General features: G+C 32.6%; 7 protein-coding genes and 1 long non-coding RNA gene across 14 annotated transcripts; 5 read left to right on the forward strand and 3 right to left on the reverse strand.

Annotated features, from left to right (window-relative positions):
* Positions 1-9,306: 9,306 nt before the first annotated feature.
* Positions 9,307-10,643, forward strand: LOC129291832 (thaumatin-like protein). Its single transcript, XM_054929377.1, has 2 exons — positions 9,307-9,397; positions 9,772-10,643. Exons 1-2 carry the CDS (start codon positions 9,328-9,330, stop codon positions 10,443-10,445), a joined length of 744 nt encoding a protein of 247 aa, XP_054785352.1. The 5' UTR covers positions 9,307-9,327; the 3' UTR covers positions 10,446-10,643.
* A 547-nt stretch (positions 10,644-11,190) lies between these two features.
* Positions 11,191-14,023, reverse strand: LOC129291213 (uncharacterized). The gene is made up of 6 exons (XM_054928466.1): positions 13,746-14,023; positions 13,422-13,564; positions 13,229-13,279; positions 12,348-12,569; positions 12,146-12,248; positions 11,191-11,977 (listed from the first exon to the last, which is right to left on the reverse strand). Exons 1-6 carry the CDS (start codon positions 13,829-13,831, stop codon positions 11,395-11,397), a joined length of 1,188 nt encoding a protein of 395 aa, XP_054784441.1. The 5' UTR covers positions 13,832-14,023; the 3' UTR covers positions 11,191-11,394.
* Positions 14,024-22,780: 8,757 nt separating this feature from the next.
* On the forward strand, positions 22,781-24,785 carry LOC129291780 (E3 ubiquitin-protein ligase RDUF1-like). The gene is made up of 2 exons (XM_054929306.1): positions 22,781-24,204; positions 24,316-24,785. The coding sequence occupies exon 1, from the start codon at positions 23,082-23,084 to the stop codon at positions 24,177-24,179; it is 1,098 nt and encodes a 365-aa protein (XP_054785281.1). The 5' UTR covers positions 22,781-23,081; the 3' UTR covers positions 24,180-24,204; positions 24,316-24,785.
* A 9,306-nt stretch (positions 24,786-34,091) lies between these two features.
* LOC129291053 (uncharacterized) lies at positions 34,092-34,816 on the forward strand. The gene is made up of 2 exons (XM_054928164.1): positions 34,092-34,385; positions 34,475-34,816. The coding sequence occupies exons 1-2, from the start codon at positions 34,123-34,125 to the stop codon at positions 34,611-34,613; spliced, it is 402 nt and encodes a 133-aa protein (XP_054784139.1). The 5' UTR covers positions 34,092-34,122; the 3' UTR covers positions 34,614-34,816.
* Positions 34,817-38,613: 3,797 nt separating this feature from the next.
* On the forward strand, positions 38,614-40,469 carry LOC129291052 (aspartic proteinase PCS1). Its single transcript, XM_054928163.1, has one exon. The coding sequence runs from the start codon at positions 38,858-38,860 to the stop codon at positions 40,169-40,171; it is 1,314 nt and encodes a 437-aa protein (XP_054784138.1). The 5' UTR covers positions 38,614-38,857; the 3' UTR covers positions 40,172-40,469.
* A 4,497-nt stretch (positions 40,470-44,966) lies between these two features.
* LOC129290367 (uncharacterized) lies at positions 44,967-48,588 on the forward strand. 6 transcript variants are annotated; one of them, XR_008588332.1, is made up of 5 exons: positions 44,967-45,179; positions 45,317-45,533; positions 47,314-47,969; positions 48,159-48,261; positions 48,333-48,588. XR_008588332.1 is itself a non-coding variant. In XM_054927122.1 (4 exons), the coding sequence occupies exons 2-4, from the start codon at positions 45,463-45,465 to the stop codon at positions 48,185-48,187; spliced, it is 756 nt and encodes a 251-aa protein (XP_054783097.1). In that variant the 5' UTR covers positions 44,967-45,179; positions 45,317-45,462; the 3' UTR covers positions 48,188-48,588. The 6 variants fall into 6 exon arrangements, 4 of the variants coding, with proteins under 4 accessions (XP_054783097.1, XP_054783094.1, XP_054783096.1 ...); XR_008588331.1 differs by having other exon boundaries at positions 47,314-48,261; positions 48,333-48,365; XM_054927122.1 differs by having other exon boundaries at positions 48,159-48,588.
* Positions 48,589-52,019: 3,431 nt separating this feature from the next.
* LOC129290494 (uncharacterized) lies at positions 52,020-57,818 on the reverse strand. 2 transcript variants are annotated; one of them, XR_008588395.1, is made up of 5 exons: positions 57,352-57,818; positions 57,179-57,250; positions 56,303-56,371; positions 53,871-55,202; positions 52,020-53,648 (listed from the first exon to the last, which is right to left on the reverse strand). It is a non-coding gene; the product is annotated as an uncharacterized LOC129290494 (long non-coding RNA). The 2 variants fall into 2 exon arrangements; XR_008588396.1 differs by lacking the exon at positions 56,303-56,371.
* A 1,720-nt stretch (positions 57,819-59,538) lies between these two features.
* LOC129290474 (laccase-2-like) lies at positions 59,539-63,335 on the reverse strand. The gene is made up of 6 exons (XM_054927250.1): positions 63,150-63,335; positions 62,893-63,044; positions 62,534-62,778; positions 62,301-62,429; positions 61,106-62,074; positions 59,539-60,002 (listed from the first exon to the last, which is right to left on the reverse strand). Exons 1-6 carry the CDS (start codon positions 63,279-63,281, stop codon positions 59,872-59,874), a joined length of 1,758 nt encoding a protein of 585 aa, XP_054783225.1. The 5' UTR covers positions 63,282-63,335; the 3' UTR covers positions 59,539-59,871.
* Between the last annotated feature and the right edge of the window lie 8,141 nt (positions 63,336-71,476).

The following is a 71,476-nucleotide window of genomic DNA, read 5'->3' on the forward strand; positions in this document are numbered from 1 at the left end:
ATAATTAGAGACATTTGGGTCTAGCTAGTGGCACAAAACCCTCCTTCTTGGCAAGAAGGTCCTAATTAAGTTCAAACATAAAACTTGCGTGTCTAGATGTGTATTGTTCGGTATGTGTGTGTGTGTGTGTGTGTTTAGTTTACTATATTAGGAAAAAGGCTGACATTTATTAAAGGAGAAGGAATATATAACTGGATAAGGAAAGAATCAATGAATCGTGCTTCACGTAAAAAGAAAAACTAGAAGTAAGATGTTTACTATCCATATAATATGTAATTAGGGGAAGATTTTGTTAAGCCCTTGACCTAACTTATTTACAATCAACCGCCTGAAATTTTGAAAGATCAATTCAGTTCCTGTGGGCTCCATTTGGGCGAAATTAAAATTAAGTTTTTAAAGGAAGTGACACAAATAATACCAATTTCTTACATTAGTTGTTTATTTTCCACAAAGGACTCGTTCATTTTCCTACTCGAGTTGATATATCTAATTTCACTTGTTTATATTAAGAGCGGTGTTATAATATTAATGAAAGTTATAAATTTTAACTATATTTGTTGTTTATTTTTCATATATCAATTATTCATTTTTTTTATTAAATTGTTCATACACCTAATTTCACTTTTTTTTATTCATATATGGTAATGTCACGCTGTTAGTAAAAATTACAAATTTCACATATACTAGCTTCACTCGTTTTTATTTATAATACTATTATGCTGTTATTAAAAGTTAAAATTTTTTCCCTATATATCATTGTTTATTTTTTCTATGTTAGTTGTTTTTATTTGAGGGGTTTGAAATTATTTGTGTCATGTCTCTCAAAAACTTAATTTTAATTTAGCCCAATTGTATGGGACTCATAGAAATTGAACTAATGTTTCATAATTTTAGGAGTTTAATTTGATTGTAAATAAGTTTGGTTAAGGGGTTTAACCAATGTGCATAGCGAAAGAGGCTAACTCTTTATAATATGATAAATTAATATTTAAATTTTTTTTAAAAGATCATGTGTCTACATTCATTGTATGATGGTATGCTTCAAATAAAATAACCTCTAATTGAAATAAACGTGTAAGTTCCTGTAAGCAATAAAAACAATATGCCAGGGTTAGGTTTATTAATTGTTAGACCGGACAACGGATGGCATTGATTGTGGAATAGACGTGACACTAATAAATCGGAGGCTGATAGATATACATATTGCGGCAAAAGAAATCATTTTAATCATGAACTGTGATTAAAATCTGTGGGGACGAGGACAACACAATCCGGTCACCATTGTGATACTGCTGATTAACTACATATGACCTTTTCTTATTAAGTAGGAATGTATAAATTATGTATTTTTAACAGAACAATAACATGTAAAGAACCCTACACACATGCATATGATTTGAAAGATTATATGGATTTAGATTTATTGAATAGCATAAATTTATTTATTTAATAATTATCTTATGACAAGATAACGTGAAATTGTTTAATTTAATTCAATGATTATAAAAGATTTTGTTATGCGATATCTAAAATATTAAATTTTAATTTTTTAGAGTGAATAGTTTACATGAATTAGTTTGAATTTTTTAAATAAATAAATAAATATATATATATATATATAATTTTTAAATATTAATAAAATTTAATTATTATAATTAAAATATATTCATCGAATAAATAAATTACATATAAGTCACTCACCGAAGTTATATACCAACTCAACTACACATGTCGGCAGGGCGAAGGGAGACGTACAATATTAATTTAGCGCGGCGGCTGCTCTGCCTAATCCAATTTCACTTTGATTTCGGTGTTTGGAATGTTGTTTTTGTTATTTCTTGACACTGTATATTGACACCTTTGACAAGGCAAGTTTATTAGTAGTATTGTTTGTTGCAAATTTTGTAGATGTCACACACACACACTCTCTCTCTCTCCCCCTCTCTCTCTCAAACTTTGACCAACTCCAAAGTATGTGCGTGTGAGTTCTTTTTTTTTTCCCCTAAATAAAGCGACAAAAGTTGGACAGCAAATTAAATGTTTCAGTGCAATAGGTATAGCAACTGGCAAGTCAGAAGCCTCTGTCGTTGGCCAAAAAAGGTAAATAAATTAAAGCCTCAACCCTCAATTATGAGCAGAACAATCTTCTTTTTTTATGAAAAATATAATATTCGAGTGATAACTGTGTATAACAGTTATTGAGTTTAATAGTTATGGTTGTCTTTGTATTGATTTTTCTTACATTTTTAGTGTAGTTTTATGAAATCACTTCAGGGTTGGTTAATTTAGATAAGTTTTAGTATCCATTGTCGCTGTTTATTCAATCTCTATAAAAGTCGGCCTTCTAGTACTTGTAGTCGTCGGTTCGGTCTCGATGGAAACCAACCATCAGATCTCCATTGTAGCCATTTGTTCGATTTTGATGAAAGTTAGCATTCATTCGTTGTTGATTTGATCTTGGTGATAGTCAGCTATCTCATTCTCATTGTAGCTGTCGGTTCGATCCAGGTAAAAGTTAGTAGCTCGGTCCTCACCGTTAGTCCAGCTTCTATGGAAGTCGACAATTCCATCCCTGTCGTCCCTATCATTCCAATCAGCTTTATTTATCTAATTTCATTGAAAATTGACCATTTAAATAGTTAAATTTGACTAATCTTTTAAATTTCTTTTAAATTTAAATATAAAATTTAAAATTTTTATTTTTATTTTAAATCCAAATAAAATATTTTAATATTATAATTTAAAATTTTTTATATTATTTAAATAAAAATTTTAAAATTTATAAATTTCAATTATAAAATTATAAATTTAAATTTTTAATTTAAATTCACCCATTCAACTTTTAATCTTTTGATGTAACTTGTCTTTTTCTTTTGTCCTCTGTACAGTTTCTCATTGAGTTCATGAAATTCCTTGTTTACTCAAAAAATACACACACACACACACACACATCTCAGACGGTATCCGAGAAAATCGTACTCAATCGTGGCTGATTTGAGTCGCTGGAGTAAGCTCATGCGGCGATCTAACATTAATTTTTTACTATTCGTACAATTGATTGATTGGACCGCATTTCGAGAATAGTACAACATCTAATTCATATTTTAAATTTTTTCTACGATTTCAGTATTCTTTTTTACCAGTTTTTTTATATTTAACATTTTTTACTTTTTTTTTTTGTCGGGAGATACAAAATGGCACTTCATCTTCCTCTCATTTCATATACCAGCTGTATTAGTTGAAAAACAAATATACAAGCTCTGCAAATCTTTTATACAACGGAAAAAGAAATGGATATTAGCTTAAAAATTATTTTTTAACATTATGAAAAAATTATTACTTATTAATATTTATACTTTACCTTATTTTTATTCTTAAAGAATATTATTTTTACTTTTTAAATTGCTATTGACCACTTTATTTAATAGAAGGAAAATAAAACTTTAAATCTTTACACTTTATTCAAGTTTTGTTATAGATTCTTGCATTTTTTTTTTTTAGTGTTTTAGATAAAACACATGTGTATTGACATAAAATACAAAAAAAAAAATTATAAAGACCTATAACAAAATGTAAGAATTAAAAGTTATATTTTTTTCTTTAATATAATATATAAGTTTTGAAAGAAAAATATTTTTGATAGTATAAATATATATTTTATTAATTATTTATGAGTAAAGATAAACTTTTATGATTTTATATTATGAGTATATTCTCTTTTCACGAGTTTGCTTAGACTTATAATTAACAACTTTGTTCATTAGGGTTGGATGAAATAATTAATGACAAGGGTCATGGTGCACGTGCATAACAGAAAAATTACAAATACTAAAATGTTTTAGAGAGACTAATAATTAAGTCGCCAAATAATGAACTTATAGAAATTAATTTTGTTGATATTTTTAAAACAATGAGTTACAAATGCCAATTCAAATAGTTAAAAATATATGAATTTAAATTTAAAATTTAAATTTAAAAATTAAATATACCCCATCAGTAATTAAAACGTTATTGAACCAATTGATATTTTCAATTAATTATTTTAAAAATTGTTGTTGGTGAACTAATTAACATTGATTCAATTATTTAAGAATCTAACCATTATTGTCCAATCTTTATTATGATTAAATAGGGTAGGGTCACGATTATTAATTGATGGGATCCAGACATTTAATTTGGACAAGTACATCACTGATGATTGAAGAGATATTATTGTAATTGACAAATCGGTGGCCTCTTGCAGTCGAGGTTATTAAATGTGATAAACTTGTTATGCATGCATGAATTGGCAATCCTACGATCGTAAAATAAGGCAGAGAGATTTTTTTTTTTATCATATTTATAAAACATATCGTTGGTCAAATATAAGAGAATTTTAGGATGAGAGAAATGAAAAAAAATAAAAAAAAAGAGATTCACTTAGATATTTCAAATATGTGACACATAACTTTTATTTATAAACTTCACTCATATCCAAGAGGTACAATATATTAAAGAGTAAATTAGCAAATTATTTCGTAAACTTTAGATCTAATAGTATTATAAATTTTAAACTTATTTATTGTGTAAGCTATTCTTTTAACTTCTGAAAACAGTATAATTTGTAATTTTTTGATCCTTTTCTATAATTTTTTAAGGTTTTTTATCACTTTTTAGTCAATTAATCACTAAAGTTAACTCTTATTAATATCAGGAATGTCATATTGCATAATTTTAAAAGTTAATGAAACAATTTGCACAACAAATGAATTCAAAGTCTATGATGTCATTTGACCTAAAATTCAAAGAATAATTTACTAATTTATTGTATATTAAATTATAAGATTAATTCATATAAATATATAACATATAACCCTTCATGAGTTTATGGGTGTTCACATGATAAAAACTCCTAAAATCATTCGTTAGAGAGGTTCTGGTCTTGTGGAATGTAGGATATGAAAGATTAAGAGTTGATAGAGTTTATGAACGTTCACATAATATAATAATTATAACATTATGACTTTTTACTTCAAGTTTTTGCATCTACCTTCATTAAATGTTAGTATAAAATACATGATTAATATATATTGAAAATTTATAAAATTTTTAAAGGTAGATAATAAATTTTAAATTTTTTCTTGATCATAGTAAAATATATTGAAAGTAAAGAATAAATAAAACTGAAGGGAATATGCGTCATTTTAGTTATATGAACAACTGATTAAGCAACAACTTGATCGTGATTGTGATTATATCCACATTCCCACTCCCAAGAAAAATTATAATTTTTTTATTCTTTCTAATCTTATTTATAAGGTATTTGAGAGTTTTTCATATGCTTTAAAAAGCTATTATATTAATTAATTTATTTATTTTTATGAAATACCTTATAAATAGTATCATAGTGGTATTATTTATGGGTTTTAATTTCTCTCTTATTCTTAATGCTTGGTTCACAAGAAAAAAATGGAGAAGAAAAGATCAAGAGAGAGTAATTTTCTCTCCCTATGCTAATAACCTTATTATTTATACAAAAATATTTATATATAATAAAATTTAATATTTTAACATATTATTTATATAATTTTTATTATATATTACTGACTAAATAAAATTATAATTGCAAATTCTTTTATCCAATGCCAGCAAAAAATTATTTTGTCTAATTTTAATTTTTATTTCTTAAATTATTAAATATATATATGGTAATAATAATAATAATCTAATTTTAAAGTAGAGGGGAAATAAGGATAAAAATGGAGGTAGGCAACAAGCAGGAAACAAAATATTCATGAGTAAATTTGGAAGTTGAGTTCTAAAATCTCATTATATTCAAAGAAAAAAGTCAGAGATAAAAACATGTGAGTTCCACCTATTTTTTATCTTGCAATTTCTTTTTCCTCTCATTTTTCTCTCCTTAATCAAGTAAGAAAAAATGTCATTTTCTCTCTACTTCTCTCTCCCGCTCTTTCCTTTTTTTTTTTTCTCTCTCTCTCTCCCCCCTACCAAGCATAGCATAAATCTCACCTCCACTCTGGTTCATCGTATTATTATCTACCGCCTTTATAGCAACGATGGCGTGGATGTTCATAAGACCAAAGATTATCAACACTAGCAGCTGTATTGGGAGCGTGAATCAAAAAAGACAAGTGAGACAACATTCTATAAGCAAATCTAGAAGACAAAACGTTACCATATAATACTAGATTACTGCCTTCCTCTATAGTGTGACACTCGCTCGCATATTAGTTTTAAACATTTTAAATGTACTTTAAAGCTATTATTTATATAATATATAATCTCATTTATCAATTATAGAGTGGACTTACTAACTATAATATAATATAATAATAAAATAATAACATTAAAATTAATATATAATTCAATATGATTGAAAAAATAACAAAAATTAAAAAAAGAATGGATTGATTAAAAATTAAATGATAAAACTTATGTATTTATAATATATTGCATAGTGTGTGTGTAAATAGGCCAGTATATTAGGCTCATAGGCTAGACCTTAAAAATAAATAAGTTTAATTAAAGATTTAAACCTGACCTGAATCTATTTAGTAAATATGTTAAGTTGGACATGAAGTACGCGAGGTTGTAAGCTCCTCCCACCCCTAGTAATGTCTCTCAATAGGCTCATCCTATTATTTTAATTTTAGGAGGAAATGTCAGTTTTGCACCTTGTGAAGGTATTAATTGACAATTGAAGACCTCTAAATATTGAAATGTTAAAGAAGCATTATAGTTTATATTTTTAATTAAACTACTGAATTAACTAACAAGTCATTCATGAATTTAAAACAAAGCTGGTTGAGAATTTAAGATAGATATCACTTGTGGATATGAGGTGTCAATTTTTGAATAGATAGATAATTTTATTAAAACATACATCATCACTTGTGAATTTAAGTAGAGCCACTTGTGAAATTATAGAAAGTCAGTTATAAATAGATATTAAGAAACATGAAAAATTTTCTAAATCATTGATTTATAATTAAGATTATTCACATATATTCACAATTGACATTCTATATATTCATAAGTGATAATTCTTATATTCACAACTAATTATTCCTAAATCACAAGAAATGCATGAATTTACAGGACTATCTACTTATTCACAATTAAAATTTCATAAATTCACTAATGATGATTTTCTTAAAATTTACAAGTGACTATTCTTAAATTCATAAGTGACCATACACAAATGTCTATTCATTTATAATTGCCTTTCCACTCATTTACAAGTAGTATTATTGAAATTCACAACAAATAACTTCTCGTCACATTATTCCATTGGATATTTTAATAACTATTTATCTTTTAATTATAAATAATGATTATGATCTTCCCATAACATTTCCATGATTAAAAATTTTCAGTTGTCATTAATATTTTCAAAAGATATATAATTTTCATTAATACTTTCAAAAGCTTTGTAATTATCATTTTCCCTTACTTTTAATGTTGGCTTATTTTGATCATTAGGGTGTTTGGTTTGTCTGTTATGGTTTTATGTAAGCCTTTGTGGCAACTTTTGTTGGCCTTCAAAACGTTCTCGTTTTATCAAGGTGGAAAATATTTCAATCACTCGTTTAATTGATAGTCTTCACAACCCTTATGAAACGAAACAATGCTGTTTCACAAAGCTGTGTCCTGACCATTTAATTCACAAATTAATTCTGAGTTGATTTTATCCTCATTTTCTATTCATTGAGTGCACTTCAACGCTTAAGTACAACTTCATTTTCTTTTATTTATGCTCGAAGTCTCAAAGCGATCAGAATATTGGAATCAGAGTCCCTCTTGTGTTGAATTGGTTTTTCATTTAGGCTTGTCTCTCTATTTCTTCTAAAAATAAGCACATGTCAACTTGAGTTGACATGAGTAGTAAGAGTTCTCATCACTTAAATAAATAATTGAGAATTCAAATCTTAACCTTTGTGTATGTAACGACTTAATTGGAAAAAATATATCCTTTGTCCTTGATACTATGAAGGAGAAAATCTCAACCGTTGACATGTACATTACTTTGTAATCTCATGTCTTTTATTCAAGTTATCAATTTGCAATGATAAAATACATAGGACTTCAAAGTGGTTTTATAATTTTATGATACTTTTGTGTATTAAGATTTTTTATATGGGACCTAAGAGTGAAAACTCTCCTGACCAAAATATTAAAAACTAGATCAATTACTAAACTGATAAAGGCACTGACTTAAGGGTTAATGGTCAAAATTATAATCAAATTGTGATTAAATCAGTTATAAACAAAGTATTTTATTAAACCGGTCAAAATATTGGTTTATTTGCTTAACCTGACAGTTTAATCGAGATTTTCATACTATGTTTCTAATTCTATGACAAGACATGTTAGTTTTTGAGGGTCCTAGTGAAGGAAGAGAGTCTGGAATCTCAATCCTTCCCTTTGTTGTTCTTTAGCTCGATAGTTTTTGGACCAAGTCCCTCCTTTCTATCAAAATAATCTCATTGTTATTCTTTCTCCTTAACAAATCTGTTTAATCTGTGCTATAATTATTATAAACATGATTCCTACGGTTGTTGAGCAGATTTATACTTTTTTTTTTTCCTTTACGCTTCTAATCCAACTTTGAGTCACAAACACATGAAGTCCTAGAATAAATGGAAATCTTATGCCACAAGATTCAAGCAAATCATAGCAGAGGGCAATAGACTCGTACAAACATTCCTTCCTATTTGGAGGTGCAAGCATATATTCATATATCGCTATTTAAATTAACAAAAAAAAGAAGAAGCAAAAAGCTGTCATTCCAACAGACCACTATTGTTTTTCTCATGGCAAAGTTGTCATATGATAGCTATAGTTAAAGCTTAGAACTTAATGTACATTGATTGGTGGAGACGTTGTTCTTCTGAATTCTGATGTTCTCTTTGGTCTAAAAAATAGTCGAATTCTGTTGCCCCCATGGTTTTAATCGGTTCGTATCTACTTTAGACATTGCCTAAACTAATCAAAGTACGTACAAATCACATGGCATTGTTAATATTCCCTTTTCTTTTTTAAGTTTCTCTTGTAAAAGAAAAGTTTGATGATGTTTTAATCAGCATTACTACATTCTAAAGGTTCAATTAACCAATTATGTAATGCAGAAGCCTCAAGGAGGAAGGAATGCATATATTCCTTATCTTGAAAAAGAAAAGTTACGGCAAGTGGAGAAAAATAAAGTGAAAAAGCTAAATGAGAGTGACAAGAAGACATGAGAGGAAGTCACAAAACCCTTTTGTGTTTTAAGAGACAGTACTTGCCACCACATATATAGGTAGCATTACCTTCTCAACTAACATAACAATGGCAATAATAACTTGTCCCCTTCTTTTGTTGTCTCTCTTCTATTTGATTGCCCTGTTCTCCATTGGTGGTAATTCTACTACAGCGACTGCTATTACTGCATTCTCTTCACACTTCTTAGTTCTTTCATGTGTTTTTTTTTTTTTTTAATTCAACACAAATAATAGGAACATTCTGATTTTGGTCATCAAAAAGTAGTGCCATTGTCGATTCCATAATTCAAATAGCTATACAGACGGATTTTTCCTTGTTATTTTAGTACTAGATATCAAATTGAATCCTTTATGTTTATCCACTAATACATTGAAAAATGGAAGAATGTGAATAAGGAGTCCATTTATCTCTCATTTTGGCACACATCATGTCTTTTTTTTTCTCTCTCTTTTCAAATGCAAGTGCATTATGTTACAAACGTATTTCTGACTTTCTTCTTGGTGACTGCAGATGGGGCTCAGCTGATTCTAGTGAACAACTGCGTAGAAAATGTGTGGCCAGGAATACAAGGCAGTGCAGGGCAACCAACTCCAAAAGATGGAGGTTTTCATCTTGGAATAGGCGAGGAAGTAGTATTTGAGGTACCAGAGAAATGGTCAGGAAGAATCTGGGGGAGGCAGGATTGTAGCTTTGACAGCAATGGGAAAGGCTCGTGTGTCACCGGCGACTGCTTCGGGAAACTTCAGTGTGGAGGGAAGGGAGGAGTGCCACCGGCAACTGTGGTGGAGATGACACTGGGATCATCATCTTCTCCGTTACACTTCTATGACGTGAGCTTGGTGGATGGCTTCAATTTGCCTGTGTCCATGAAGCCTGTTGGGGGTGGGATTGGGTGCGGGGTGGCTTCTTGTGAGGTGGACTTGAACATTTGCTGCCCATCAGCTTTGGAAGTGAAGAAAAACGGAAAGGTTGTGGGGTGTAAGAGTGCTTGCTTGGCTATGCAATCAGCTAAGTATTGCTGCACAGGGAATTATGCAGATCCAAAGACTTGCAAGCCTACCTTATTTGCTCATCTTTTCAAGGCCATATGCCCAAAGGCTTATAGCTATGCATATGATGATTCTAGCAGCCTTAATAAATGTAGGGCTTCACGGTATGTTATCACGTTCTGTCCTCCCCAATAAACCTAGCAGAGATAGTTGCAAGGATTTCTTCAAAATGAAGTTGAAGCTTCTGTCGTAGATCTGCAAACTTATCTATATCATTAGTGGACTGTCCTCTAGTTTTTGTAATTTTATCAGGAGTTGATTCCATTAGGAGTTTAAGAAGGACGACATTAGCGAAATTGAACAAAGAATGGTACGTTGAGATTGTTACTTTGATGATCTCAGGTTTTGCTGTGTGCTCAGCTCAATTTTATTTAATTATCAGGACTCCAGTCAGCTGCTCGCTTTATACTTCACATGCGAAAATTTGCTTGAAAGGCAATAAAATCAGAGGTTATAGTATTCACACTATTAATATAGTTATTTAATATCAACATAAAATGTACTCCTACATTTAAAAATATAAAATATTTTTAACTGGATCTCACTTTTTAATAATAGTTACCTACTTTCTAATAAATTCTATTTTTTTATATTTATTTCTACTAAACATTTTATAATAAATATAAAGTCATTCATTAATATGTACATTTTTAAAAAAAATAATAATTATATCTTAAAAGACTAAAAATGACTGACATTTTTTAACATTAACTCTTAAAAAAATGCTGTATATTTTTTAACGAAAAAAACATATGACCTACAGTCAGTTATACTACTATTCGGTATGATTTAAATTTGAGATGAAGAATGCACGTAAACCCAGCTAACTGGACATGATAGATAATGCCATCACATGGCTACCGCACATTGAGAATGGAAATGTTGGAAACAGGACAGACATTTAGTACGACATATAAACCAGGTTAGGTAGTTTGACAGATTCCACGATAAAGCGTGCAGCAATTGAAAAATGGCCATGAGTAAAAGAGATGCCTTAAGAAACCATCTGTTTATAGAGGATGGTACAAGAGTGCCCACACGGAAAGAGGGGGGTTAAAAAAAAGGAGAAAACAGCATAACATGTTTATCGAGGAGGACCTGTCTGGGCATTGGCGTCCAGTCCTGTACCTGAACTATCTTGAGAATTAGGGGCAGCAGGTGAAGGTCCTGGCCCTAAAAGCAACGGTGGCTCTGTGTTTTCACTACTAGAGTCTTTCTTTGAATTAGGGTTTGCAGCCCAGGCCCGAAGGGGAGGCTCAAAATGCCGGCTAGCAACATCTGGTGGGGGCGCATCTTCACCGGGAAGGATTAGAAGACCGTTCTCCCTAAGGGAAGATGGCTCGTTAAAGAGAGTACGCCAAAGAGAGTCCACAAGATGCCTTTCTTCCCTAGCTGCCCCAAGGTCCTCGGCTGACATTAAACCAATACCATTTATCCGTTCTTGAAGAAGTTGTTTCATTTTACCATCATCTTCCCCTGACATACTAGCAGCACCATCTTTCTCGTTGCGAGCTAGCTCAAGAAGGCCACGAAGAGCAGCTTCTCTGACATCTGCATCTTCGCTGTAGGCAAGATGCATCATCAAACGGGGAAATCCTAGCTCATGCAGTATGCTGCAATCTGAATCATTCTCTTGCAATAGGTAGTGGATCAAGTTAAGTGCTTTCCTGAGAGATGGCAAGAAAGACAAGATCAGAGTCTTTAATAATTAATAATTAATAATAATAATATGGTTGGACGTCACAAGGATAAATCAAAAAATGAACTTCAGATCCATGAATAGAAAATATCAGCTTCGTATTGTACAGATCAGTTTAAATATTTCCCTAAATTACCTTTGAAACCTCACATTTTCAGAGGACAATGCTTCTTTTAAGGATGCATAACCATTTGCTAGTCGAAATGCAGTGATGCCTTTTTTGTTGTGATGAATCAATGCTGACAAGTCATCCCAAGAAGAAACAAGTCAAAAAACCATTCCAAACTCAGGAACAAGATATTGCTGTCATAAATGATAAATCCCCCAAGCAGACTTACAAGATATTGCACCAAGTGCCTGAGTTCGGACTTTCACATCAGGATCTGAACTGAAATTAGAAATAAGAGGTTCAAAACCATTTGCATTCATAACACGTTCCTGACTCTCTGGATTATTCTGGACTATTGTAGTCACAACATCAGCAGCCTTTGCTCGAATATTTGCATGAGGGTTCTTGAGGTAACCAAGAAGAGGAACCAAACCACCAATGGAGTGAAGATCTGGGACATATATGAAGACGAGGAAATAGTTCAGGCACACTGCTTTAGACAGTTGAAAAAGTATATCCAATGACTAATAGATTTTCTAAAATTTGTTGCCACATTTTCTTTGATTCTTTCCTTTGTCAAACACGAGAAAACATAGGAACAATGTAACCTGACCCGCGAAAATAAACGAATAAAAAAGCCCAAAATTTTGGGCCAACAAGAGCACAATCTATGAAATCTTTGTAAACCACCAACATTATCGCACGGTAAAATAAGGTCATATGAATTATTAGACTTTAAAGGGGAAGGTACAGAATTTAACAATTGCCCATCCAGAAAAAATATGTTCACTATGATACTTTTCAAAATATTTCGACCAACAAAAGCTGAACTTATGAACTTTATTTGTTACTTTTGTTTTACATAATGAACATGCTAAGAAAATTAACTGATTGTTAAAATTTATTATTGAACGCGTGTTGTTAGAGGGTCAAGAGAGCGCCTTCGGCATGCAATGGAGTATTACATAATTAAAAATCAGTTTTCAAATTTATAAGAATCTAATATTGGAAACTTCCAAAAGCAAACAGAAGCAAGTATTCTACATGAGAACACTTTTTATATTCCTTCGAAGAAATCCAAGTTTAAGAAGCACGAAAAAAAATCATTACCATTTGCCATATCTATGGATTCCACATGCTCCTGCAACTCATCCAGCATATCTGTCGGAATTTAGGCCATGCATACGCGACCAGAGAAGACTCAGTATGAGATTAAAGATAAGTAATTAATACTATCCCTCCCGAAGGGGGGGGGGGAGGGAATGTTTCCAGATGGTTTTACGCTATTATGAATATAAGATACCTTCAATTTCAGCGGGGGTAACTCCTTGAGCCTCCAATTCTTGCTCTGGAGTTTTCATAACAAGGGTAATCTCTTTCATACGTTTTATGACATCGACGGTCTGCGCTTGCATAGCTTCCATAAACCATCTCCGGTCCTCCTCACTAGGGAATCGATAGAAAAATACATCAGACCCCTCATTCGTATCCAAATTCAAGAACAAATACTGACTTGAAGGAAAATGTTGTACATCTAGGTATGCACTTTTCACAATTAGAACAAAATAAAAGCTACTTTACAATCATATTGACCGGAATCTATAATCAGAGAAATAAAAATACACACCTTATATTGCCAGTGGGTCGAGTTCCATCGGAATGAGCGAGACTCCATTTGAGCAAACCTTCCCAGTTGGGTCCATCTTTGGCCATTTCTGGATTGACTGTAATAGAAGACCGCAGAAAACCTTGATCCGGAACCAGCAACGATAATTGAGAACTAGTGATGAATACAAAAGTTTTCCAAATCTCCGTGAAATTTAGATATATAGCAGCAAATGGGCGACTTATTCACGAACCTTCTCCAATGTTCAACAGAATTCAAGAAAAAGGTGGACGCAGGAAAGGCGCGTGCGAACCGAAGACGAGGTGATGAAAGCCTGAAGCTAGGAGGCTGTGGGCCTTATAACATATGGGCCAATAGCCATGTTAGCCCAAATTTGATATACTGCCTTCTTTAAAAAAAATTAACCAAGAAGAAAACCAAATCCCGTTCGGCCGAAAATAATGGGATAACTACTTTTTTGTGTATCTCTTATCATATAGTCAAATAAAGTTATAAATAGGAACATTTTCTCTGTGTGTTACTGTTACATAAAATTTAAGATGAGTTACTGTGGTCCCATTTATTGGATAGAAAATTATTTTTTATCCTATTTATAAAAAACTTTACTATTTTTTATGTTCATCTTTATATTTTTGCCTTATTAAATGTCTAAAAAATTATTAAAAATAAGTATTTTTGTCTTTATTAGGTGGTAGAGGTAGAAAATTAATAAATTGTAAGATAAAATTAATAAAATTTAAATTTTTTTAATTATGATAAAACATGTAAAAGTAATTTATAAATAGAATTAGATTACGTATACATGACATAGCTCATAAATAATAGAGATTTGGTTTCCTTGCTTAGGAATGCGATAAGTGCATGGTAAATGATAGTCATCAAGTAAATAACGCCTTGTTTTGGGTCATATGAAGGAAATTCTGCTATCTCATTTTTAATTAAAACTTTTGCTTGGGGACAAAATAGAAAAGTAAAAAGAATTGGCCATCAAAACTAGAGAGAATCACATTCAAGACCCCTATGTGCAAGAAATTTTCAAATAAGATCTAATGGAATCTAAAACTATTTTGAGGGCTCAAGAGCTTCATTTGCAATTATATTTTCAATAAAATGACCCATTTGCCTCTTTTATAATCAGTTGTTCTTCGATGACTCTCTTCTTCTCACTCTTGCTTTTCTCTATTCAAATGCACTAACCAACTTTTCTCTTCCTCCTCATCATGCTTTTTTCTTCCCTCTCTTCTTCTTCCTCCCTCTTCCTTCTTTCTCTTCCTCCTCAAGCTTTGATCTGAAACGTTTTCAATTGATGGGTATAGATTTGTTTATTGTAAAATAATAACGCTATGCTTCATTTAAGTATTATGCCCTTGTAGTTGGGTGTTTTTTTTTTTAGGGAAAATGTTCTATTCAGGAAAGCTTTAAGAAGACATTAAGTTTTGAAGATGGAATTGTCATATATACACACACACACACACACATACATACATATATTTATTCTGTAGAATGCCCTAGGAACATACAGTGATAAATTTTCCCTAAAGAACTTGTGACAATATTATCTGTTGGTGGCATTTAATCCCATTTTTCTATTATATTTTCTCCCATTATTGTTATAATCAGAGACCTAATGCTTCAAAATGATGATTGAAGTTGTCATGCGCTCCAGATTCAAAAAAATTGCACGCTCTAGCTTTGTTTTTTGGCAAAAGATTTTCCTTTCTAAATAATGTGATAGGAAGCATTTGGTTTACTTTTTGGTGGATTTGCTCTCTGGCAATACCCTATTTTGTTTGAAGCTAATTTGTCCACTACACTAGTTAGTAGACTAGAGTTATGCAGAAGACAAGGCTCTGTCAACAGTACTTTTGTCTTCACATTATATTGAATGGATCGATCAACGTATTCTAGGAGGACTTCTTGCAATTAGAGTGGCTAAAGCTAGAAATTGCACATAAACGTTATATGGAATGCTCATTTTCTAACTATAATATAAGGTACATATGAGATGAATTTTTGCTCCAAAAAATGCATTGTAATGATGTTATAAAAATTGGAATTGTAGTTTTAATTTGATTGCTGATATAATTTGACTTATTTATTAAACTCTAAATCAATAGTGGATGTTTTGGAATGAATTATTTATTATGAAATTATGATAATTTGCTTATTTATATTGAATGTTCACATGTGAATTGGAAAAGTCATGACTTGTCCATTATCATGAAAATGTCCTATTAAAACACAAGAGTATATATTGTGAAAACATGAATGTTATACTGTTTATATTAAATGTTCAGTTGTAGGAAATAAAAGTTATATTTTGATATCTGGACATTTTTTAAAATTAATTTGTTTATTACAAGTTCATACAAGAGATGGCAAACTCAGATGATGTGTCAGTTAGAATTTTGAACAAGATGAGCAAAGAGGAGAGGGAGCATTAGAGTAGCTGTCAAAGGAAAACAAAAATGATAAGATAACCTTACTAATAGAAATATTATAGTGTAAATGCAATTAGGATTACTTTAGGATTGTGTTTGTGTTATCTTAAATTGCTTTTTTGTATATGGAATTGCTTTTTTGTAAATAATGTAGGGAAAATATTGTAGTGTATATTAGGAGAACACTTCCTATGGTGTGATGGTTAAATTATTTTCAATGAAATGTATAAGCTACCCAAGTTAAATTTATAACAGATTATCCATAAATAACATGACAATGTCCATATACTAACAACTCAAAATCCATACTTTATATATTATTTGTGTGGTTTAGTAGCTCAATAATGTATAGGTTATCTAGGTGAAATTTACAACAAAATATTCATAAATAACATCAAAATGTTCACACAATAATAACACAAGGTCCTTACTTTATAAATTGTCCATGTGGTTTAGTAGAATTAAAATGTACAAGTTATCCTTGTGGAATTTACAACAAGACGCCCATAAATAACATCAATAGGTTCACATATTAATAACACAAGGTCCACATGGTTTAGTAAAACTATAATATATAAGTTATCTTGGTGAAATTTACAATAGAATATCCGTAAATAACATCAAAAGGTTCATATGCAAACAACATAAGGTTTGTATTTTATATATGAAAAAACATAACTTTAAATCCTTATATTTATATTGATTTCTAAACTTTTTTTAATATTTTTTATCCCTGTACTTTTATTTTTCATTGTTTAGGTCCCTCCAAGATCCCTATACTTTTTTCATGGAGGGACTTAAAATAATAAAAAAACTAAATTATAAGGATCAAAAACACAGAAAAAAGTATAAGAGCCAATAGCAAAATGGGAGCAAAGTATAGGGATATAAAATTATATTTTCCTTTATGTATTGTTTGTATAATTTAATAGAATTAGAATGTATAAGTTGCCTTGGTATAATTTATAACATAATATCCATAAATAACATTAAAAAGTTTACATATTAACAACACAAGGTATGGGTGTTTTAGTAGAACTATAATATAAAAGTTATCCCCGTGAAATTTACAACATCACATCTATAAATAACATTAAAAGGTTCATATATTAACAATAAAATGAATGTACTTTATACATTGTCTATGTGATTTAGTAGAACTAGAAAACACAAATTATCTTGGTGGAATTTACAATAAAACATTTGTAAATAATGTTTAAAGATTCATATATTAATGACACAAGGTCCATATAATTTAGTGGAACCACAATAGACAAGTTACCCTAATGGAGTTTACAACAGAATATCCATAAATAACACAATAAGGTCTATATATTAATAATAAAAGATCCATTTATATAGCAAAAATATTTAATTGCCAAAACCACGTGTGCTTGTTAAATGGATATTTGATTGAAAAATTAATGGACTTCGCTTGATTATTGAAACAAATCAAGTGTCAAAATCTAGAGAGAACTTTAGAGATGGGTCCCTGTTTTACTATGCTTTATGGGATCTAGAGCATTCAAAATCTAGAGAGCTTCATGTTTTCAAGTGTTTAGACTCCGTCCAAGCACATGAGGATGCAATAAAAGCCTTGGGCTTTCAACAGAACAACAAACCCAACAAATTTTTGAATTCAACTATCACTTATCTTAAACCCAAAAACTAGTTCAAATTCTAGTGAAGGATTCCAAAATGTTCTTCTCAAGCAAAATCCCTAAATAATTCAAGTAAAAAAGTGAAATTAAATAATATTTCTTTGGCTAGCAATAGTTTAAGCCTATGGTTTTTCTCCTTTTCTTCACTTAATCTTATGCAAATTTGGAAAACAGGACTATGAGGGTGAATTGAGAGAGAGAGAGGGAAAAGGAGAGAGAACATTTCAGATCAAGGTAAGTTTGGTATTTACAATTTCAAAATGAATTGTATAGAAGGCCTTTGGGCTTACAAAGTATTTTCACAATCTATTGGACCCTACGAGCAATTATTTGTCACATGAGAGCCTTATATATGATTCTCCCTTGAAATTACTTGTGAAAAACTCACCAACATAACTTATGGACTTTGTACAACATGTGAAAAACCAATTCTAAAAAAAATATATTTTAGATTTTTTATTTTAATGAGTATAATAATTTTACTGCTTATGTATATTCTCCCTCCTACTTTTTTTTTCCTTGAATGTAGTAATATATACACATTTTTTTAGATAAAATGGTAAAAAAATGTAAGATATTTGGGGTCTTTCAATGTTTGATTAATAAAATTTTTTTTAACTACTTTTATAATTGATGTACCCTATTAAATAGTGTAATTTTTATTTTTTAAAAGAAAGAGTGTGTAATTTTAAAGATAATTAACTAACTTACTTAGAAGTGTAATGAGATTAAAAATATTTTATAATATTAAACTAAAGTATAATTCTTTATTAGTTTATTCATAGAAATTGAGAAATAAATTTACAAGCTCATGAATCATGTTGGGTCCCATGAAAACTAGTTTCATTGGCTAATATCTTTCTCTCTCTCTCTCTCTTTCTTTTTCTTTTTTTTTTTTTGGTCCTTGAAGAAAGTCTTAACCCAAAATGAAAGAGGAGAGCATTTCCTCATATCCCTCAATACGAGCAGCCGTTTGCATGGTGAGTACCACGTGTCCATTACCACCACATTGCTTAGCATAGAAACCAAACCTTAAATAACACAACTTCTTATAAACTTTTTATTGTGAAGCTTCTTATAAAATTTATATTTTATATTGACATTTATAAATAATTATATAATTATAAACAAAATTGAGTGAGTGATGTTCAGTTGAAAAATTATGTTTTTATCGAGAAGCCTTTACAATAATATACAATAAAAAATCTATAAGAAGATGTATCATTCATAAGCCATAAACAATGTGAATTATTTTAGATTCTGTGCAAAGGATGGTCTCATTCAATGACAAAGACATATCAACAACATATAAGCTTAAGATGTGCTTAGATGAATGGGGATGGATAATCCAAATTCATGTTTTATCATATAAATTTTTTTATAATTTTAAATTATATATAGATCCTAATTATTTGAAATTCCATCTACTCCAATTCTTTCAGTTTTTTTTTTCATATTTTTACTGCTGGTGACTTTTTTAGTCTTCTCATCTATCTCATTTATCATTTTTTTCTCTTACTGATTAAAAAATAGAAGTAAGATTGTCACTTTTAATCTTTTATTTCTGTTTTAAATAGTAATTAATCTCTTTTTTTATTTTTAATCAGTTTTGTATGATTCAAATAAATAATTTTAAATGTATGGATTTTAAATGCGAGAAGAAAATGATGTTGATGTTCATGTTGATACGGAGGTATTGATGTTGGTCCTGCTTCACAAGAGCATTACTGGTGCTACATTCCTCCACTTTTTTATTCACAAAAAGACTCTGGAAGCCTTGCAACCACATTACTAGTGTCTGCTTTGTCTTCGTCCCTATCACATGTCAGGTCACTGCCTTGTTGGGCTGTCTTCCATTCTGCATGGACAACCTAACGGCCCATTTGGTTTCATTCCTTGCATAAAAAGGCAGATGCATTTTTACTCATTCCTTGGGTTTGGTTGGATTTTGGTAATGGAAAGGGGATTATATTATATGGTCATTATTACCATAAACTGGGTAATTATCATATCTAGCCAGTAATACTCCTTCTCTCCCCACTGTCTCTTTTGCCAAACAAGATCATGCTAATCAACATTAAATATAAAAGATAAATTTGTATTCAGCATTTTCAATAACTTACCATGAAAACAAACTCATAATAATCAATATTATATTATTATTTTACATTCCATTTCTTGTAATTACATTACCATATTTATTGCGTGAACCAAACTGGCCACAAGTATAGGAAAAATGACAATTTAGGACCCCATAAAAATATTAATGACAATTACAAATCCTGAATTGGTAAAATTTTAATAACAAATCATAGTTCTTATTTATAATTAAAAAAATATGAACAGTTAGTTGAAAAATATACTAAATACACTTAAAGATTATTTGTAACGTTAATTGAAAATTCATAAAAGTTCGTTGTGAATCGTAATTTTTTTTTTCATTATACAAATAAACTACTTGAAAAATTAAGTAAATACACTTAAAATTATTTGTAATATTAATTGGGAATTTAGAAGAGTTGATTGTGAATCATACGCCAATCATTTATGCTTTTTTTTATTGTCAATATATAGATCAATCGTTTGAAAAATATTCTAAATATACTTGGAATTATTCATAATGTCAATTGCGAATTTACAAGAGTCATTTTTAAATTGCAAACAAATTACTTGTAATTTTTTGGTATGGTTTAAAAAATCAATAGAAGATAGTTGGAAATCTTTATGACTAGTGAAAAATTTACTAAAATATGTTGTGAATTTCAAGTTGATAAATAAAAGATAATTTGCTGCAAGTAAGGATTATGGTTTGTTATTGAGATTTTAATAATTTAAGATTTGTAACTATCATTAATATTCTTATGGGGTCTCTAACTGTCATTTTCTCATAAGTATATCATTTAAATTGAAATTTGAATACACACGTGTGAGATATATTTTGATTATTGTAATTCAAAAAATAATATATTTTTAAGAATATAAGTCTAAATTATGTAGCAAATTGGATGGTGGTAAATGCTAAGTCCGGCCCCCAGTTGTCCGTTTCAGCTTATATTTCCCATTTAACAGAGCAACATAACTAGAAATCTTGGCGGACAATAATAGCAGAAGCCTCCCATTTGTCATGTTGCTGCTTGCAATGGAGGCTTATCGCTGGCTGATGTGGCTGTGCTACATGAAGAAGCATTTCCATATCCATTCATTTGGAGGCACAAGCACATGTGATGTGGCCATATGATCCCACATTCATCACACAACATGACAGCTCCCCCACGAATCAAGTTTTTCACTTCTTTTAAACTGCTTCTTCATTTCCTATGTTTTTTCCACTTACACATTTCATGCCACCTTCACTGATTTTACTTCAAATTCCTCGTCCATTTCAGATCTTTTAATTCATTTCAAAATAAACATGATACCAACTAAAGTTAATGTGTTCGAATAGCAGAAATTTTTACCACTTAAACAAATAGTTGGAGCTTGAACCCCAACTTTCATTTATATAATATGATACTCCTTTCAATAGATAGGAAAAGAATGATTCTTTTTTCATATTTATAAGAAATGACATTAAATCTTTTTTTTACAAGTTTTTCTTTTTTCTCTCATTAAATGTTAGTAAGATTTAAAAGAAAGTACCTTGTGATGTATATTTAATATAAATGAAGTTAAAAATTTGTTAAACTTTTAGATAGAATTAATAACTATTGTTTTAAGTTTTTTTTTATTAGGGTGAATCATGCTACAAATAACTTATATATAAAATTGTAAGGAATCATGTAATTCATATTTTTCCACCCATTCGCGGTGGACATTATTTTATTTTCGGAAAAGTTTGCCCTGATGACCTTCCTCCCAATTTAAGTCAACCGTAGTTAATCTAATTTATCCTTTGACTATTACCTAACGTTTGCCCATAACATGTGCTTTTTCGACCAAATATTTTTACCTATATCCTCAAAGTAAATATTAAAATGAGAAAGAAAAGAAAGATATATTTTAGCTTTGATTTGCTATCAATTTAAGAATCACTAACCCGGTTGATATTCTCTCCTATCTTTAGTATACACCACACTTTCAACCATTTTATATATTTTTTAAAAATTAATTTTGTAATTTTATTTTTACTTTTGATATTAAATAATAATACAGTTATATTAAATACTTTTATGTTAAAGGAATAAAATTAAAAAAATAATTTAATTATTAAAAAATGTCTTATATTTTTAATTAAAAATTATTTTAATTTTTTTTTACAAATAGAATTGAAAGGAATATAATACTCTTCTATTTCAGGGCCCATGTGACAAGGAATATTGTGGTTGGAATGTAATATACTCTCGTGCAGGATTCCTATCTTGTAAAGGGGAAAATAATAAAACAAATAGTAAATCATATAGCTTATTTGGTCACATATATTTTCTCAATGACAATTTTGCCTTGCATTTGTTACCAGAATTTAAAATAAGTGCACAATCTAGCTAATTGACAACATTTTTAGGGCCTAGGTTCTGAGATTATGGATTGTGTTTCTAATTAATTTTCAGACATATTGCTACTTGCTGACGCAGCAATTAATTGATAATCGATTATAAAACTACTACTGAATTAATTCAAAACCGTTTTGTAAATCCTTCTTGATTAATTAAGTTTTTTTTTTTTTAACATTTGAAGCAGAGCAAGTGAATAAAGTATCTTTCATTTTCATAGCAAAAATAAAGGAGAGAGAGAGATAATTAAAAGGATATTTCAAAATTGTTTCGTCGTTACCCTTCGCATGAGACATTTTGGTAATTACGAGAACCAAATGAACGACGTTCATTGTACTGTTCTCGCGCTGATTTCTGTGCCACTAATTAAATTAAATAAACTCTGTCTAGCATTAATTAATTAATTACTAGTTATTTTCATTTTTGAAAGTTAAATTTTTTCAAAAGCTTCCATCCACGAACAACGCGCTTTCCTTTCAAGGCAGGGCAGCATCCTTTATTTATTCTTCTCCCACTTGCCATTTTCGCTTTGTTCGCTTTCACGCTTCAATCAGTTCAAAGCATTTGGTTTGGCATCTGCATTCGAGTTCCAAATTTTGAGTTATTTCCATTAAAAGTTAGGGTTTTTAATTCGATACTTGCATTAAAGGTGAAAGAGAAAAGATTTGGGGTTTTTTTTTTCTTTTTTTGCGTTGATTCTTTCTCAGTGAGGCTTAGTTTAGTTCTTGCTCGATCTGGTTTATAATGGCTTCAGTGGGATCTTCCTATTGGTGCTACAGATGCAATCAGTTTGTTAGGGTTCGAATTGGGGCTGATGAAACCTTGCTTTGCCCTGATTGTGGGTCTGGTTTTATAGAAGAAATCAGGACTCGTACTCACTCTCCTTTCCATCGATTCCCTTCGCCATCAATTTACGTCGACGATGAGTCTAGCTTAGAGCAAGGAGCCAGCCCAAGAATCCGCCGTGGCCCGCGGAACGCCGGCGATCGATCCCCTTTTAACCCTGTTATCGTCCTCAGTGGACCCGCCGATGGCGGTGGCGGTGGAAATGAAGGGGTTGGCATTGAAAGAGGGAACTTCGAGCTTTATTACAACGAAGGTACAGGTTCGGGTCTTCGGCCGCTTCCTGCAAGTGTTACAGAGTTCTTGATGGGTGCTGGATTTGACCACCTTCTGGACCAATTGACTCATTTAGAAGTCACGGGAATAGGACGATTACATCAAACTCCAGCATCGAAATCTGCAATCGAATCGATGCCCATCGTCAAGATTGTTGCCACACATGTTTCGGCGGAATCACATTGTGCAGTTTGTAAGGAACCCTTCGAGCTTGACTCGGATGCTCGTGAAATGCCTTGTAAGCACATTTATCATTCTGATTGTATCCTTCCATGGCTCTCAATTCGTAATTCCTGTCCAGTTTGTCGCCATGAGTTACCTACTGAGATGCGTGGGAGTAGTAGTGGCAGAAACTCCCCTGTGTCTAACGGCGGAAGGGATGATCATACTGTGGGATTAACTATATGGAGACTACCTGGTGGTGGTTTTGCTGTAGGAAGGTTCACTGGGGGAAGAAGAGCTGCTGAACGTGAACTTCCTGTTGTATATACAGAAATGGACGGTGGATTCAATAGTGTGGGGGTTCCACGGAGGATATCTTGGGAAACGAGTGTGAGGAGATCAAGGGAGACACGGGGATTAGGTAGTGCTTTCCGGAACTTCTTCTCACACTTCGGGTGGCTTAGGACTTCCTTCTCCCGTTCTTCCAGTACTGATTCAAATGTGAGCCGAAGAACTCGATCTAATACAATATTATCTAGATTCTCAAGAAGGCGCAACTAGTCCTGATCTATGGAAAATACAAATGGTGAAACTTCATATCCTGTTTTTTCTTTCTTCTTTCCCCTCAGGAAATATAATTAAATTTTTAGTGTATTTTGTATCATTTGTGACTATAACTCTATTTTCCTCTGTTCAGTGAGGAGGTAACTTCAAATTGTATGACTCACATTGAATTGAGGATGCACCTTTAAATTTTATGACTCACACATGATAAACAGCTCTGGAGTCTGGAGTTACTGCATTTAAATTTGGAAAGGATGGAATTTTGGAATTTGTACGTGGTAAGATTTTGTTAGAATGGAAGAAAGTTGTGCTGTTAAGGTGGGCCTTAGCATTATGGAATTTGCCTTGGCATTATGGAATTTGAAATAATAGTGAAGTTTAAGGGAAGCCTAAGTTGTTGGAGTAAGGCATCAGAAAGGCCCTTGCTTGTTGATGATGAGGGTGGGTGCCTTCAGCCAGTTGCATGCCTTTGGCAGATTTGGCTGCCTTACTGCCTTTATTAGGGAATCCATGTGCATCACCTTTGCATCCTAAGTGAGATCTCAGTTCTTTTTGTATTTCTTGTTATCATTTTTCAGAAAATACAATCGAGGGTGCTAAAAATGGAGTTCTGAATTGATTTTAAGCTGATCATTCCCATTACTGCTAATTGTTACAATTTTATTCTGTTCAGCCAAGCTGTGTGAAACGTCTTTTCATCAGGCTGAGTCAGACTGAAAATAAATGGTTTCAGAGGGCCTCTCCCCCCCCTAAGGGGGTGGGGTGTCAAGACATTGAGTTGTTCAATACATATATATCAATTTTGCGTACAATCCAATCAGTTTCTGGCAATTGATCTTTTAACAGACTTCGAATTCGTGAATCTAAATTATAATGATAGCTGATTAAAAGAATAGATTTTACATGATATACATGCGTAACCATATGCTTTGTCATGATCATATGCTTCTTCTAGGTTGATGCAACCTGATATCTATTCCACATCTTTTGCTTTTCTTTTCCAGCATTAGTCTCTGTCTAACTTCTTTATCCATGTGATTGGTATTTGTTGATAAAAGTTGTTTAGCCCTTTACATACTCATACTCTTATAATACTACATAATGGGACAATTGCATTTTTAACCAGCACCTAGCTATGCAGGGGTGGGCTAAGGGGCATAAATCTCTTCCTTGTGCTGTGCATTCAATAATGTTATTGAATGCAAATAGAGTTAGGCTGTCTCTATTGTTATTTTTGGGTGTTCAATTCCTTGCTTGATGGCTTATATTTGGAAATTTCTTCATGCTAAAGTGTAGAACAGGAAATAATCGTGAGTGATTTCAACTACTTTTGACTCATTTGCACTAGTTATTGTTGTAGCCTGTTCCTGTTGATGGTTTAACTCATGCAATACTTTTATTAATTTTATTAGAAAATTGAAGGCTGATAATAGGTAACTAATAGTTTTGACCCCTTGGGTCAGCATTACTTGCGTCTACTGGAAGTTGCATGCCTGTTGTCCTGTTTGACTGGACATATAATGACATGGTATAAATAATATATTGCAATATATGCTGTTCATGGGTGATGCTACCTTATTTTCAAAGCAAATAATCATAATTAGAGATATAGGATATAATTAATTCGTTATTTAAAACCGACAGTGACATAATGAGATGGGCAAAGTGCTCAAGTTTATTCATGATCTTGGGAAAACGTTTGCTTGAGTGAACAGCGCAGTATCTATGAGGGAAACTGCGGATTTGTCGGTGGAATGTGACTAAACATGCGATGTTTTCTATGAAGGCTGATTTATTGTATAGCTTCTGATATAATTTCTGGCTCGGGGCTCCTTTTTTATCTTTTTGAATATATCTAGTATCACTACTGTTGAGGTCAATGAATGTCAATGGGCCGTCTTGTCATCTATATAGAAGCTAATAACTTGTTTTAGGGGTATTGGGGAAATACTGGAGAATGGAGATTGGATGTATCGACAATACTCTGTATATCCAGTCTATGAATGACTCTTCCTATGGTATTTATATGTGTCTTTATTTTATTGTTTTGAATTTGCTTTTAGTGGTTTTGTTTCTGAACCACTTGATGATATAGCAGTGTACCAGCTCAGAGATAGATATAGCAGTGTACCAGCATCGCTGGAATTAACAGGACTTGGCCAATATGAGATAAGTGTAGTTCACGATGCTAAACCATTATTATCGTGCTCCATGAAGTTGTTTTGCCACCCCTCCTCACTGGGAGGGTAATACATTTCCTAGCACGCTGCTATATAGGTAGCTTCATCAAGCCATGAGAAACTAGCTCTACTTATGAATGAGTTTGTAAGGTCTCTTCAAGAAGCCATCGCATATTCTGTCTTTACGAGATCGAAGAATATATGTAAGGTTAATGCTATGGGTTGAGAGAGTTTCAAACACTGGGAAGATCTGATAGGTCTTGTGTCTCGATAGACTTCTCAACGGACTTCAAGAGGGGAAAAAAATTATAACTGGATTTAACGTCACCTTTTGACTCAAAATTATATGGCGTCTGATTTTATAATTTATAGATCTTATTTTATCTATACTTTCTTTCTTCATCGCAGTTCTAATCCTTGTAAGATTTTCTTCCCTCGTTGTTTACTTATCACTGATCCTAGAATATAGATGATTTGGGTGTTCCCTTTGCCTTTAGTCACTTCTTTTTGGTTGTGGATGCGAGAGTGGAGCGACGAGCATCTTAACATATTCGGGTTATTAATAATTGAACTAGTTTTTAGATGGCAATTCACCAGGTTTATATCTAGTTACATCTAGTTGAAGTAACTTTTTACGTGTCTTTTTTCTTGGGGGAAATTGTCATGGTCAACAAGATATGATATGGTTATTTGATTAGTATATATTTGTTTATTGCTGAACTCAATAAAAGTATTTTTTTCATCCACATAAATTTAAATTTGAATTTAAGATTTCTTGTTTAAAGGTGGAACTACGTTGTTGTTAAGGCCCCCCACAAACTTCCTCCCCTATTCTATATACTCCATTTATTTTTATATATGAGAAGTATTTTAAAATTTTTTTTATTCTTAAATATAAGGAGTTATTAATATATTTTTTAATAAATGGACTATTATGTCCTTATTAAATTTGAAAGAGTAAAATATAAATTCTCTTATCAATTTGCTTTTAAAAAATATATTTATTTTTAATTTATAATAATTAGGAGTAAAATTGAAACGTTACTATGATTTTAATTAAATAATTAAATTTTATTAATTTATGTAATTTAATTAAAAATATGTTATATATAAAGATGGAGGGAATATATGTTTGTGCATTGAATGCTTTGGCAAGCAATGGCCATAGTAAGGAATGGTAAAAAGGTAAAATTTTGTCCCTCTTAATGTCAATGGGTTCCACTACTCAGAAAATGGTGATTGTAGCCCGGGGGTCTTTTTTTTTTTTTTTGTTCTATCTCTTTTTATAACGCCCAAAATATAGATTCATGCAAGGTAAAATGCTGGGTCGAAGAAGGACATACTCAACCAAATTTATTACAATCATAAATTGATCTAATCCTAACTTGAGAAGAGATTGGCAAGAAGTTTGAAGAGAAGAGATCAAAAAAAGAGAAGAGGGGTGGAAGGTGAGAGACTTGAAGTGGTGGACGGTGGCAGTGGTTGTTGTTGGTGTCAGAATTGATGGAGGACGATGAATTTTTGTCGGTCTAAGCGAGAGTGCAGGCAAGAGCATGGCAGATAAGGTGTAAAATGAGTTGAGCAATTTTGTCCCAAATATTTTAATAGTACCATCTTCCATGTTTCATCATTTTTCTCTCTCATCTACCCCCTGGATTATTTGAAGAAGTTAGTGAAAATAGCTCAAAAAAATAATTTGATTTTTTTTTCAGATTTTGCTTTTTTTTAAAAAAAAAAAAAGAAAAGAGAGTTTAAACAAACAACTAGCAAAATTTGAAAATTCATTTTTTAAGGGGGGGAAAAAGCAACCCCCCTTCCCAAAATAACCCTAAACAAACACCCCCTTTATAGTATCGGACTGCCAGTAGACAAATTAGTTCCATTGGATTTTTTAATTTAAATTTTGTTTGTGATTTTCTCTTAGCAGGTGTGAAGTGTCTAATTGTTTATTTCAAATTAAATTAAATTTAATGTACTTTTTATTAGAAATTTAGTATACTTCAGTTAAAACTTTTCATACACTTGCTGTAAAATTTTCACAGCCTTTTTTTTTTTTTTTATCTTACCTGTAAATAGAAACAGACTGATGCAAGACTTGTGAAAAGCAAACTAGAGCACACAGAAGGATTAATGACGCTGTCCCAAACTCAAGAAAGTTGGTGCATTGGTTATGTTGTGAAAAAGATATTAACAAGTCCTTTGCCTCTAGGTTACTCCTTGGGTCCTATATATTTATAAATCAATTGCGACAATCGAGTGAGTTCTTCCGTCAATGAGACCTTTAATGCTGGTTGGAGTTTCCCTGAGTGTGATACATTCAAGATCAATTGCGATGGGGCCTTTATTCGATCCTGAAAGAGGGCAGCGATTGGAGTAATAGTCAAGCAATGGAGGGAACAAGTCATAGCTGATTCAAGCTTCATGACTGACTTACTAGCTTGTGAAAAAGCCATCAATATAGCATCTGAGTAGTGATTGAAATGGATTGCTCTGAGCTTTATCGAGCTGTTTCTTGCAAAGATGCTTCTTATTGCTCCTGCTCCTTCCATGGATACTGTTGGTTGCATTTTCAACCCTCCATCCCTGTTTCTGCTATTCTGGTTAATGACTCAGGCGTTTCTCAGCACTCTTGCCATTGCTTGATCTTGATAAATAAAAATAGTTGTATGTCTCTTTCGCTTGTTTGCTTTCAAAAAAGTTTTTAACAACCACTTGAAGATTCGATGGTGTCATCATATAGCAAAGCTGCCCCAAAAATTACAATTCCTCTATAATGGTTGAATCCTGCAAATATGGCAAGAGGCCTATGATTATAGTTTGTGCAATATGTGGTGTCCAATGAAATTATATCTCCAAAATAAGAATAATCTACAAGCATCCGAGCATTAATTCAAAAAATATTTGTAATTTGATATTCCATATCAAGTTAATATGACTGGTAAAATGAAGGGTTTTCAGTAATCTAGTCTTCAAAATAATTCAATAAACATTCAACATCTCTATCGTTCATACTTCTTCTTCGTTTAGCCTTTAAATAATTTTTCATATCAACTTGAGTGAAATTAAAATTAGCTTGTCCACCTGCTTGCTTGCTCATAAGGTCAAAAGTTGCTTTTTGTTGAAATTCAGCATCTCTAGCCAAATCAATCTCATTTGCTTGCATGGTACTAATTTTTCATTGAGACTTCATCATATGCACAGATGCTTGAAGATGCAACGGGTGATTGTGATCTTCTATAAAGCTAGTGATCTTGGATTTCCCTTGCGCTAAACTAACTGTCATTCCTGCTTTACAATTAATCTTAGTCTCAGGACAATGATTGGTGGCCATTGTGTACCTTTTGTCTGGTCCTCATTTGCCTCCTTTTTGCACACACATATCTATAAGCAATAAATGTCTTTTTTTCCTTCTTACTCTCTGTTAACCCATTTTTTCGTGCATTGAAACCTACTTTATCCGTGTCCTTGTATACATTAAAAAAAAATACAAACATTTTAATTTATGACATTCCACTTCTAAGGTGTCATCGGTTCATAAGTTTTGATTTGACTTAAGCCATCCTTTACACGGTTTATCTGTGACTTTATATACAAAAAAAAAAAAACCTACTCTAGAAGCATAATCATTCCAAAACCTCCATGCCTCCTTTAAATTATCAAATTCTTTCCCTACTCTAGGAGCCAAATCAGCTTCCATAGATTGAAACCTACAAAAGAAATGTATGAAACACGCACATATAGGTCACCAATACTTATACACACACGCGCGTGATGAAATTCATCCTTAAGCTTATAGAAAGAAACATTCAGCCAACAAAAACTGATAAAACTTTAGCCAAGGTCATTCACAAACATTTAGATAACAAAAATTTTATAACAAATTACACAATAGAATTTTTTTTTGAAAATCAGAAATTACAAAAAAAAAATCACAGCAAAAAATTAAATAGGACATTGAGCTTATAAAATGAAAAGTCCATGATGTCAAGCGCAAAGAATAGCCTCGTCCATGTAACGTTAACGGATTATTAAGCTATAAATAAGACTATAAAATGCAACAGTTTGATTTTATATAATCATTAGTGAAATCATAGAGACAATAAATAAATATTCTAAACTGTTAAATAAAAGTAATATGGCATTGTCATAAAAATAAAAAGCCTCTGTTTTAAATGGAGAGGAAGTTTATAAAAAAAAAACTTTTAGATTTTTGTCACATTGACTGTGAAAATATGTAAAAGATACAATCTTTTATGAAAAGAGATGAGTCATTTTATCTTACCTTGCTTCTTGATAGTTTTCTTACCTTGCTTCTTGATAGTTTTCCCGCCAAGCTCACAACACAATTCCAAAAAATCGATGTATGTTTGAGTTGGAGTGTTTCTGTACATATTTTAATGATGCTGAGAATGGACCATCAAGATTAAAACAATGAACGGTTGAGGTGCATTTTGAATGCCTTGTGATGTGAGATATTGTGAGCCTTTAGATTGTTTGAGCGGTCAGGATTTAAAGATTCTAAGAGATGCTGAGAAAATTGAAATAGAGAGGATCTAGACCCTTATGGGTCTGTCTTTTTTCTTGGGGAAAATTTTCATGGCCAACAAAATATGATGCGGTTATTTGATTAGGTTATATTTGTTCATTACTACTTTTTTAAAAGTATTTTTTACATACATGTAAATTTAAATTTGAATTCAAGATTTCTTGCTCAAGGGCGGAGCTACGATATTGTTAAGGGCCCTCCCGAACTTCCTCCCCTATTTTATTTATATGTATGTGCATTGAATGCTTTGACAAGCAAGGGTCATAGTAAGGAATGATAAAAGGGTGAAATTGTATCCCTCTTAATGTTAATGGGCTCCACTGCTCAGTTCCATCCCCCTCTCCCCCCCCCCCCACCTCTCTCTATATCCTTTCCTCTTCACTTTTTATATATAATTTTTTATATATTTAAAGAGAAATAAAATACATAATTTCCCAGTTTATTAAAATTTTTTTTATTTATTAAATCTTGTATTAATGTTCTACACATTTTATTTTTCAAATAAATTGTCTGGAAGTTGAGAATTTCTGAATTTGTATGAAGACATATTTTTTATTTAATTTGCGTAAAATGTTAATTAAATTCATTTTAAATATCTAAACCTTATAATCTTTTGAAAAAATAATATAAAGATATGTGATGTCGCTTTACATTTTGAAATATTTTTAAAAATATTATATATAATTATACACAATTTTAATCTAATGATTTTTTAAGTTACAAAAATTATTTGTAAAAATTATTTAAAAGAAAGATTAAAAAATATAAATTAATATGTATTAATTCTTTAAAAATTGGCCCCCCACAATGGTAATGCTGGTTGTTCCGCCCTGTTCATGCTTAAGTGATCACAATTTCTTTTATTAGGACTAACTTCTGTTGGTAAAATGTGGATGTTAATTTTGGTTTTTCAACCTTTTCAGGTAGATGATAATAAAAAGTTGAGTATAAGGCTTATAAAGCATCTAATTTTGTTGACATCATAACTCATGCATAATGAATTGAGCACTACCAAATTATTAGGATGGTAGCTGGCCTGGACACATTTAGTTCTCTCTAGTTCTCTCACGTTATATAATTTTAAAGGCTTGTTTCTTTAAAATTAAAAAATACGTAATTTTTTTATAATTTAGAGGTTATATAAAAAGCGATTTATTCTGTTGAGAATTTGGAATAATTAATAAACAAATATTATGTATTTGGTTACCATTATAAAAACAATCCCTTTTAACTTGTTTAGATAAAAGAATATAAAAATCGTTTATTTACTAAATTACAATAATGGACATGAAAAAGACACTTTCTAAAAAAAAAAAAAATCCTTTCAGTAACCTAAGAAGCGTCCAAATAGAAAGGTTATGGTGAAGATGACGAAAAATCCAAGGCATATGAATTCATCGGCCTTCAATGAAATCATTGACGCATACAACGTTTGGTAAAAATGAATATGGAAAGGTATTGAGATGGAAAATGGTGGATTTTCTACTTATTAGATTTTAACGGAAGCCTGAAGCCTCAATCCTCAATGATTACATAGAAATTGGGGATTGTAGCCCTTTTTTTTGGGGGGGGGGGACTTTTTGTGTGGTTCTAACTCTTTTTATAATGCCCAAAATATGGATTTACGCAAGCTAAAATGCTGGGCCAAGGAAGAACATACTCAACTAAATTTATTACAGTCATAGATTGATTTAATCCTAACTTGAGAAGAGATTTGCAAAAGGTTTGAAGAGAAGAGATCAAAAAAAGAGAAGAGGGGTGAAAGGTGAGAGACTTGAAGTGGTAGAGGGTGGCAGTGGTTGTTGTTGGTGTCAGAATTGACGGAGGACGATGAATTTTTGTTAATGTGAGGGAGAGCGCAAGCAAGAACATGGTAGATAAGGTGTAAAATGAGCTGAGCAATTTTGTCCAAAATATTTTAGTAGTACCATCTTTCATGTTTTCATCATTTTTCTCTCTTATCTACCATTTGGATTATTTGAAGAAGTTAGTGAAAATGGCTCAAAAAAAAATTGAAAATAGCATTTTTTTTCCTTTAGATTTTGCTTTTCTTTTTTTTTAAAAAAAAGGTTTAAACAAACAACTAGCAAAATTTGAAAAGTCATTTTTTTAGGGGGAAAAAAGCGATTTCCTCCCAAAATGATCCTAAACAAACGCCCCCTTAATATTATCGGACTGCCAGTGGACAAATTAGTTCCATTGGATATTTTTATTTGAATTTTGTTTGTGATTTTCTCTTAGCAGGTGTGAAGTGTCTAATTGTTTATTTCAGATTAAATTAAATTTATATACTTTTTATTGGAAATTTAATATATTTCAAATAAAACTTTTCATACACTTGCTGTAAAATTTGCACGCCTTTCTTTTTATGCTACCTGTAAATAGAAACAGACTGATGCAAGACTTGTGAGAAGCAAAGTAGAGCACACAGAAGGATTAATGACGCGGTCCAAAACCCAAGAAAGTTGGTGCATTGATTATGTTGTGAAAAAGATATTAACAAGTCATTTGCCTCTGGGTTACTCCTTTGGTCCTATATATTTATAAATCAATTGCGACAATCGAGTGAGTTCTTCCGTCAATGAGAACTTCAATGCCGGTTGGAGTTCCCCCGAGTGTGATACATTCGAGATCAATTGCGATGGGGCCTTTATTCATCCTGAAAGAGAGCAGCGATTGGAGTAATAGTCAAGCGATAGAGGGAACAAGTCATAGCTGATTCATGCTTCATGACTGGAGTTATACTAGCTTGTGAAAAAGCCATCAATATGGCATCTGAGTAGTGATTGAAATGGATTGTGAGCTCTATCGAGCTGTTTCTTGCAAAGATGCTTCTTATTGCTCCTGCCTCTTCCATGGATACTGTTGGTTGCATTTTCAACACTCCATCCCCTCTTTCTGCTGTTCTGGCTAATGACTCAGGCGTTTCTCAGCACTCTTATCAGCATCCTATGATCAACAGGGACACGGAAGGCATTGGCTGAATTTTTTCTGTTTTTTCGTGTTATGTCTGGGGCCTTGTGGCTTATGACTCACGTGTTGATTTATGCAAGTTTCATGAGTCATGGTTGGATGGCCACGTTGGCTTATCCAGGATTCGTGAAGAATCTTGTGTACTGACGTGGCCTTATCCACATCGATTTTCAGTTCATATCCTATTAAAACGCCATGGCCATGAGCCATATGTATTAGCTTCCTCCTTACCAATTATTTCATGGCGTCACTAACACCGTTTCAGACTCTCTTTCCCAGAACTCGTTCATCCGCTTCACTTTCAGCGCCTGCTTTATCAGGCGCCTCTCCTCCTTCAGTATCGTGGACTTCGCTTCAGACTAAGAACAAAAGCAGGAAACCTTCAACGGTGGTTGCTGCCGTCGGAGACGTCTCGTCTGATAGCACCACCTACCTCATCGCCGGCGCTATTGGTGTAGCCCTAATCGGAACTGCCTTTCCCCTCTTCTTCTCTCGCAAGGACACGTAATTCCCCAAATTTCTTTCATTCTGATTCATTCATCAAAACAATTGTGGAAGATCATGTGACCGCATATTGGTGTTGATATTTGCAGATGCCCTGAATGCGACGGAGCAGGGTTTGTTCGGAAGGCGGGGGCGACTTTGAGAGCAAATGCAGCAAGAAAGGACCAAGCTCAAATTGTTTGTGCACGATGCAATGGTCTTGGAAAACTTAACCAAATTGACAAGTAGAAAACTCTCAGCTCCTAATTCCTGATGAATATGTTTGTTCTGTTTGCAACCCTTCTTGTTTTGTTAATGTTCTTTCATACTTACATATATGCAATTTATGCTTATGTGCGTGTAAAAATGTCTGACAAATATGATTGGATTGTTCTGTTCCCAATCTTCTCTGGTTTGGTACGAATACAAGGTAAAGAAAACTATTGTTTTAACACTTCTTTGCACTTGCAGCTTCTGTGTCTGCAAAAATGCCCCAATGGATATGATAGTTTTGTTCCTAACCTTTTGTCTGAGTACAAGATTAAGCAAATTTGCAATTACTTAAGTTGTTTCTTTTGGGGATATTTTACCTTAAATAGTAAATAACAACTTGTGGGGAGGTATGAGCTTGTTAGACAACTTTCATATGGAATACTACCGCATGCTATCGACTCTTTTACACTATTTTCATTTTTCCAAACATAAGTAGCACAGACTAGACAGAAAACAATGACTTTCAGGCTGTTCCATTTTTTTCAGATCCTTGTGCATTTAATAATCTTAAAGGCTTGTTTCCTTGGATATATAATTCTGGATTCTTTCTGTCTTGATAAGGTTTAGCAAGGGATCAAAATCAGATTGAACCATGGCGCTTAGGCTAATAAATTAAAGTGGAGAGAATTGTATCTCAACTATCAACTATAGTTTTTAGCTTAGTGGCGAGCGCTTAATCCAATAACTGGCATTAGTGTACAATGCCAATTTTTTTTTTTTTAAAAAATAATAGGGTACAACACTTTCAGTACAAAATAGATATTCAAACTCCATCATGATATTTCATGTTCACTGAAAAGCGATTATTAGAACAGACAAAGAATTAGTTGTAGTTTCAAGGAAGACTAATTTTGGGTTCTTTGACGGTAATGCTGCTTGGATGTTCTCTTTCCCACTTCAAGTCTTCTGTACAAAATATAATGTGTGCCTCTGGTAAGTAATGATTCATGAAAAGTGCATATCATCAACATCAAGTAGGTAAAGATCCTACTTTTTCTCTCCATGTATTTCTTTTGCCACTGCAATAAATATGAAAGTAATCTGACTTTTGATTGTTGTTTTCTTAAAAGTTTGAGATGCTTGGTGTTCTCTTTTTGTTGGCTCAAATTCAGCAGTTACAAGAATAGTTATTTCCTTGAAAGTTCTCAAGTCAGGATAATTTTCAATTAAAAATTACAGTGACAAGCGCCTTTCACTGTTTCACATGAAAAAGATGATAGGGGTGAGTTTATATATACATGCATGAAGTGAGAAGGTGGCGCAATATGCATTGAGAAATTCAACCATTTTACTGAATGTAACGGATGAGGAAAGGGTAGCAATTTGGAATATGGTTGATTTCAACAAAAGAATGAAGCGGAAAAATTGGTCACAAGATCTACAAAGGCTCAAATATTAGGCCATAAGTCCCAAATGTTGAAATAAAACAGGTTTTAAAGAAAATACCAAGACACTCTTACCTTTTCCACACAAGTTTGCGGAAGTCATTAACGAATCTTCAATAATTTTGGCTCCGGAGTTAAATGCAGGAAAGGAAAGAATGCTATAGTATCTTCGCTGAATAGCACGCATATCCCTACAGTGACCAGATATTTTTATGAAAAATTGGAGATGGGTTTGCGTTAGGGGGACCAATCCACGATGGAGTGTCCAGAAGCAAACACAGCGCAACATGTGCAGCATAACACTCCACGTGTCATGTATTTAATGAACTAGTACAAGTGGACAACCTTCTAATCACCATCATCTTCTGCAGGCTTTTGACTTTTCCACCTTCTTCGTTTCATTCTACGTCGCGTGGAACCCTGCAAGGCCGTAACTTGATAACGTTAACATTTGCATTAATTAATTTCCGAAAGTGGTTATTCGTTCCAGATTTAATTAATGATACTAAAAAAAAAAAAAAGTTGGTCTCCGTTAGTACTTGACCCTCCGACATTATTTTACCGGAAAAATTATGCTCAAGCACCAAATTCACAAGTCTTTTATTCCTAACGATCCTGCATGCATATGTGAAATTATTATAAAGGCACATGGTTTTTATGTTAAAAAACAAATGATGTGTGAAAACCAGGTTGCATTAAATAATGGGAATGGTAGTTGTATTTATTGTCGTAATGCGAAACAATGAAATTGGATCCTGGTAATTTTCATTGAGTTGTGAATGCCCAGTGTAACTTGTAACTCCTACAGAAAAGATGTAAAAATTTTGGCCATTTTTCAATGATAAACTTCTCAATTTGATCTTAGCTATAATTCTCCCTATTTTAAATTGGATTCTAGGCAGCCGATTAACGGATTTCTATGTTACTTCGAGACACCATATGAGCCTCAAATGCTACTAAAATGTCAATTTAAATTTGTCAATTGCCTATTATACCATATAATATTAAATTTGTCTTAGATAATTAGATGTATGACATCATATCAGAAATTTTCTGATATCGTATCTTTAATATTATTCATACGATGATCATATATATCCATAACCAAGCATGTAGGAAACGTTTTTGCATCATGTATTATGCACAAAAAAAAAATTCAAATTTTATGGTGTCAATGCAAATTTGATTTACTTTTAATGATCTATGGGGATATGAAAATATAAAAAATCAAAATATGTGCTTTGCTTATATATATATATATATATATGAAATATAAAGATGAGAAAATAAATTTTGCGTTTTTATTTAATAATAATATTTAACCATATTTAAGTAATATTATGAATAATAAAACATTGTGTACCTTAATCATGTACTATTATTTTTTCTTGCTCCAATCTACTCCTTCGTCCTGCCAAACACAAGCAAACCTAGGAAGTTGTTGGCAATAATCATCAATATAAGAAGTTTGGAATGTCGATGTCATATATATATATATATATATATATAAAGGAAATGTTAACTCACATAATAAATAATTATCTTACCAGCTAATGTACATCTTGAGATGGGTTTCTTATTTTCATAAATTAAGCAGAGAATATAGATCATTTGTTTAATCCCATGAAGAAAGGCATCACGTGCTTTGCCTTTAGTGAAAAGAAAGTAAAATCTTGGTGGGATGCAAGACTAGCAAAAGCTGCTCGCAAACACAAAGCCATGCTTTTAACCCAAGGCTGCCACCATCATGCTCTCTTCATATTATTCCCTCAACTTCATGAACATGCCCACTCTAACCACGTACGTTCCAATTATTATCTGGAAATTATTATTCTAGTTAATTAGCTAGATAGATTATTATTCTAATTAATTAGCTAGATAGAAAACAAAGTCTAAACTAAGATAATCTTCCTCACAATATGACAAATCAGCATTTCAAATTTCTATTAAGAGAAATATATCACATTTAACACATGATTATGCTTTCAATAGATTACCTGCAACGAGAGAATAACACTAAAAAAGAGTCTAAACTCAAAATTAACTGTCTTTTTCATTTCTTTTACACCATCTAGATGACCAAAGAAGCCAAACTCAATTTTGCATTTTCAATTTGTTTAGAATCCTACCTACCGTCACATATATATAGGATTGAAGCTAGATATCATGAGAAACTAATTAATGAGGTTAGATTTAGAGGGTAAGTATCCTGACAGTTCGGTTAATTAATCATTAATTACAGCTGATAACTTGTTGCACAGCCTTCCACCATATATTCATAATTATCAAAACAAATGCTTCTATATTCCTATGGAGTGTGAATTAAGCTGCTCTAATCTCCAACGCAAATGTTTCGTACGTACGATTAACTTGAACTTGATCTATCTGTATATATGTATTTTAAACGAATTACCTCCAAAACAAAATTGAAATCGAACCGATGCCTTTTTTGTTTTTACATATGCACCGAAGAAAACAACGTTATGTTTGTTGGGTATAGTACCAAGTACAGCGACTGTTTGTGGTACGGTACCTTCGATTAGTAGTAGATCGCATCCTCAGTGTCTCAGATCTTATCATGATGTAGAGATATATAGATATATAGAGAGAGAGGACTGGTTTCTTAGCTCAGACATCAAGGAATTTCATGTCCTCCAGATTCTTTTCTTTGTCCCCGAAATATCATACACTTTCCGCATAATTACTCCAAATCTCTTTTACTCCACTTCTCATTGCAAAACCCTAACCCCCTCCTATCCTCAATAATAATCCATTATTAATTCCCATCCACCCAAACCGAAACTATTTCTGTTGACATTCATTTACAACAACACGATGAAACTCCGATTTCTCTTTGAGTTTTTCCCAGACCCATGCCTCAAATCTCTCGTTTTGCTTATTTTGGTTCATACCAATCTGTGTTTTTCTGATACTCAAACGCTGCTCTTGTCTCTCAAAACCCAGATTATTTCTTCTGGCTACCTCCCAAGATCCCCAGATAAGCTTCGTTTTCACCATAACGTTAGTCTCTCTGTTTCTCTTTCAGTCGGTTCTCCTCCACAGAATGTCTCCATGGTCATTGACACTGGGAGTGAACTCTCATGGCTTCGTTGTAACACCACTTCACCCACCGCATTCGACCCGATCCGTTCTTCGTCGTACTTACCCATTTCTTGCTCCTCGCCCACCTGCACGACCCGGACCCGAGACTTCCCCATCCCCGCTTCCTGCGATTCCAACAATCTCTGCCACGCCACTCTCTCCTACGCCGACTTCTCCTCCACAGAAGGCAACCTCGCTTCGGACACTTTCCGGGTCGGCACATCCGAAGACCCGGGAATTGTATTCGGGTGCATGAATTCGAGCTACGACAGCAGCAACTCGGACAGAGAATTTAACATGACCGGGTTGTTGGGTCTGAACCGAGGGTCGCTCTCATTCATTTCGCAGCTAAAATTTCCGAAATTTTCTTACTGCATATCGGATTCGGATTCCTCAGGAGTCCTGCTATTCGGGGATACCAATTTCTCATGGCTCGCCCCGCTAAACTACACTCCCTTGGTCCAAATTTCCACACCATTACCCTACTTCGACCGGGCAGCTTACACTGTTCGGCTCCGGGGAATCAAAGTATCGGGAAAGCTCCTGCCCGTATCAGATTCTGTTTACATTCCCGATCACACCGGGGCAGGTCAAACCATGATTGACTCGGGCACCCAGTTCACATTCTTGTTGGGTCCGGCTTACACAGCACTGCGGAGCGAGTTCTTGAAGCAAACAAACAACACATTGAGGGTCGTGGATGATCCAAACTTCTCGTTCCAGCTAGCGATGGATCTCTGTTACCGGGTCCCGATGAACCAAAGAGAATTACCCGGACTGCCGTATGTGAGTCTGGTTATGGAGGGGGCGGAAATGATAATTTCGGGCAAGCAGCTTCTGTATCGGATTCCGGGTCGGGTAATGGGTGGTGATTGGGTGTATTGCTTCACGTTTGGGAATTCGGATCTGCTGGGGGTGGAGGCATTCATCATTGGTCATCAGCAGCAGCAGAATCTGTGGATGGAGTTCGATGTGGAGAAGTCAAGGATTGGCCTGGCCCATCTAAGTTGCAGCTGGGCGGGACAGAGGCTGGGTTTGGGAAAGTAGGCCCACCAATTGGTGGTCCCTACTTGGTTGGGTCCCACTATCAGTTGTTGAGAGGTCAGAATTTGTTGAAGAGCTTTTGATGGAAAGGACTGTACGACAACGGATTCTTCGAAATTTGTGAGCCACATTGTTGACGGGATTGAAATTGAAATACAGCAGTGAGTTTAGTAGTTGAGTGAGTTTACTGCACAAATTGGAGCTGTTTGACCTGCTTGTGTTTTGGCGGGGGTTGAATTTGCTCAACTCTAAATTGATCTTTCACGTCACTTGAATAAATGCTCATGCCTTCCACCTCTAATTTCACCTCCCTTTTCGCCCGCATCTCTTTCATATGCTTGTTCACATTTCAGAATTAAAATATTTTGACATTTCTTGTCTCTTTTCCCCAACTTATTTTGAGGAAGTCTGTTTTGCGTGATATTGAAAATTAAATTGGTTATTGAACTTACTAAAATAATAGTTCAAGTATCAATAGTTCAACAGTCAATACAGTGATAATTAAAATTATATAATTTTATTAAAACAAAAAAAATCATATATAATCTTGAAAAGAATATTATTTAAATAAAAAAGTCATTGATCCACAAGTGAGTATAACATTCATAGATAAGCCACATGTAATCCAACAAAACAAAGCTATTAAAGTATAAATATAACAAATTATTTTTTTAAAAAAAAACTCAAAGCAATATCATTTCATGCTCAATTGGGGAAAAATATAAAATTTAACCTAGTTGGCCTATCAAAAGTCATTCTTCCAATCTCTTGACTAAACCAGTCAAGAGCTTGGTTCATTGGTTTATTGATCTAATCAGCCAACCTGATTTGGGTTTTGAAACCACGCGTCATAGATTCTTCAAAAAATCAAAAAGAAAAAAGAAAAATCGTTTTTGTACCTAGGGAAAAAAAAATTGGAAGTCGGCCTTGGGCATTCATGAGCCCAAACATTGGGAATGCTTGTCCAAAAATGTTCGGTCTTGGTTCGTTTCAATAATGATATTCAACACCATTTCTCAGCCCAAGTACAAGCGTTTTAGGAAAAAGCCGATGAACAAGTGAACTTCAATTTAGAGAATAATCGGTATTCATTATAGGAATATATTCCCCCGCTGCACTTCATGTATATAGTCCATGAACCCTTTTCACCTTCCAGAAATATATGTATAGTCCCATTGGCTAATTTTCAGAAGAGATTTATTAACTTGGCTTCAACCTATGTTAATTAAGCCTACGAGATGTTCTATTGAGTAGAACTAGATCAGCAATTAAGGCAAAGCAAAGGAGAAAATCACTTCAAGATCCCTTATAAAGATTCCAATTACTAAGAGATCTCATGAAATGCATAAAAATACCCTTAAACTTTAAATCTATTATTTTAAATATATTTTATGTTAAATTACTAAAACACTCTTGTTTTACTGTTTTTTTAATTAAAAAAAAGCTTTCCATCATTGGCTGCTGTCAATGAAATATAGTTGGAAAGGGTGGTAGACCACATGATTCCCAAAAACAAAATGCATGAACCGCTAAGCTATGAAAGCCATTTGCTATGCACGTGCAAATATATATATATATGTAACTTGGGGAGACAAGGTTAATGAAATAGAATTCAATCATCAATTACACATGTATAAGATAGTTCATGGTTGTTATTCATGTTGGGTGACTTGTCAAATGATAATATGAACATTTAGTAACCAACGATGTATAGAGCATTTATTATTTATGTTGAGTGACTTGTCAACAGTGTATATGTACATTCAGTGGTCAATGATATACTAAGTACTTATTATTTACGTTAGGTGACTTGTCAATAGAGATTATGCACATTTAATAATTAATAATATATAAAGTATTTGTTATTCATACGAGGCGATTATCAATGAAAAATATACATATTTAGTAATTAATGATATTTAAGATACTTACTATTCATTTTGGGTGACTTGACATAAAGAATATGATTATTTACAAGCGACCTAACATGAATAATAAGATCCTTATACTTTAGTAATTACTAAATGTGCATATTCTTTATTGATATATAATATAATGTGAATAACAACTACCTTATGCATCAATAACCATTAAATGTGCATATTTTCTATTATCAAGTCCCTGACATGACTAATAAGTACTTTATAAATGAATGATTATTAAATATGCATATTTTTTATTGACAAGTTGCTTAGCATGGATAATAAGTACCTTATATATCATTGATTATTAAATGCACATATTCGTTATTAACAAGTCACTCGGCATGAATAATAAGTATTTTATACATCTTTGATTAGTAAGTATGCTTATTCTCAATTAACAAGTCACTTAGTGTGAATAACAAGTATCTTATACATCTTTAATGACTAAATGTGCATATTCTTCATTGATAAGCGACTCAACATGAATAACAAGTACATTATACATTATTGACTATTGAATGTGCATATTTTTTGCTGACAAGTCACCTAGCATAAATAATAAATATATTATACATGCATTATTGACTGTTGAATTCTATTTCACCAGCTTTCTCTCCCAAGTTTAATATATATAACTTTGCATATGTATAATAAATGGTTTTCATAACTTAATGGTTCATATATATTTTTGGGAATCATATGGTCTTGAGTCATAATCTCTCCATGGCCACCCTTCCCGAGAATATTTTGTTGCTGGTCATTCGACCTTTGGTCGATGATGGAAAGCTTTTTTAAAATAAAGATATTTTAGTAATTTAACATAAAATATATTCAAAATAAATGATTTGGGATTTAAAGTATTTTATATATTTGAAAGGATTTTTTAGTATTTGAAATCTTGACGTGGTTTTTTCTAAGAAAAAATCTTTAAAAAAAAATGTTGACCTTGTAGAGAAAGTTTGAACTGGGCGTTGTCTTGCTGCTCGCTTGAGGTCTAGATTTGTCATTTTCGGGATCCCCAGCCATCATGAGATCCTTGTGTTGTGCGGCCCCTCGCTTTTCATGATTTTGATATATTTTGTTTCAAATTAAATACTTTTTCGATTTAGTCAAAAAGAAAAATACTTTTTCGAGGTTCAGTACTTTCTCCAAGATATACCCACCTGGGTTGAAATTAAGATTGTTAGAAGGGAAATATATAGACATGCCCAGCATTATAACTTGATAAATTTAATTTGTAGCAAAGGCTTTCTTTTATGAGGAGTAATGGAATATGCCGCCTGGAAGGTTTAGTTTTGTTCAATATTTAACCAGCTGATGATTCTGATATATTTACAATAAAACAGAAATTTCTCCTCGTGTTGCATGGGATATTATTTTGAGAAAATTTCAGTCAAGGACTATTATAAAAATTTAATTTCAGATGAATTCAAAAAAAATTTTAAAATTTCAGTTCAGTTTTGAAGAGAAAAGTTAAAAGAATTTTAATAGTGATAAGACTAAAATACTCTTCACTTATTATGTAAAATAATTAGTTATTAATTTTTTATTGTATTTTTTAATTTATTAATATTATTTTTAAATTACATCTATTTATCAGACAATCAATAACATTAGTTGTTAATTTATTAACTTTACTCCTTAATTTACTGACATCAGTTATAAATTACAAAACCTGTTAGTAATTTAATAATTTATGATTGATGTTAGTAAATTAACAATTACAATTAGCAAGCTAATAATTGATACTGCTGCTTAGTATTAAAAAATTGATGTTAAATCTATACAATTATTGACATGTCAACTCATGTAATTTGTAACTTATATTTGATAATTAACAAGTGGAGTAAACACATTAATAACTAATGATTTTGTATAACAAGTAAGAGGTATTTTAGTCTTTTTCACCATCAAAATTTTTATGACTTTTCTTCCTGAACTGAACCAAATTAAAATTTTAGAATTTTTTTAAACCCATATAAAATTAAGTCTTTACAGTAGTCCTTAATTGAAATTCTTCCTATTATTTTTTCTGGTCAATGTGGCAAAATACTTGGAGTTTTTTTTTTCTTGAGAGCTTTTAATATTTTTAAATCAATAATAATACATGGTATCTCTTAACTTTATAAAAAAGGCAATCTTCCTTAATTCATTAAATATTATCTTTAGAATTTAATAATCAATGCTAAGCTATTTTAACAAATTAAAAAATGTTTGTTTTTTCTTATAAAGCTAATGAATATTCATGCATGAATATTAATTTAAGAATATCATGAACTCTTGAAAAGAAAAAAAAGTGTGGGAGCATTTTTGCACCTAAATTCTATTTTTTTTAACAAGAAAATTTATTAACCGGACATACCAGTTATTTGTACTAGTGAAGTTGATACAAGAAAATCTTATACCTAGATATGGGGAGAGCTGAGACTTAAGAAAATTTTAAACATAAAAATCGCAAAGCTTATCTTAGTTAAAGCAGATACTAACAGCACTTATCTTAGTTAAAGCAGATTAACAGCACGGTTAACAAGTCCATCAGTCTAACCTTTTTTTTTTTTTTTTGTTTTGTTTTGTTTTGGCTCAAACAGCAACAGTCTAAGCTCACTGCAAGAAAATGAAGGTATTACGCAGGATCCTTGACAGATCGACTTGCTCCGAACGGCGGATAGAGATAGGAAATACTAAGAATGTCATCTCACGCGGCTTAAACATGCCACGTGGGCACAAGGTGGGATCAACCCCCAGTGGGACGCCACGTGAAGATGCCGCTTGGAGGTCAGGGCGACTTCTCACGTGCACTCCACGCGCCAGAATACGCCAGACTCAAACACCTTACCGTCAGAGCATGGATAAGATAAAAATTAAAAGCGACACCTCCGAGAGACAGAGAGATAGGGAAAAAAACCAAGGGTGTGGATATTATATTCTGGGATATCCATGCCATTGCATTTTGCTTTATAAAGTTTCGATCTTTCGGCATGGAGGTGGTGATCACTCTTTCTCTCTCTACTTGAGCTCTCAGACTCTTCTTCTATCTTCTGGATCCAGATGGAAGCTGAAAATCAGAACTCATCTCAAGCAAACAGGTTTGACTACTGGCCATTCAATACTATTTTTCTTTTCTCTTCAGGTTCTTGGCTTCTTGCCCTGTTTGATCACTGCTTATTTCTCCTTTGCTTTTTTCTGTATTTTCTCTTAGATTTGATGCTACTGTTTTTTATAGATCCATTTTGCTATTGAAATCTTGAGATTTAGCTGGAAGTGAAGATTTTTGATTTGGTTGCACAATCAACTTGGATGGATTTGCTTCAGACTTTCCTTTTATTGAAGTATAAAGACATTATATATGTAGGATGTGAGTGATTGAAGATGCAGGATATAACTGCAAGTGTATCTTTCCCTGTTCTGAAGAAGTTCTATAATTTACTTATAAAAAGAAGGTGAATTTCAGATATTGTTAGATATTTTTAGGAACAAGTGCTCTTTATTCTGCTGCATTTGTTTTGTATAGAAGGTAAGAAAGGGGGGGGGGCAATAGGGTTTTTTGACGGAAATGGGAAAGACTCTTGGAAAGATGCTGCTAGGTATTGTTTCTTTCTTTAACTTCAATTATTCCCTCACAATTGTAAATTTCAGATGTTTCAAGATATTTATAGGTACAAATACCCTATATTGTGTGTTTTTTTTTTTTTTTGCAATGCTGATAAGAAAAGAAAGGAGATTTTTCTAGCTGTAATGGGAACAAATCTTTTGAAAAGTTGGAGCTAGATTCTATTCGTTTTATTATCAGAAAAGCAAATTCAGGTCCACAACGGCTTATTTCACTTTTAATTATTCTTTCTTACGATTTGATGTCTTACTGATTGTCCTACAAATGAGGATTTGAGGGCTTCAGAATAAGAGAGTGTGGAAGAATGGATCCAATGCCTAGGAGTTACTTTTTTTTTTTTTAGGGGGGTGATTAATTATTTGCTCTTTGAAGTTTTGAATCAACGGTAATTTTTGAATTTCGACTCATTGTCACTTGGTCCTTATAATTTTGGCTTGGTTGTAATTTAATTCCTCAATTTTAAATCTTGCAATTCAGTTCCTATAGTTTTAACTATTTAAAATGCTGGTCCTTCTATTTTAAAAAATAAAATTATAAAGATTAAAATTATGTTTTACCCAAAAAATTAAAATTATGTTAAAATTTAGGACTAATATTTTAAATTACTAAACCTTTTTAATTTTTATAAATATTAAAATCTTAAAAAATAGTTTTAATCTTTATAATTTTATTTTTTAAAATATAGGGATCAATATTTAAATGGTTATAAAATATATGGATCGAGTTGTAAAAATTAAAGTTGAGAGATTGAGTTATAATTGAGTCAAAACTATTTACAACGAGTCAAGTTTTAAGGATTAAGTTACAATTGAGTTAAAATTATAGGAATCAAATGATTGTCTTGCAAATGAGGATTTGAGGGCTTCAGAATTAGAGAGTGTGGAAGAATGGATCCAAGGCCTAGGAGTTACTTGGGGGGAAATTGAAGCATTCATAGTAATCACTTGAGTATGACAAAACACGGATAAGTAAGACATGCTTTATTCTAAAGGGCCAAAAAACAAAGATTTAGAAAAAAGAAGCTTTAGAAAATCTCTTGAAGGGAAATGTAATCTTGTCAGTTGCTTTAAGATTTAGAAAAAGCGGCCTCGCAACGGTGTCTGATGAATTATAAAAATTCAAATGCAGATGAGTGGTAAATTTGAAAATCATTCATTCGTGGTTGTTTATTCTGTCATATTTACTGTATTTTGTAGTTTTTGCTCACTTATTCATGATAAGGATATCCCTTGTTACATAAATCAAAATTTGTGAATAGAAGTAATTCTTGACCTGAGCTACTCAGACAAAATTTAAAAGTGAAATGGGTAAAATATTTCCTCTGTAGATCATTTACAGATAGAGCCAATTGGGTGAATATGGGGTGCTGTGAAACTAAAAATTATTTGCTTGCACTTGGTGCTTTGAGCATGGTCCCAGCTCAAAAATTCATGCAAAAGATAAGTTAATAGTTCAAGGACCAAACTTGGCAAAAAGTTTGACAAACCATGCATCTTCATGTTTCAGTTCCCAAATATTGAGGTTATTGTCTCCAAGATGTTATTTATATGCTTGAAAGGCCTCTTATGACTTGTCATTTGCTTCTAACATTTGTGATGTATTCTGTTCAGATTCGAAATGGATGATGTTCACATGACCAACATTGTTGAATGGAATAAGAAAAGGAAATTACAGATTGATCAATTGGATTTGCTCAGACCAAAGCATAAATGCTGGGTTCGGAATTTCCCTTCTGAGCAGGCTTTGACATCTGATGAGAATTTAAGGTCAGAGAGAATGCATGATCCTCCAGTCAAGGTCAAACCAGATGCTTTAGTCCTTGATGAAAGGCCATCTCCTGTATCTGCCGAAGACAGCAATAGTTTTGCCGAAGATTCTGATGCTTCAATGTCTGTAAATGAGGAAGTTAAACTTGAGGCAGATTGTGCAAATACATTCCTATGTGGCAGGCCTTCTACTTCCTTTGGCCATTGGGATGGCTATAATTCTAAGGATGTAACAACGATTGAGAAGACAAATTCTAGTGAGGACGCATTTACCGACAGAGAATATAATCAAACTTATCAAGAGGCTGATATACAAGCTTTGCGGAATCTTGAGGAGCAGCTTCTGGGATATGAAAAGCTTAAGGATCACTTGTACTCAGAGTATGGAAAAGACAGCTGCGAGGAGTCTATGGACAAGGGATTTGAAGATCTTCTCTATCCAAGTGGGGTAAATCCTAACATGTATTTCCTTTCTTCCGGAAGATGGGAAGTAAACCAAGGTATACAAAATAGTCAGATCTTATTATTATTCTCATAATCTGATATGAGAAGTTGCTTTATGCGTGTGATCGATGCAGTAGTTCTGCTCAGTAACCCCTAGTTTATATCATCATAAAAAGATATATCTGAATCTTCCCTTGATAACTTAAGCTTTCAAGTACCAATGGACTTTGACATTGTGTGCGCAGCTTTTCTGACCTACTGGTGTAGACTGTGATTATACTTAAATGAAAGCCAAGACTTCCATGTGAGGGGTTGTGTCTGGAAATATGGCGAAGCTACAGATTTCAAGTAAAACAAGTTAAAATTTTGAGGTCATGTAGTATTTGACTGTTTATAATATAAGTATAATTTTGTTGCAGAGGCGCAATCAAGTACGAGGCCGCCGACTATTGATCAAGAATTCGAGGAGTACTTTTCGATGCTGATGCTGTAGCAGAGAATGTTAATAGAGGAGTGGATTTATATGTATCTAGTTAATGCCAAATGTGGTTATTGTACATAATAATGTCATGATTGTATGAAGATTTTACACGACTAAGTTATTCTAACTACTTGATAACATCTTCAAATGGTAGTCTCGAGTCTGGGATTTCTCCTCATGGGTCCCATCCATTATTTTGTTCCCTTGCTCTTTTTGCTTGGTTCATTGGTTTTCTTGAATGTTGCCGCAGTTTTATTCTGCATCGTCGCTTTTGAATTACTCATTTTGTGCACTTCCACGTGGCTTCCAAGTTTCCTATGTTCCTTTTATTTTTTGCTTCCGGACAAGCCTGGCTCATTTAATGGGAAAACTTTATGAGAACAATTCTTTTTAAAGAGTGTAAAGGACTTCAATAATTGTTAAGTTTATTATCGTAACTATTCACCGTCGTTTCAGGCTCATTCATGTATCTACTTGTATTGTAAAATGCATGGACATTACTGTAGAACAACAATTCTTCGAACACTAAATGGTGAGATTTATATTTTGTTTTTTTCTACTTGTAAAATGGGACGGCCCAGTTTTTTTAATTTTGTACATGTAAAGCGGTGGGCCCAATTTTTTTGAAAAATCTACCCTCTGTTGTAATTACCATCCAACCTCTTTTTTATTTTTTTATGATCATTTTTATTTTTATAGTAATTTTTTAATTATTATATACCAAATAAAAAATAAAATATTATAAATATTTTATAATAAAAAAGGTAGGTATGGGACTCACTGGTAAAATGATTGGTGAATGTAGAATGAATACTTAAAAATATTCTTTCCAACTCACAATATATGACATTTTTTATAAATCTTACTTAATTTAAAATATAGAGCATTGATAATTTTTATAATTATTTTTCAACTATACCCTTACTTTATTTATTACACTTTTTAAAAATAAATTATGCATTAAAATTTTAATTATCATTATTAAGACACTTATTTAAAGTATTTAATAAGGATAAAATTAAAAGTATGTAAAATTTTTAAAAAGAATTAATGTTTCAACTAAATTTTTTATCAAATCATAAAGTAATTACCGGTGCTAGGTGTTATGGCCTAGAGGGAATTTTTTTAACAAAATTATGTATATTAATAAATTTTATTAAATATCCTTTACAAACTTATTGTTTTGCTTTTCAAAGATAATCTTAATTTGATATAACTTTATTTGTGAAATATCAATAGAGAATTAAATATAATAAAGAAGGAAGGATAATATTAAACAAGTATAATTAATAAAACCTTAAAATATTTTATATTTTGGGATACTAAATTATCACCAAATGTGTCTTACAGATTAAGATGGAGGGAGTATATTTGTCACAATGTACGTTTTCTTTTTTATTTTTGTACGCAAAAGAAATAATTCATGAAAATTAATGGATCTCAATTTCAAAAAAAAAATCCAAAAACATTAATGGTGAATATGAAACTTATACATAATAATATTGTGATGCATTGCATGCATAATATAGATCATTTATTGCTTTGAATTTTTTTGCATTTTATGATCAGTTTGTAAAATTTTAAATTTTTTAATATTGTACGATTAATACAAAAATTTATCATTTATATATTTTTTACATACTGAAAGAACAAATTGTAAATTTTTTTTACCTTTTAATTTATACATGATAATAAATTTTACATAAATAATTTTATGCTTATTTTCAACAAGTAAAAGGTAATAAATTGTATGATAAAATAAATCATTTATACTTTCACTATGTAAAAAAATATAGATCATAAAAAATATTGCTAATTGAAATAACTTTTAATATACAGAATTGAAAAACAATTGAACTTAATTCTTATGGGCTTATGTTCCTAAAGTCTTTCACCTTAAAATTAGCTAAACAACTGAACTTCACTCTTATGGGCTCATACTCCTAAAACCTTTCACGTTCAAATTAGTTGTTTATTAAAACTAATATTTATTAAGCCGGTTTAGCCGAGCATAGAAATCCATTCTTAATTTTTTAATTTTTAACAATAGGTTTGACATTATAATGTTACATATTCATTATTTAAAGTATAAATTATAATGTTTTAAAATCTAAAATAAGTAATATAAATTATTATTTTAAAGCACAAAATTTTTATTTTAATGTCACCTAAACTTGAGCTTGTTTTTATATTATACTCTTGTTATTAAAAAAATATAAGATATTTTTAATCGAATTTTATCTTTTAATAAACAATTATTTATTTTTAAATTAATACTATCTTTTTATATATAATGTTATTTAATAGGACATTTTACTCTAAAATATAAAGTAATTATTTATTAGGAATACTTTTTGAAAAATAGATAATGATTATATTTTAAAATATTAAAAATATTTTATATTTTTTAATATCTAATTCTTAAAAAAATATCTTATATTTTTTAATAGAGGGAGTAATTAAAAGTTAATATCCTGTGCATCACACCGGTATAAAAATCTAGTTTCTCAACTATGGTATGTGGCCAGAGGCCATTAACCGTGATATTGAACTATATACTTCACTTAAAATTTTAAACATTTATATATTTTTGAGATGGCAACAAGTGGAGCAACAGTTACCCAAGGCCTTATCTCATGTTAGGCAAATGAGATGGTTGCCTTAGGCTTAAAAACAAGTCCACTTATGCCTTATATAACTGGTTATTATTTTTTTTATTAAGCATTAGTGTTAATTATATATCTTATATCATTAATTATTATTTTTTATTTGGCATTAATATTAATTATATATCTTATATCATTAATTATTATTATTTTTATTTGGCATTAATGTTAATTATATCTTCCCATAAAAAAATCATTGCCCCGCGTTCCATTGCAATTATCACTCCTATTTTTAAATTTGATTAATCTTAACGTCCAAATACATGCCACAATCGCTGTCTTACCATCACCACTTTGTTTTTCATCTCTCCTCCCTCAAATCTGAATCAAACCTATGTTTCTAGATATTAAAATCACTTAAATCTTATTTAAGATCAATCATGTTATAAGATAGATTAAATGAATTAGCTATATTATCTATTAAAAGTGAAATGTTATAATTAATTGATTATAAACATTTAATATTTGATTTTATAGATCAAAAAGCTAGAAAAATGATATGAAGTTATATAAATAATAATACAATAGGCCTCTTAAATAATATTGCCTTAAGTCCCAAAATCCCTTTATACAGCCTTGCAATTACAACACTACATAGTGTCCTAGACAAATAAATGAAAATACTTCCACCAGTCTTATTTATAAAACATTTTTTAAAAGTAATTTTTGATTTAAAATATGATACTTTGTAATAATTAAATCATTTTTCTAAGTTTACCCCTTTTTGATCAGTGTCATGGTATTTAATATAATTGTATTATTATTTAAAATCAAGAATAAAAATGAAAGTACATCTTATTTTTTAATGATATTAAAAAAATTAATTTTTTTAAAATATATGAAACAGTTAAAAGTGTTCTATAATAAAGATCAGAGAGAGTATATTAAAATAGCACTTGATATGAAAATTAGTTACTTTAACTTATGCACAAAACACCTAGAAGTTATAACTTGAAGAATGAGAAACAAACAATTCGATTACTTTATAGAGAATTTAATAACATATCAAACAGACAAACATTATGTTCTTTTTTTTTTGGGATAAATAAAGAGGTAACACAGTTACCTAACCAAAACCTGATGAGCCCTATTAGGGCAATCCAAATCAATTAGCCTTCAAAGTTCCTTAAATGGATACACCATCACGTGGAAGCCAAGGGGAGTAGCCAGACCTTACTTTGCTAAGAAATCAGCAACAGTATTTCCCTCACGCCGAACATAGTGCACTTGAATTTCCCAATCCCGTTCACGTAAACTTTGAATCTCTAACAAAATATTGTAGTCATGATGCTCAAGATTAGGAACATGAAGAAGAAGCTCTAATGTGTCCATAGAATTCGATTCAAGCATGATTCTTCACAACCCAGTGTCCCAAGCTATTTTAAGTCCAACTAAGCAAGCCCATAATTTAGCAGTTAAACAATCACCTTCCTTCAAACGACAAAGAAAACCAATTCGAAATTGACCCCCCTGTCATCACGGGTCAAACCACCACAAGCCATAGCATGGCTTGATGTAGATAAAGTCCCATTAACGTATAGCTTGAACCACCCCTCATTTAGTGCCGTCCATCTTGTCATCCTCCCTACTACTGCATTAGAGCTAGGTGCAAAGGTAGATAATTGTTTTTTTCATATCACTAATGGTTTCAATCATCACAAGTGCACGAGCCATGACATCATGCCGGATTAACTTCCCCTTAGAAACAAAGTTATTCCTGCTATGCCAAAGACCCCAGCATATCACCGAGAATAGCGCCCCTAGCTCCCATTAGAACCACTCTCTCTCCTTGAGATATTAATTAGGAACTAGTCCCATAAACTTGAAGTCATGAACCAAGACCAAGCCGATGGTGAAACAAGCTTTTGCCACATCAGTTTCATTTGAGTACAATCTGTAAGCATGTGGATAACATCTTCCAACCCCTCATTGCATATTGGACACTTGTCATTAGCACACGTACCGTGCTTTTTTTTTTTTTTTTATGAAAGTTAGTAAGCAACCTTCCTCTCTATGATAGCCACAAAAAACATAGGCAATGTTGAGGAACTTGCATTTTCCAAATTTTATTCCATCTTGGATCTGGTCACTGTGAGTTGTTTTTAATCAAGTTATTTGCAGACTTAACAGAAAAGAGGCCATTCTTTTCACCACGCCAATGAATCATCAAATTATCATGGTTGCGTTCCAGACTTGCTTCTGCCTTCTCCTAATTGGCTTTTATCCCTGCCCAAACATTAGGACGTTTGGCATTGATCTTAGGAATTAGATCCTCTCCACAATGGTATTTTTTCCTCACCACTTTAACCCAAAAGTTATCCCAATTCTTACACAAACCCCAACCAAGCTTCATGAGCAGGGCAGAATTTTGATTCTTTACATGTCTTAAACTAAGGCCCCTTGCTTCTTAAGTTGACATCCCTCATCCAAAGCCACCAAGTGTGTTTTCCTAACTCCATTAGAGCTATACCATGAAAAATCATGGTTACACTTATTGATGGGATCACAAGCACTAATAGGAAGTAGAGAAGTCTGCATGACATGAACTAGAATAGCTGAAGTCACAGAAGTCACTAGAGTATTATGACCTGCAAGAGAAAGGGAACAGGGTCGTCATCTAAAGAGCCTAGTCTTTACATTATCAATAGTCTCCTAGAAGTGTTTTTATTCATTCTTTTATGGTGCAGAGGAACTCCAAGATACTTTCAAAAATCCATAGTATGAGAAAACTCTAAGTAGGAGCTAATTGTAGAGCACTTGATGTGATTGACATTGCTAGAGAAAAACATACAGGTTTTTGAAGAATTTACCTTGAGCACAGAAGCTTCACAAAACATCTCAAGGAAAGATCTAATCATCTCGACTTGTTGAAAACTCACATTAGCAAATGATATAATATCCTCTACAAAAAAGAGATGAGAAATAGGAGGCCCCGTCTTAGTGAGATGAATTGGCTTCTAATCACCTGAATTCATCTTCGATTGTATAATGTGTGCTAACTTCTCCATGCAAATTACAAAGAGATATGGAGACATAGGGTCGCCCTCACGAATCTCACATGAGGGCCTAAAGGAGTCAGCTTTAACCTCGTTTCAAAGTATATGCTTATTAGCAGTAGAGATGGCTTCATAAATAAGCTCAATCATAGATTGAGGAAGTTGTAATTCTTGAACACATTTGCCCACAAATTTCCAGTTAATCTTGTCATATGCTTTTTCCAAATCAATCATAATTTTCATGAACCTTTTTTTTACATTTCATGGATTTCATAGAGTGAACAACCTCCTAGAACAAAGTTGCACTGATTCGGGGACATTATCTGAGGGAGAAAAGTATCTGCTTCGAAATCAACTGGGTTATAGTCTTAAAAATCACATTGCACAAACTTGTCTGCCTCAAATCCCTAAGAGACTCTAGAGGATTCTTCTTCAGAATGAGGACAATAAGAGTACTATTAATGTCTTTAATAGTGCTCGGATGATCACAAATAAATTGAACAATATCCACAATAGAGCTACCAATTCTATCCCACTGATTTTGAAAGAAAAGAGCATTAAAACCATCAGGCGCAAGAGATTTGAGAGGCCCATTTCAAACACAGCTTTAATTTCCTATTTGTGAAATCTAGTAGCACGCTGTGCCAACACAGACTGGTCAATAGGAGGGAAGGTGTCACGTCCCAAAATTAGATGTAACCGGCACAGGATATATACACAAGCACATATCCCTTAAGCCTTAATCAAGAAAATTTTAATTTAAAATCTTAATTCATTTAAAATAAGGTTGGGAATTGTAATAGCATTTCCCATATAAACAAAAGGTTCCTAAAATTTTTGTAAAAATTTTAGCAAAACTCTCTCTATAAATGAGACCTCCTGAAATTTCTACAACAACCATTTATATGCAAATCAATAGTATGGAGCACTGCCCCTCCACAACAGACAATCGATATAAATTTACAGATCAGCATCCTACCTATGGTTAATGTGGAGCACTTAAAATATAATCTCAAAATAGAACATATAATTGAATATTTACATCAAAAGAAAAGGCACTTTTTTTTAAAAAAAAAATAAGTAGTCACCCAGCATAGTAGTAAGCCTCTCAATGATTGGTAGGAGGTTCAGCATCAACTAATGAATCTGAGACCAAAATATTTTTTTCAGTGAATAATGTCCCAACTATAAATAATTGAACAGGAATAATAAAAAAAATAAAGTTAAAATAATTATGCAATTTAAAGAAGCAATGATCTTCATAACAATTTAGTAGACTTTTGAAATAAAAGAATTCTATAAAATTTTAAATAAAAATCTCAAACCATTAAAATATCGTATCAAATAATATTATCACTTGATTGCAAGAAAACAGTAAAATAAATAAATAATTATAAATAATGTATTATTTAAAACCAATGGGATGTAAAATTTCCAAACAATCAAATTCATATAATAGGGACTTATCAGAACAATAAACAAACGTGGATACACAGTCCACGAAAGTAAATAACCAAACGCGGCTCATGCCACGAAAACAAACGTGGACACACAATCCACGAGGGTAAGTAACCAAACGCGACCGAAGCCACGAAACAAACGTGGACACACAATCTACGAGGATAATGATAACCAAACGCGGCTCAAAGCCACGAAATCAAATGTGAGTACGATGCTCACGAGTAACCATCCCTCCGTTCCACGTGCGTTGGCCATCGCACGGGGCTAGCACCTTCTATAAACACCCTGCTAGCTAGGTGTACCATGGCTCGCCAAGGGCTAACGGAACTGCCGTTAGCAACCAGTGTTCTATATAAAGTCCCTTTTTAAAACCATTTTCAAACATGCGAGAAAATCATTACTTCCAAGATACAGTTCTCATTCTCAAAATCAAACTCGCATGAATACTCTTAAGCGTTAAAACTTGCCAGAATAACATTTCATATCAAATACTTATGCTTGCATTTATCGAATAATCAAAAATCTTCGAAGTTGAACTCGCAAGAATCATTCTCTGTATCAATTCAATAAATTCCAGAATGAAAATTTCATAATTAAAATCCAAACTTGTATTCAGTGATAAAATAAAATTATCAAATCTGGTAAGGATAACTTCACAAAAATAAAATACTTTAATCAACAAAATATCCAATAATTAGATTGTTGCTGTAAAGAGGATTTGTATAAAAATGTAATATTTCAGTAAAAATTTTATTGGAATATCAGTTGGGACGCTATCCACTTACCTGTAAAGTTTCCGAATATATAACTTACTACTAACTGGTCCCTTTTGCCACAATGATTGCTCTTTAATCCTAATACCAAGTTAATACCATAGTTAGTTTCTTCCATAGATTTTATTTTATTTATTATTTATTATTTATTTATTTAATTTTTTAACACTACCAATTCAAAATGATTGACGATGATGATGTAGACATTCTTAAATTCAACCTTTCTCAACACTTATAGATATTTCAAAGACTAATATTTAAATAGCAAATTCGTCCTTGGATTATCAAGTAAAGAAACACTCTTTCAAAACATCTCTATCTCTAATTCTAACTTTCTTTATGGAGAATAGCTGCCTCCTATAATAATTTTAATTATCAATAATAAAATCATCATATATCTTCCACCATCCAATAAGATTCTTCCTTTCAGGCATTTTATCGAATATCTTATTATATTTATCAAAATTTAAACAAATACCAAGTCTCTTCTTTCTCACTATCCTTTCTAAAATTTCTCAATATTAATATGTGAACTAATCAAACTTCCATCATCTATTTAAGGGGATTTTCCTCCAATTATTATCTAATTAACAATAAAATAATTATCACATATATCTTGTCATCATAAGCCTAATTCTCCTAATAAGCACTTTATCAAATATCTCACAGGCATAATCTTTAATCCATAATTCCCTCTTACTTTCTCTTTTAATTCCATTTTCAAAAAGTTTCACAAAATTAATATTGATTTCAATTCATCAATCATCATTATTTAAATTTAATAATGCTTCCCAGCTTTAATTCCTTTCCACTAACCAATCTCATCCTAAAGAACACCGATTTCCTCTTCCTCTTACAATAACTACAGCAATTTAAGTGGGCACTTACCTCAAATGAACTCCTTAACCTTTAATTTCAACTTGAAAATGCATCTTTATTTTCTCCACTCCTAAGCTGCAACTAAAACAGAGGGAAGAAGAAAAATTTTCAAACCTCCCTCTTACCATCACGTGCACACAGCAGAAAAGAAAGGAGAAGAAGTAAGATCCAACCACACTCACATGATCAACACTGCTGCAGAAGAACAAAGAATGAAGGGGAAGATCAAAACTCCAACGTGCACACCCAGACCAACACGTGGAATCGCAGAACAGGGGAGGAGAGAATTTACAGCAGCACAAACGAACAAGAGAAGCAGAAATTCTGCAGCGAGAGACAGTGGAAGGAAGAAGGGGATGATGCTGCGAGCAGGGGTGGAAGAAACATACTCGGACTTCCAACAACAGCTCGGATCTTCACGTGCTTGCCACCCTCCGTCAGACAGAATGGAGAAGGAAAAAGAAGGGTCCGACAGTGAGAAACAGAGGAAAAGGAAGAAGCTATGAACTAGGACAGCAACGACACGTTCGCACGCGCAGCGGCTAAGTTGAAGACGAAGGAGGAAGAAAGAGACGGAGATGGCATGTGTTTTCTGGTTCAGCTCCTCTCTGCCACGCTCTCTCGCGATAGTTCTAGAAAAAAAAATCCAAGGGAGAATGAACAAGCCGTGCTCTCCTGTCTCTCTATCTTCCATTTATTTATTTTAATAGAATGGCATTTTTGTAATTCTGCCTTGACCCAAAGTTAAAAGATGAAAATGACACTCTTAGCCTCATGAAAATTGAAATTTAATACAGATTAGTTATGTAATTTGCATAAAGTTCACTGGACCACAGTTCCTCCTTGACCTATTTTTACTTGAAAAATAATAAAAATACACTTTAAACACTTTATGATAATTTAATTAATTTAATTTAATTATTATTATTTTATTTTATTATTATTATTAATTAATTTAATTTTTTTTTGGTCATTACAGAAGGATACATCACATCACTAACAATAGGAACTTTGTCTTCCTTTTCTTCCCGAAACAAGGAGTAAAAAAAAAAAATCAAAATTAATATTTTTAATGAGTTCCTAATCATAACACCAACTTTCATCATCACCCTTCAAAGCCTCAACGTTATTATTTTTGCGTTTCTGATCAGCATAAGAATGAAAGAACCTTGCATTATGGTCTCCCAGCAAATGCCATTTTAATCTGGCCTTCTGCGCCCAAAGAAAAGAATCTTGAATGCTCACATCTTCTAACTCCTTTCAAAGTTGTAATTGTAGCTCCTCAAAAAAAGAAATATTGCGGCCTCCAGCAATAGCATGCGTAATTCCATTCAATCTTCTCAAAAGCTGCTTCTTTCTCAGTTCAGTATGACCAGACACATTTTTATCCCAATCCTTGCAAGACTCAGCAAATTGAGAAATATTTTCATTCCACCCTAACTGCGTGTTCCATTTTTTCTTTAACAGAACATTAAAATTTATATGTAGTAACCAAGAGGCAATGAAACGAAATGGACGTTCTCCCTGCACAGAACATCCTCACTTTTAAGCAAGATGGGGCGATGATCAGATTTAAAATTTGGCAGATGCATGACATTTGCATTTGGAAACAATCTCGTCCATTGTTCATTAACCAGAAAGCGATCAAGACAGGCCTCACTGTTACCACGCTTCCAAGTGAAAGGGCGACCCACAAACCCAAGGTCAATCAAGGACATTTCATCCACACAAATCCCAAAATCCCTGTCACAAGAGGTTCTGGAGGCAGCAAGCGAATGGCGCTCACTTCCTAACAGTGTTGCACTAAAATCTCCACCAATGATCTAAGCATCAAATTGAAGTTGACTAGCTATTAAAATGTTTCAATTCATGCCCCAACTCCCTTCTCTTCATAGCATTTGGACTCGCATAAACAATGGTGAGAAGCCATTTCTCGTTCTTAAAGCTTTCAATCTTTAAATGAATAGATTGACGGTGACGCAAGATTACCCCCACAACTTTGAATTTATTATACAACAAACGCCAAATACCACCACTACATCCCTCATCAAAAGACAAACATTATGTTTTGTAAAAGGTAAAATTATTTACTCAAAAATATAAGTGAATTTAGTATTCCTGTATATGCAATGAAATGTCTTGACTGGCCAAAAAAAAAAAAATGAAATGTCTTGAGAGCAGAGATAGAATTTCTTCAATGAGGTACTTCATGATTGAGTTTGCAACTTCGAGGCGCAAAGGGTCAACTTCCCATAAATTTATTTTATCCAAGTTTTAAGAAATAATCATGTTAAAACACTTTTTAACGTGGCAGACAAATATAACACTTCGCCTTTAATCAGAAGCAAAACAGCAAGTGAGAGAGCATGTCAAACTAACAGCTTTTTATTAATTTGAAGAATAATGAATCAAACTAAAAGGCAAACTCCCTCTGACTGTTCCAGTAAGTTGAACAGCCCATGTCAACAACCAAATTACCAACTCAACATGACAACGACGTCGTAACATTCAGTTCAATTCCCTAAACAAAACCCAATGACGTCACCCTCACCAGTTTTATCCTTAAATACATCAAATAAAAGAAGTTCACGATTCCCATATTTCATTATTGAACTCAGAAAGGTAAAATGACTCGGGAAGATCTGAAGCAAGAGTCCATTATTTTGAGGACCCACGTGGCAATCACTCATCAATAATCAAAGTCAACATTGGGGAAGATCAGAAGGAGGTGGTGGCAGCTTCTGGTTCGGCGCTGCTCCATCCTGTACCAGCCATGCCATCCTCAAGCCCCAGCTTGTGTGCACGTCTAGGTGACAGTGCATGAACCATACCCCTGTTTTGTCACATTAGCAGATTAACTAAGTTCCTTAAGAATTAATTAATTAAGTTCCTTTTGGATTCCAAATTCTAGCTCAAGTCCTTCTCAACTGAAAAAGTAAACTTCAGCAATGATGTGAGATATGGTGATATTCACACTGCTCTTTCTGGTTCAGGAATTAGTTTGTGATAATGGCGTTCTATCTACATTTATGTTATTCGACACTTTCTTTAAGACACAAATTGTTATAATTTCTGTCCAAAATATCTCTGTCTCCTACTATGTTACTTGCATCCACCACCTTTTAGACATCATGATGTTCTTCTGCACTATTAATTAAAGTGATCGAAAAACTGTATGTTATCAACAAGGAAAGACAAAGAAGTGATGAACTATATCCTATTGCTTATTCATCTACACGCACGCACAGTAATCATGTAACGAGTTTAAGAACAGAGATTAATGAATATGGACAGGTCATCTTGTACACTTTTTTTTACACTCAACCAAGGAACAGCGTAATGAAATGGTTTCAGAGATACGATTGTAAAGAAAATAAGTTCATCCCTTTCTGGTAATGCAGAAAGGAACTTGATGTGGGGGGAGAGGGGGAGGGGGGAGTGCGCGCGCGCGCGCGCGCTGTGGGGGCGGTTTCTTTAATATGACCCTGATAGCTAGCCAAGTGGTGGACTGAGCAGTATTCAATGTATGAAGCAATATTGAAGACCAAGTTAATAAAGTTGATCGTTTTAATATTATTATCTAACGAAGATATCAGTAAAATAATTATTACTCTATAATACGAACTCAATATATTGATTAGTAATTCTTAGGTAAACTGGTTATAGGTAAAATTATGAAGACCAAGTTAATAAACACGCGTCTATTACATTATGTACTTTTCATCGTGTAACCATGTCTTATTTATAAATCTCTGCCTAAAATTCCCAAAAAAAAAAAAAAAGTTGTCCTCCTAAAAAGCTTTCCTAAGTAGTTTCATAACAAATTCTTCAATGATATCAGCTTTTAACTTGTTTATATTTTTATATGATTGTCTGTACTCCTCTTCACTTACGTGCTGGAAACTATGTCTGTAAGAGTAATTACAACTATGTTACCTGGGTTGTCTGCGAAGAAACGGATGGAAATCCAACCACCAGACGGAACACTAGCCGTATTTCTCTTGACCGGGTCCACCAGATTGTAGTTGGCAGGGTCTTTGTTAGGGTCATAGTTTCCAAAACCTTGTCCGACAATAAAGAAATCATACCCATGAAGATGCAGAGGGTGGCTCTCGGCCCCAAGAATACTAGTACCTTGCATCACCACCTCCACACTCGTATTAAACTTCAACACCACCAGTTTCGTGTCGTTGCTCACATTAGTGTTATTCGGAGGCGTTCCTGTGTAATTGAAAGGGTTCAGAGGTTTCACCGGAAAATCTGTCTTGTACACCCCATTAGACCGCCCCAAGTAGTAGGACTGTAGAAGAGCAACCGATGGAAGTGCGAAAGATATGTTGTTCACCGAGGCTGCAAATTTGGTCGTGTTACTTGGTCCCTGACATGTCGTGTTTATGGGACAAGGGGTTGTGCCGAGCCCCACAGCGAAAAAGAAGCTCTTGTCCACTTTTTGAGGCACACTGACTGGGAATTTAGCAGTGACCAAGCTCTTGAATTGTGACGAGAAATTTGAGACAAAGCTCGTGGCATTTACGGGTGGGAGGGTTGGCTGGAGGAGGGTGAGATTGTTGACGACGGGAGATTGGTGTTGAGAAGGATGTATGTATTGGAGGATGCCGGCGACGGTGGAGTTGTCGAAGCTTCCGCTGCCGGTGAAGTAGGGACGCGCCGTCATGAGGAAGGTGGCGTTGGGGAAGAAAGGTTTGGTTCTGAGAAGAACGTTCATGGTTTGGCCGGGGGATATGAAGATAATGGTGGCGTCAAAGGGTTTGACGTAGGAGGCGTCGGCTTCAACGACGGTGAGTGAGTGATTGGCAATGCTGAAGAAGAGCTCGTCGTTGAGTGCAGCGTTGATCAACCGTAGCAGATATGTCTTCCCTGGCTTGACCTTTAGCCTGTATGTATCTGCACGTACGGAGATACAATCATGCAGTGATGCGTTCAGAATAATTTATAGTGATATTAAAGATATGGCTGTGTATGCATGCAGGCATACATTCTATATATTTAGGATTAAAATAATGTCTTATATCTCGGCATAACCAATCAATTTGACTTAACGCCTTTAGTTATATATATATATATATATATTGAAGAGCATGCATGGTTGGAAGGCTTAATGTTTGGGAACCTTTAGAAGAGCAATTATACAAGGGTCCTGGAAGGCCATTGATGGTGTAAGCATCTGAAACATTGGGTCCTCCTCCGGTTTGCAAGGCCTGACTTATAACAGCTTCTGGGTCTGCGTTAAACCATTCTCCTGCAAAATTACACTAGTTGAAGCAAGCTGGAAGAATATTCATCACGAAAAATGAAGTGCATAATGAATAGCTATGATAATAATCGTGATCGTCATATGTATACCTAAGAGAATAGTGACTTCCTTGTGAGGTTTCGGGAAAGGGTAAGAGTCATTGTGCTTTGGGAGGATGATGATGGGTCCGTAAAGGGTTGCTCTGAGCCATGAAATGTGAGCATGCCACAGTAACGTTCCTCTCTGTCCTGTGATGGTGAAGTTGTATGTGAACGACTGGTTCGTTTGAATTGGACACTGCGTCACGTATGATGGCCCGTCGAACCACCCACTCATCAGTTGACGTACACCATGCCTGTAAACACCACCACTCGACCAGTTTAATAATGTTGTCCAAAAAATATAAATTCTCTGGTGAATTTGTTTTAAATTAATTATGATAATTAAGATGAAGATATTATATACGTACCAATGAATAGATACATTGTTAGAAACATGGTTAACCACCTTAATCACAACCCTATCACCTTCCCTTGCCACTAAAGGAGGTCCTGGGAATTTCCCGTTCACACTCAAAAGGCTCCTTGTGTGGCACAACCTTGTCACGTTCAGATACTCGATCTTGCAAAACCAAACTGGAATATATCAGATGATGACGAAACAAAATATAAGTATACGATGACATTAAAAAAAAAAAGTCTGATCCGTGTAAAATGCTATCGATACATTGAAGGTATAGTGCCTCGTCACGCTTGCTGCAAGCTCAGGAAACAGCAACATAACCCATAAACCAAGCAGCAATGAAGTTCTCGCGGAGGGGACCATGAATAAAGAAGAAGGAAAGTGAGAGACAGCCATATTGTTTCTTACGTGCGTGTTTGTGTTGGGGACCAGATTGCTTAATATATAGAGGACTTTATGCTGATACTGCAGATATTATAGCCCCTGTGGGAAGAATTAAAATTTAAGATCTGTGGAAGCAGGCACTGTTCTGGTCCATTTTGTGGTAGTCATCTATCTTAAAACGTTCGGTCTGATTATAGCTGTTGGTCCAGTTGAACTTTAGAGTGCACATTAAGTAATTACTAATTGTAATTTAGCGATTCGATGTACAAATAGGAATTGAGTGTTTCAGTGACCCATCCTTTCGTTGGTTAATTCGATCGACATATGTGGTCAATAAGCTTCGCTTATATAAATAAAACAATATGATATATCACACAGTCGAGGCCAGGGCACCAATTTTATGGGATTTTGTTGTTAAGGAGTCAATTAGTTCAAAGTTGAGATGTTTTAATATGTTCCTTTAAATGAAAACAATCAAGGTTTTGAAATTTGAAAACCATACACAGGACATGTGTACGACCTTGTTGAATTGAATGGATCCAAATGAGGACACCCACTTCACCAACTAGCTTCTCTGTGCTTTATGTTGTTTTCAACATTAGCAGTCCAAGCCCCACGTTGCGTGCTTCATCGCCTTACTGTAGAGGCTATTTGCCACATTTAATATTATATAAACACGTATCAAATACATATGGTAGTGACTAACCAATTATTGGTTCAATTTTATTTTTGGTGCCACGCATATTATTACTGTTGAAAAATCCTGCAGAAAATCTGTTTCCAGTCTTGCCAAAGAACTCTGTTTTATAAGATATTTCAGCACTATCGTTAGTAGCTCCCTAAGACGAAGTGAAACCCTTTTCTAAAATGAACTAGGTGATGGAACAATAGAAATATAAATTAGAAAGGAATAAGCCAAGAAAAAGAAGAGAAAAGCTTGAAGACTCTAGAACATTGTGTATAAACAAGTCGCAGGCACAAGCTTATATAAGCTGAAAAATCATGGGTGATTTTAAGAACGATTAAATATACTTCAATGGGCTTAGATATGATTAAACATGGTTTAATGATTATTCTAGAAAATTGTTTTTGAACATTGTGATTAGAATTAATTAATGGTAATTAAAGTACTTGACATTGCATCTAATTCGCGCACAGGGAAAAAAGTCAAATCTCAATTATATTGGCCATTATTATGTGGGAGAGTCTACTTCTCTTAACCTGTTTAATTGCTCAGATTTTCTTATCTCAATGTATATATACTAAGGTTTCTTAAGCTTGAGCATTTTAAGACTTATTTTAACACACAAATATAAAAACTCCAACAATTACTTCTGCTCTTAGTTGCTTTATTGTGGGTTGTTCTCATAGACAGAGTTTATTCTTCATTTTTTATTTTTATTTGTAGATAGTATGCAAATTTTAATAGGACAAGCTATCTTTACATATTGTGAGAAGGGCAAGACTTATACACTTAGCTTTATATACTTAATATATTTATATCCAATCAAATCATAACATGTGCATATTAATATATTAATCAATAAAAAAATTTATTATAAAATAAATAATCTATAAAAGATTCACATGTTATAATTTAATTAGATACAAATAAATGTTAAATATATAAGTTTTCTCCTTGCGAGAATACAAGGTGAGCTGGCTTTATTTTTGTCATGAATTTCCTTAAAAAGTCCCACCTTACCCATTATTAGTTTTTGGATATTTTGACCTTTAAGCCTTCGTGAAGTGTAATAAATAAGTAAATAGTATTTTCAATAGAGTGCTATAATAATAAATATTTGAAAGTTTAGTTGACATTTATTATATATATATATATATATATTCCGAAATAGAAGTCAATTGAACTATAATTTTTCATATTGTTTTCCAATAAGGAGAGATCTCACTGCAAATTAATGATTTTTTTTTTTTAAATTTAGACTTGAAATGATTAGATTTGATGCCAAACACTACCTATTTGTCTAGGAAGAATGCACCACACGAACTAATTTGTCATTAAGCCACTTTCATTCAGAGTTCATCATTAATATAACTCAGCATTCCATTGGACAAATTAAATCGTTACATTGACACCAGCACTGAATTGAACGGCCTTAATTGATTAGGAGTACCGTGAACATAACTATTGAAAGTTTTTGTCCCATATACTCCTTCTAGCTAGTCCTAATGATAAAGCAAAGTTCTAAAAGTCTTATTTAGTCATAAATATGGGGTAAAGATGTATTCCCTCCAATCCATATGATATAGTAAGTATTTCTTATCAACCACCTCACCAAAACCCAGAAAAAGTAATTAATTCATTAACTTTTTTTAAAATAAAAAAAAATTAAATTTCAAATTTTACCCTTATTTAAATATTTTTTTTTAATTTGCATTACATTGTCTATCATAAGTAATGAGCTGAGATAAGGATAATATTATAAAAATATAACTATGACCCTATCAAGTACCTAGGACCGAAAAATCCTTCTAGAAGTAGCCCTATAATAAAAACAAAAGAGAGAATTAGTTAATTTATTTATTTTTAATAGTATCTCTCGTTAATTACACCAAGTTGTTGACAAGCTTTTAATTCTTATATACATTTTATTTTGATCATTAATTTCAGTGTGAAGGATATAATTGAAAAGTGGCACGGTTTTTTTTTTCTCCAAATTTAAAGACGTTAATTATTATTTTTAACAACCGTGAAGTTAGTTATCATCGAAAGCATTTGTTGGATTATTATATTAATTTAATAATTTAGCTTCAGTATAAGCGGTTCAGAACTCTATAATAATGAATCAGTTTTGTAATCTCAGTAAATTAAATACGTGATTATATTTCACAGGCTTCTGATCAGATAGATTGAAGTCTATGGCATTTTTCTTAATTATTATGACAATTGAAGCCTCATATTGAGAATATGATTAAGGGAAAATCTAGGTAAGTTTTGTTAATCAAATGTCACTTCCAAAATCACAACAGCTCGATATTTAGCTAATAGCTAGTAAACTCTGAGAGGCATGTGCAGATATATTTATTTCACTTTTCAGTATTGTGCAGTGGTTAATTTCAGCCATCCGTAATCAATCAGTTAAGTTTACGCCTGTAAGTTCTTCCATTGTCTCGATATTGATTATAAAATCTGACCACATGTGGCATTAATCTCTATTATTACTAATTGGAAACCAAACCTCACATTCTTAATTAAAAAAGTAAAAGAGCGAATCTTGAGTATTATTGTTAATCAAACGTCACCTCCTTACAAATCACAAGGTTTAAGATTTGGATGACAATCACTTTATCACGTGATTTACACCATTTCAGGGCACAAGCGCAAAGAAGGACTGGATAAATTTTAGCTGAGTGCTCGAATTTGAAAATCTTTCCAACAGATAAGGTACAAAAAGGCAAGTCCTAGTAAGAGCAAGCAACTTGATATGAGCAAGCATAAGGAAATTCCTTCTAACAAATTAGGTAGCAAAAGAAAAGGCTCTAGCAAGAATGAGTGGTTTAAGCATGTAAAATTTTTGAAAAACCTTTCCAATAGATAAGGCATAAGTTTGACCATTAAGCTATGGTTGATCCTTGCTGGGAATAATTTGAGAAGGAGCCGCTTATACTAATATATAGTGGATAACTTGATTATTGTTTGAAAAATTTTCTACTGATAAGGAAGGAGCTTTTACTATTGTTGGCTTGCTTGATGCTTGTTCTTCCATTCCTCAATTGATTGACTATCTTCTTAACTTCATAGGTTGTCTTATTAACTTTATCACAATCTTCCATAAATTTGTCAAAATAACAATTCTATTCTTATTGAAAGCAATCTAGTTTAGCTATAACTTGATCTATTTCCTCTTGAAAGTCAGCATACTCATAATGATAATGAGTATCATTCTCATATTGATCAACACAATCATGCCAATGGCTATTAATATACTCGTATCATTGTTGCTCAATGTGCTCATATTGGTATTGATCTTCATACTCATGTCACTTATGATTAGCATACTCAAATTAAAGATAGCGATGCTCATAATTGTTACAATTAGTCTACTCATATTGTTGATGGCTTGTGTACTCATATTGTTGCTATTCATAACCACACCGATAGCTCTCTTGCCAATATCTTGCGACGGATAGGCATATCATTGCTAATATTCATTACATATGTACTATTGAGCATAATCTTCTTACTACTGAGCATATTATGATGGATCATCATTTCATATCGATAGTCTAAATGTATGTATCTTCTATGGCTCATATTGGCAACTAAGCATTATGACAAGGTTTTTTTTTCCTCTTTTTTTTCACTTAGTATTTTCTTTTCTTCTTTCTTTTTCCTTTTCTTTTTTCCCTTCTTTCTTTATTTTTTTAATACAAAAATTCAAATCAATAAAAAGATAAAAAATTACTTACAATGCCAGAAATGAGTGAAGAAATTGCAAATTTCAAGATCCAATGGTAAGGCAAATTTGTGAAAGGTGATGAAAGCACTTTAGTAAATAGTATTGAATAATGAGTTTGCTATGTCTTGTTTGGACCTTCAAATCTTAATGAAAAGTTATACTTTTAAATAAGATTGACAATAAAAGTGTGATAGCAACTATCTCTAGCACAAATTGATGTAAAATGGGATGGGGAAGAGAGAGAAGAGAGCAAGAAAGAGAGGAAGAAGGCTGAAAAAATATAAACTCTTATTGTTCTTTTTTTTTTTGGCTAAAGAAACTCTTATTATTTTGTACTCAAAATTGAATATAAATAAAAACTCCTAATTCTATTTATAGAGCTCTAAAATAATAAAATAATAAGAATTTAAATTTAAATTTTAAATCTTAAATCTAAATCTAATTTTAAATATACTGATATCTAAGATAATAATAAAATAAATAATAAATTTTGATTTTCATGAATAAATATCCTTTTTTTATTCATATTTAAATATTCCTAATGGATAACTCTAATATCCTAAATTAAATCCTAATTATAACTGATCCCATATTATATCAATAACTCAAAGATGGATTGCGATATATGGTAGTGTCTCTGCCTTCTAGAAACTCCAACCGGTTTACGAAGAACTTTTACATTGCAATGTTCTATCAGTGGCTTGCCGATGCAGGATCATCTTGATTTTAATTCGTTACGTGTCTTTTGTAATTTTTGTGTGGTCCTTGATTGCTAGAAGTCACAATATTTTTATTTTAATTTTTTTGGATTAGTAAGTTAAAGGTATATCATTTCCTTGATTCATAATCCGGGGATTCTTATCGTCCCTTTCTTGAATAATTAGCATTGTCTTGGAAAGGAAGCAATATAGATCCGTGAGACGCTCCATTTTTGGGAGTAAACCGTTGCCAGTTGAATGACTTTTCCGGCGCCGTCCATGATGCTTCTCCCTCCTCCACACACACACACACACACACACAAAAGATCTAGCTCAAATTTTTCATATGTTTAGAGATTAAATGTGGGTGTTTTATGCGTAACATATGGCATTTGACTAGGTTGTTGATGGCTGATGAAGAGGAAGGTGACATACAACCTCGTTCTTTACATCAAGACAAGAAAATAGGAACGGGAGAAAACTGTTAAACAAAGACATTTTTTATTCTTATATTTTATAAAGGAAATATTTTATACTCTATCAAGGGAATGTCCTTTACTCTTTTTCATCTACTTTTTTTTCCCTAGTTTTCTTTTATCTCTATTTTCTTCTCTCACTTTTTTTCCATACAAGGCCGTGGATAAATGTGTAAGAGAAAATATTTAAGTCATGTCAGAAATCATACAATTTTTGTACCCAAATGGTAGTTCATCAAAAATTATATTATCAAAATTATCATTAAAAGCTTGTCAGACAAACCAATTTGTATATCTATTAACTTTTCTATACATATGTTCAAAGATGACCATTCATTTTCTTTTCATTTCAAACACAGAGTTATGCTTTGATGACTTTTGTCTACTGTATCTAGAGATCAAGTAAGGACTCTAAAGCAATTGATTACGTTACCTAACACAGATAAGGTTTATGCAACTTAAAATTAAAATAAATGGGGATTTGAGTTCAAAAGAAATATAATGGAGGAGCTCCAAATATATATGTATGTATATTATGTAGCCACATTGTCAGTGCTCATGATGATCTGTACAATTGGAATGGAAGTAGGATGCGTGAACATTATTTATGTCGTATTAGCATCAATTCAATTAGTGGCAGAGGCCATTCTCTTATTCTTTGTACTTCGAGAAATCCTTAAAAAAGAAAAAACTGTTGCAATGGAATTATGGAATGGAATAATTCAGAAAGTAAAAGAATTCTTTTTTGACCGACAGAAAGTAAAAGAGTTCTAAAAGGTAGATTTTTTTTTAATGAGTAAACTGATTAAGTGTGTGAAATTGATTTAGTAATAATTACTGGAATATTTTAGGAGTCAAACGCAAAAGGGAAAAGAGATAACTGTTGTTAATCAAATAATACAAATTAAAAACAATGATAAAGATGATGAATTAACCAATTAGACAAGCAACAGGAATCAAGATTAACCTATTAAGATAATTTATCCTAATTCAATTAATCATCTGCTTCCCTTTATTTATAGTAACAATTGTTGTAAAGGTATCCTAATTACCTCTTAAGATATTAGGGTGTATTTATTTAAGGTTGAAATAGCTTTCATTAATTCTATTAAGACCTTAAATAAACCATTAAGTTACAATCTAAGTCACAACAAATTCTAAATCTATTTTTAAGTTAATTATCTATTTCTATCTTTCTATAGGTGTAGGTTAACTTTTCACCTCTCATTTCTTCAAAGATCCCACAGACACATTATAAAATGACTGTCCATATAAAAAGAAATTAAAATAAGAGAGATAAATACAAATAAAAACATTAAAAATCTTATAGACAAACAATTACGTTCAATGGGAAGAATAAATAAACCTAAATAATAAAAAAAATCTATCTCAATCAAGCTATTCCATATCTTGATTAGAAATTTAAAAAGAACTCATATACAATTTTTAATAAAAGCATAAATAGAATATAAAGAAGAAGAGAAGAGAGAAAGCTCACTCTTAGTTGGAAAGAACTTTTTAAAATTTTGTAATATGCTTTTTAGCTTTCAAATATAAAATTGAATGATTTGAGATATTATTGAAGGTTGATTTATAATTATTTCATCATCGTTGGGTTCCAAAATCAGATAGATTAGGCCTCTGTCGTATCTATATTTTAATATATTTGATTTAGATTTTATCTTAGCTTTAAACTGAAGTTGCCACGTGTCCATTCCTCATGTCTGTGAACTGTCAGGCACAGTTTATTCGTGTTTGTGCTTGGGTGATTAACGAAGAGTGCGTGTCCGCTTGTTCCTCCGTGAGCAGGAGATTGTCAAACCTTCGGGATGTAAACGTGCGGTCCTTTTTTTTCATAGCACTTCACCACACACTCGGTTGTGGTGAAAGGATGTGAATTCTTTGTGCTTGCTTACGTTATGTGCAGGGACAGCTCTTCTTCTACGCATGTCTGCGAGGCAGGTGCTAGAAAACAACAATTCTTCTCCCCTTGGTTACGTCTGCGAACGCATGACTTCATTTGGGCCTTTTCTCTGTTAATTTTGCCATTTTTTCCTAAAACAATCCAAATTGGCATTTTATCTAATTTTATCTTTAGTTCACATATTAAATAATCAATAAAGAGTAGAAATTATAAATAAATTTTGATAAAATATTCAATTATATAAATCTCTGACTGATTTGGATTGAGCCAAGTTATAATTTTTTCTGGCAGAATCTCTGCCACCAAATGTTGTTGCATTTTTAAAATTCAAACTTAAAATCTTTAATTAAATTAATAGAATTTCCTTATCAGTTGAACTAAGCGCTTGTTTTACCAAATAGCAGATTTATTTATGTGACGGGAGTATTGAAATCATCATTGATGTTTAAAGCCTGAAAATTAAATTCCCAATCGGCCTCCTCCTTACCCTCACAAATCATGGTTGGGATCGCATCAGTGGTTGGCCCAATACACGATGGGCTTGCAAGTTAGGCCCATGCCGATTCTTACTTGACAAGAAAATTGCATTCCCTGCCATCAATTCTTATTCAAGGCTGGGGACAATCTCAGCATTCAACCGTCTCTTGAAAACATTCACAGCCCCCATCAAGTTTTTTCTTGTCATATT

Source organism: Prosopis cineraria, unplaced genomic scaffold, assembly GCF_029017545.1.
Source record: "Prosopis cineraria cultivar Desert tree isolate PC_DT_omini unplaced genomic scaffold, ASM2901754v1 PC13, whole genome shotgun sequence".
NCBI classification, from domain to species: Eukaryota; Viridiplantae; Streptophyta; class Magnoliopsida; order Fabales; family Fabaceae; genus Prosopis; species Prosopis cineraria.

Excerpts from the sequence above, each read along its gene's own strand:
- LOC129291832 (XM_054929377.1), top strand. The coding sequence starts at position 9,328 with ATGGCAATAATAACTTGTCCCCTTCTTTTGTTGTCTCTCTTCTATTTG. Across the intron at positions 9,398-9,771 it reads TGCCCTGTTCTCCATTGGTG|ATGGGGCTCAGCTGATTCTA; the intron begins GTAATTCTACTA and ends TGGTGACTGCAG.
- LOC129291213 (XM_054928466.1), bottom strand. The coding sequence starts at position 13,831 with ATGGCCAAAGATGGACCCAACTGGGAAGGTTTGCTCAAATGGAGTCTC. Across the intron at positions 12,570-13,228 it reads ATCCATAGATATGGCAAATG|ATCTTCACTCCATTGGTGGT; the intron begins GTAATGATTTTT and ends TATATGTCCCAG. Across the intron at positions 12,249-12,347 it reads GGCACTTGGTGCAATATCTT|CATTGATTCATCACAACAAA; the intron begins GTAAGTCTGCTT and ends ATGACTTGTCAG.
- LOC129291780 (XM_054929306.1), top strand. The coding sequence starts at position 23,082 with ATGGCTTCAGTGGGATCTTCCTATTGGTGCTACAGATGCAATCAGTTT.
- LOC129291053 (XM_054928164.1), top strand. The coding sequence starts at position 34,123 with ATGGCGTCACTAACACCGTTTCAGACTCTCTTTCCCAGAACTCGTTCA. Across the intron at positions 34,386-34,474 it reads TTCTTCTCTCGCAAGGACAC|ATGCCCTGAATGCGACGGAG; the intron begins GTAATTCCCCAA and ends TGATATTTGCAG.
- LOC129291052 (XM_054928163.1), top strand. The coding sequence starts at position 38,858 with ATGAAACTCCGATTTCTCTTTGAGTTTTTCCCAGACCCATGCCTCAAA.
- LOC129290367 (XM_054927119.1), top strand. The coding sequence starts at position 45,463 with ATGCAGGATATAACTGCAAGTGTATCTTTCCCTGTTCTGAAGAAGTTC. Across the intron at positions 45,534-47,313 it reads AATTTACTTATAAAAAGAAG|ATTCGAAATGGATGATGTTC; the intron begins GTGAATTTCAGA and ends TATTCTGTTCAG. Across the intron at positions 47,970-48,332 it reads AAGATGGGAAGTAAACCAAG|AGGCGCAATCAAGTACGAGG; the intron begins GTATACAAAATA and ends ATTTTGTTGCAG.
- LOC129290474 (XM_054927250.1), bottom strand. The coding sequence starts at position 63,281 with ATGGCTGTCTCTCACTTTCCTTCTTCTTTATTCATGGTCCCCTCCGCG. Across the intron at positions 62,430-62,533 it reads GGAAGTCACTATTCTCTTAG|GAGAATGGTTTAACGCAGAC; the intron begins GTATACATATGA and ends GTAATTTTGCAG. Across the intron at positions 62,075-62,300 it reads GTATAATTGCTCTTCTAAAG|ATACATACAGGCTAAAGGTC; the intron begins GTTCCCAAACAT and ends CCGTACGTGCAG.